The following is a 72,089-nucleotide window of genomic DNA, read 5'->3' on the forward strand; positions in this document are numbered from 1 at the left end:
TTTAGAAACTTTGTGCACATGCAAATATTCCACCTATAACAATATGTTAATCAAATCAAATGTAATGCAATAAACTTCATTTAAACACTTCCACATACGTCATTGGTATCACTTCTACCAACTGTTATATTGAGCTCAAATAGTTTGTCCATAAGGACTTAGGTAAAATAAGTCACAGAACACATTGCATTAAAGTCACACTTTTTCTTGGAATATATGGCTACGCTCTCACTGTACCCAGAATCATAACCCTGGTAGATCACAAGCTCTTAATATGACGAGGGAGATTATGATCCTGTACCTTATTTAGATCTGACATAGGACAAACAAACTCTACAATAAACAGAACATGAGCATATCTCAGTCTCTTCTTTTCAATGATGGGTTCAATTAATCAAGGAAATCCAACTAAAACCATTAGCACCAGATATTTACTTTACTTTACCTCGTGGGTACCAATGTCCCTTGATATGCCATCTGTCCAGGGTCTTATGTTCACCAAAATACATATTTTTGTTTTACTTAGATCAACCAGTCATTATTCAATCTTGTATGATCTCAGGCACACATAGATTTCCTCATAGTCCACCATAACTTTCTATATAAATCTCTCAACTAAATGTCTTATTTTCTATTGAGCAGCTTCCTCCAAACACTTTGGGGAGGCTGCTTTGGTAGGAAACTTTGTGTATCCCAGCCAGACAGATTGTCTGAGAAAGGAGTGGTGCATCGGCTGACTGACCCTTTTGTTTTTGGCAGACAAACAGCTGTTCTACTTCTGAGATATTAATTCAAGTACAGGTAGGAACTAGACATGTTCTATTCTCCTAGAACATTAAACATTGGCAAAAAAATCCCCGTACCATTCCAAATAGCCCAATGTTTCCCAATTGAATACTTTACACACAGTTAAACCTCTCCAGGAACAGGACCTGTAGGTAGGGGCACACACCAGACCCTGCTCGACCTCTGCTCCACCATGAGGGTGGATATAACTCTCTCCTTGTCTAACTAGTGTCCTGGCCCTGACCCACCAGCCCCCACTCTGTCCCCCGCCTGCCTCCCCCTTCACTAATATTTTTGGCTACTAGCAGATGGAAAATGCCAGTGGATTAGATGTTACAATCAGGGAACAAACCCCTCCTCCCCCACAACCACCCACCCCCAGTGAAAGACCCAGTATTCCTGGGTCTATATGATTATTTCCCATTCTTGGGACAAATCTCATAATTGCTGTAGTTGGTGTGAAGCTACCGGCATGAACCGCAAAATCTCTCTCCCAGCATCACTACACCAAATCTGGAAAACTTATAACGGGGACTCTAGGATTCCAACAAATAGTCACAGGTTCAAGTAAAATAATGGCCTGTCTATTAAAGTTTGTAAGGGATATATTAGGGACTGGGGCAATGACAAAAAATGACCCATTTGTGGATACAACTGGGATTCCAATAATATCAGAGGATAAACAGCATCATGTAAATGCGCCACAATGAAGTTACCAAAACGTAATTCTCTACGCTGGTAGTTTACTGTCTATTTTTTAACAAGAATATTTGCTAGCTTTAATCCCAGAGACCATTTAATTTATTCACTTTTTGTTAAATTTTGCTAAAGCTATATAAGGAGACCTGGTCAATGATAAAAAAAAATGTTGCACCTTTATGGATACAACTGGGATTCTAATAATATCAAAAGGTAAACAGCATAGCGTAAATGAGCTATAATGAAGATACCAAAGAGAAATGGTCCAGGCTAGCAGTTTACTCTCTATTTTCTAACAAGAATATTTGCTAGCTTTAATCCCAGACATCACTTAGGGGTCTATTATAATAGCGGGCGATCTGCCCATCATTACCTGCCGCCCGCCTCCCATTTCCCCCCGCCATATTATGATGGCGGGAGGAAACACCGTCGACCGGGAGGAAAAGGGGCTAGATATGGTGGCGGTGTCTGCAAGACACTGTCATCCATAATACAATACAGGCAGAGTAGTGCCTTTCCATGGTGGTGTTGCCGTCATGGAAAGGCATGCGGTTCCTGAATGTGGGGGCCCGTTGCAGGCCCCCAGGGTGTTGGGGGGTGTGGCGTGCATATGGGGGTACCTATGGTACCCCCCTGCATTGCACAACGTGGCAGGCACCACGCGATGCCTGCCACGTTGTGCATGCAAATGCACAGGGTGCATCCACAGCATTGTGGCGGGTGGTGCTGTGAGCACCGCCCACCACAATGTTGTGGATGGGGGATGCCACTGTGGTGGTGGCATCCTAATTGCCGGTGCGGGACCGCCACACCACTGGCAGCGGGTCCCAGCACCACTAGGTAGTCCATCCTAATAGACCCCTAAATTATTCTATTGCATTTTTAAAGGCAACAGCAAACCACAGAGTACTGTAGGTCTGAAACATTATTTGCCATAATTCACAGATTTGGGAAGTATTAGATAGACTGCATAAATTATACATCCACCTTCCGATGGTGCCAGTAGGTGAATGCATTGTCTCTCAATGAGCCAAGATGTTTAACTGTGACCACCTGTCTGCCTTACCCTTTCATATGGAGTTTGTCACCATTGTCACTCTCACAGTGTGAATTAAAGTCCATCAACTATTGCTCCATCCATGTTTTTGGAAGACATTGAAGTTCTCCTTCATACTGTGCTTTGTATGACAGCTGGGGTTTGGAAAGACCATCACTTTTTTTATCATAATGTTCCCTTTGGTGTCCGATCAACAGACAGTTCAGGTGTTAGTTGCTTCCTTTACTTTGCTATGGAGTAAAAAAAACGTCTGTACACTGAGGGACAGAGAGTCTATAATTGGTTATAAGGAAAGACCCCTTCCTCTAAGTAATAGAGACAGAAGTTGTCTGCCTGGCTCTTGATGCAACATGATTTTAACCACTTAAAATCATAACAGACAAAGAAACTAGACACAGAGATGACCACTGCAGTGGCAAGGCACACTAATGGATCGCTGTAGAGAAAACTGACACAACAAGCCTAAGGCTTTCCGAACTGATCATAAACAACACCAACCAGAGACTATGCCCAGGCCATTAGAGAACGCCCTAAAATCCACAGTCCCATCTAAGGGTTATCCCCACAAACTTCAGATTATCTTTCCACGAACCATGACAGAACATACCGACCTCAGCACTGATAACAGATTATCTCCATCTGGGCCAAACTCCTTCAAGATAAAATACCCACTTAAACTATCCAAGAATGCCGCCAAACATTTCAAGCATAGAATATTAAAGGAGCTCCCAGAAACACTCATCTCCGATTCTTATTTCTGCATTACTAAAGGAGCCCTGAAATCGGATCTCATACTCTTCACTCACTGCACAGTCCATTGGAGAACTTCACTGAACACACTCCTAGATATTGCATCCTCCATTAAATACCACATGACCTCAAACTACTCACATCACCTCATTCTTCTTCACTGTGGAAGTAGTGATAATAATCTACAAGAAACAGAACATTTTGGTGCAAGTTTCAACCCAAATCTGACTATATTTGATGAACTCTCCCGCATATTAAAAGCTCACCCTTTCCCTTAAAATCTGGTGAACACACTTCATTGCTTCATGGAATCCCCAGCTACCCATATAGATTCAAGACTTCAACCACCTCAACACACATCACTGAACATCATCCGTACCACGTTCGAGATAGAGACTAGAAGTGCACTCCATCATACCCAAAGTCCCGATTTGTGAATAACATCCTACCTCATGGTACCAGTGATAGACGATGAAGGTTCTCAATCGATGTATGAGAAAAACCCTCTATCGAATGGAGACACCAACACATGAATCCCTATGGACCAACATCTCATCTGTCTCAACCTCCTTCGGACTACCCCCTGCGTTGGGAGACTGACGCGGTCAAATACTTAGGTATCTGGATTAGTCGGGACACGCAGGAACTATGGTCTCTCAACTTCGGCAGAGCGGTCGACTGGCTGGAGCGGAAGGTGGAGGTCTGGAACAAACTTCCCCTGTCCCTGGTTGCGAGGGTTGCACTGGCGAAAATGGTAGTTCTCCCGAAATTCCTATATCTGTTCGTGAATCTTCCGTTACCCATGACTGCATGCTTCCATGCACGAGTCCGCTCCTTACTTGTATCTCTGGTGTGGGCTGGGAGGCAGGCGAGGACCTCTTGGGCTCTGCTTACACTCCCGCTGCGACAAGGGGGCCTCGGGGCGCCTGACCTAAAGCTATACTCGCTGTGCGCTCAGGCTCAATTCTTGCATTTCTGGGTATTCCCCACCCCCTTCCAGCCGCATGTGGCGGTGGAATTGGCCGCGGTTGCCCCGTTGCCACTTCGGGTGGCGTTGTATGGTAAGGTTTCCCGCCCCTCGAAGGAGGTAGACACCGTTGAGATGATCCGCTGGTCCTGGAAGGAGTTAAGTCGGAGGGCGGGCCTTCCCTTGCTCTATGCGCCGGCTATTCCACTGCGAAGCAATCCGATGCTGCCCTGCCTTTGCGCTAGGGGAGATACCATCACGCTCCAGGGGAGACGGGTGACCACTTTCGCAGACATCTACCCTGATGGGACGTTTGGAGCGTTGGGTGTCCGTGAGGACGGCCAGCCTACCTCGTTCTCGGACGCGCTTCTGTATCACTCTCTCCGGGAGTCCTGCAAGAAGATGTGGCCTCAATTCCCCGAGGAACCTCCACAACTGGATGCCCTTCAGAACTTGCTGTCACGACCCTCCCCCGCGAAACTGGTATCTAGACTGTACAACTGCATGCAGGAGCAGGCCCCGCTCACCGTGCCTGTGGCCAAACAGGCTTGGGCCGCAGACCTGGACGGGACCCTGACAGATGACGTGTGGGAATACTGCTGTAAGCAGCTCACGGCGCTGTCACCGAACTATAGGCTACGACTGGTCCATTTTAAATTCCTGCACCGGTACTATCGCACACCAGTGCTGCTACATCGCATGGGACTCCGCACTGACGCTTCATGCTGGAAGTGTGGTGGAGCTGACGCGTCCTTCCTCCATGTGGCGTGGAGCTGCCCAAAGCTAGATGAGTACTGGTCGAGCATCTTTGAGGCCATCAATCACATATTACACAGATCAGATGAACCCACTCCGCTTTTAGGGCTCCTGGGATACGTTAAAGACACCGAACCCGTTGACAGGAAACTGCACGCGATGCTGCTGCTTTACGCAGGTGGCGATACACTGGGGCCGTGGAGCCTTGCCTACGTTCGCCGCATGGGTTCGAGACGTTACATATGGTCAGACACAACTCACGAACTACTGGGAGACGATGCCCACCGCATCTAGGCCCAATGACATCTGGGAACCCTTCCTGCAGTGGACTAGAGAGCGGGCGGGTTCGGATGCCTCTGTGGACTCCCCTGGGACGGGTGTTTCGGATGACATGGGGTGAAACCTTTGAGCCCTGTGTGCATTTTGCTGGGATGGATGGATACATGCTTGGTTGATGTGCCTGAGGGCTGTGGAATGTGTTGCTATTGTCGGATCCCATGCCTGCTGCGTGCCTGTCGGGTTTGACATGATGCCCCCCTTCCCGTCCAGGCGCCCCGCTGTTTTGTCCGACCGCATCCCCCCCCCCCCTCCGCCCCCGCCCCATAGCTGCTGCCTTGCGATCCTCCTGCAGCCACCAATGCTGCTTGTAGTCGTCCCTCTATGACGGACGGGTCCTTGTACGCGAGCCCCTGCGTATGTGAGATGTGATGTCTGTTGGTTTTTTGAAATAGCTCTGCACCGAAGTTTGTTGTTTCCCTCCGATTGTTGCGGGGGGGTTGGGCGAAAAGGTGGTAGTGGACGATTTACCTATGCATTACCTTTTCCATGAGCTGCGGTCCTAGTACTCGCAGGAGTGACTGGACGAGACCGTGAGCCTAGGATTCGTTTCCAGTCCACGACACCCAAAAATGTAAGACCATCCACTCTGCACTGGTTATACCTTTGTACTCCTCACCAGGGTTAAGGGTGTGTATCTCCCTGAATGGTAGGATACTGACATTGTTTATGACTCCTAATATGGTACACCTTAATTGAAAACATTTGTTGATATCGCGGCCTGCCTCCGGGTTGTTGGCGTGACGCAGTGTAACCTTTCCTTTGCACAATAAATGTCTAAAATAAAAAAAAAAAAAAAAAAACATCTCATCTGTCAAACCTGTCAAACCAAATCTCCAAACAGCTCTTCCCCTCCCTCACCCAAATTTAGGGCGCAGTCTACCAGACTCAGCCCTGCTCCTTGAAATTTCCCCCCTCGCACACCGATCTACCCAACCAAATTGGAGGAGCAGATGTCGACTCCTCACTTCCCCATAACAAGTTCATCCTCATCGGCACCCAGTACTCTGACATCCTTTCCTCAAATAAGACCCAAATTATTCAATGGAAAACCCAACTATCACACATTCAGGGGCATATTCTCAAGGATCTATCGCCGAGTTAACAGCACTTTATCGCAGCCAAACTCGCGATACATTTATCGCCCTATTCACAAGCTGGTGCAAACAGCCCATAGCACCAGTTTACCTGCGATAGCAGCCGCAAGAAACATTGCCACAGATGACCCCTGCAACAATTTCCCCTAATGAGATGCAGAGTAGGCGTTTCTGTGTGAAAAGCCGCGACAACACCACTCCTCAACATTCTCAACGACCAGCCACATCGGCGATAAGAACACAAAACAGGCAAAAAGGTGTGTTAGCACCAGGAAATGAACACCTGCTCCGACCAGTTGTAAAGTCGGAGGACAGCCTGCACCATCAAAAGCAGCCCAGCCCAGAGCCAATTCTGAAGGACAACAGATGCACCCAGGCAACTGAACATGCAGCCCAGAGCCCCAATAGGGCAACAACACCCACCGCCACCACCCCCAGGACCCACCTCCCCGGCACTCCCCCCCCGCCAAAGACATGCCACATCAACTACACTGATTCATGTGCCAAATAATCCGCCTGATGTCGCACAATCACATCTGGTGACATGCATGTGTCGTCACAAAAATGAGCATCACAAATTCACCTTCGAAGCAACAAATGAAAATGTATTATAATAAACACAGAAAAGAAATGAAGACACATGGCGGCACCCCTCAGGACAATCCTTAGGCCACAGCCTGCAAGAGAAAAAATCATGATGAGAAGGTGTGTCCTACGCACATCAAGGGACAGAGAGAGTGAAGGAGAGAGAGAGGAAGAGAGGGAGAGAGGGATAGACGGACAGAGGCAGAGAGAGAGATAGACAGACAGAGAGGGGGAGAGAGATAGATGGACAGAGAGGAGGAGAGAGAGAGAGAGAAGAAGAGAGGGAGAGAGAGTGCCGACACTGCGCACCCAGGCCACACTGCTCACCTGCTGCCACCGGTGTGTCTCCAATCACATGCCAGTATGTAGTGCAGTTCACCAGGTCCCACATCTGAGACAGACCCGTCATCTGAAACAGAGTCCAGATACATGAATGGCACAGTACATACAATTGCACAAGACATCTTCGCCTGCCAGCCCTTGCGCACCCAGGCAGAGACACCCCAGCCCCTCCTGCCGCCCAGCGGTGCATGCTCGCCCATGCGCACTAAGGCAGAGACACCCCAGCCCCTCCCGCTGCCCAGTGGTGCATGCTCGCCCCTGGGCCTCACTGCTCACCTTCCACCACCGGTGTGTAGAAAAGAGGTCCCACCACGTGCTGCTGCAAGCCACAAGCCCAGGGTCCACGGACATGGCACCCTCCACATCATGCAGCCCCCCTCCGCAGGCTGCCAGGTCTCACATTTGACTCTGGGTCTTGATTTCGCAATGTCAGAGGACATAACAGTGCACCCGGCATAATCGCAGGCTGCACACTCGCTCAGCCCTTGACGTGCCATTAACTCTGTGATCTGGGATGCAATGCCACGTGGCGGTAGGCCTGCGCTGCCCGCTGGCTCTGGCCTACACTGCGGTCCAGCAGGGCACACTAAACCTGAGCAGTTTGGACCGCCGGGACGGGGCATCATCGCAGGCTGCACACCCGCTCAGCCCTTAAGGTGCCCCTAACTCAGTGCACCCAAAGTCACCATCCCGTGGCGCTGTGCCTGTGCCGGATGCAATTTATCCGGTGCCACCAAGTCCATGCCCTGCAACTCATGGACCCGCTTCGATTGGGTATCGTAGTTCGGGCGCCATCATGTTACCTCTGGACCTGCAGAATGTAATGTCGCAGGCCCATGGGCCCCCATGCCTACATGCACACCACACGGATACACCCCGAGAGAGGCTGGAAATGGTATAGAGCATGTGCGCCTGGCCCTTTTTATAGGCAGGGTCACATGTGCTGTGACGCGTGTGCTGGATGGGTGTGGTGTGGGTGTACACCGGCCGTGAGGGAGTGGCTGTGGCATGCTGACAACTAGACCTTTGAGCAGCAGATCCCAACAGGGAAGGCCTGGGACATGTCGCGTTGTTGTCCCCCCCTGTAAGCGTAAGCGAAGTGGGCTGGCCAGGCGTATGCCAGTCCAGCAGAAGAGTTTGAACAATGACCCCTGCGCTCTGGGCGTTGTACAGTATGGGGCTGGACAAGGAAGCAACAAATGTGTGTGTCGCTGTTGTTGGGTCGGCGCCACCCTGACAACATTTGGCAATGTGTTACCCTGTGACCCGAGTCCAATGACATGAGCCACATGGACGTAAGAGGAATTCACTGACCCAACATTTGTCCATACTACCACACTTGTAAGACCATAGACATGACACATCTGTATGATTTAGAATGTTTAATGCATACTCAGTGGAGTCTTGCATCTGGAGCAGTACAGGGCCATGCAAAGCCCACTTTACAATGTTGACCCGAGGATGGCCAGTCAGAGTCCTTCAGGGAATGACAAGTCCAAAGGGAGGGGAAGAGTTCTGTCTGCAGTCTGTTAGCGGTGTCATTGGCGATCAAACAGGATATGGCAGTCCATGTCGAGGTCCAAGGTGAGTGTCGCAGAGTGTATCGGGGGACAGTGGAAGGTGATGATGCAGAGGGCAGAACCAAGCTGAAACCAGCCATATGGCAGAGATGAATGCTACAGTTTTTTCCGTACCAGTAAGGCGGTTTCATCCGCATCTTCGTCCTCTGCTGTCTCATGTGCCTCACGTGTGGGTGGTGCTGGCATTTCTCCAGCACTGTGTGGCAGTGACACCTCAGGGGCCGGAGGTGGAATGTCTGCCGCACTGTGTGGCACTGTCACTTCAGGGGGCGAAGATGTGGATGTAGTGGTAGCAGCAGCATGCATCGGCACAAGGCCTTGTGGCAGCAATGTCATGAGGATGGTTTTGAGGTCATTGAGGAACCCAGCTACCTCTCGCTGGTGTGCAGCCGTGGCAACCGCTCTTTCCGCATTGGCCCGCTCCATGGTCTCCATGAGCCTCCGCATGGATTCCTCTGGGTGCCTAGTTTAAAAAAATGTATAGGTTTGCTAGGTTTCCCTCGGTGCCGGCAGAGCTAGGGTTCAAAATCTACAGCTAGGCACTTTGCAAAAAAAGGGACCGTTTTCACTGTGAATATGTGGTGTGTCCACGTTGCGTTTTGGGACGTTTCCTGTAGCGGGCACGAGGCCTACCCACACAAGTGAGGTACCATTTTTCTCGGAAGACTTTGGACAACGCGGGGTCGGGGGAATTTTGTGGATCCACGCAGATTCCAGAACTTCCACCACAGAAATGTGAGGAAAATGTGTTTTTGGACAAATGTTTAGGTTTGCAAGGGATTGTGGGTAACCGAACCTGGTGAGAGCCAGTCAAGTCACCCCACCCTGGGTTTCCCTGGGTGTTTAGTTTTCAAAAATGTATAGGTTTGCTAGGCTTCCTTAGGTGCTGGCAGAGTTAGGGTTAGAAATCTAGAGCTAGGCACTTTGCAAAGAAAGGGTCAGTTTTCCCTGTGAAAATATGGTGTGTCCACATTGCGTTTTCGGCCGTTTCCTGTCGCGTGCCCTAGGCCTACCCACACAAGTGTGGTATCATTTTTATCGGGAGACTTTAGGGAACACGGGGTGGGGGGAATTTTGTGGATCCACGCAGATGCCAGAATTTTCCACCACAGAAATGTGAGGAAAATGTGTTTTTTTAACACATTTTTAGGTTTGCAAGGGATTCTGGGTAATAGAACCTGGTGAGAGCTAGTCAAGTCACCCCATCCTGGATTCCCCTAGGTGTCTAGTTTTTTAACATATATAGGTTTGCTAGGTTTCCCTAGGTGCCGGCAGAGCTAGGGTTCAAAATCTACAGCTAGGCACTTTGCAAAAAAAGGGTCCGTTTTCACTGTGAAAATGTGGTGTGTCCACATTGCGTTTTGGGCCGTTTCCTGTCGCGGGCACTAGGCCTACCCACACAAGGGAGGTACCATTTTACTCGGAAGACTTTCAAGAATGCAGGGTCGGGGGAATTTTGTGGATCCACGCAGATTCCAGAATTTTCCACCACAGAAATGTGAGGAAAATGTGTTTTTTTGGACAACTTTTTAGGTTTGCAAAGGATTCTGGGTAACAGAACCTGGTGAGAGCCAGTCAAGTCACCCCATTATGGATTCCCCTGGGTACCTAGGTTTAAAAAATGTGTAGCTTTTCTAGGTTTCCCTAGGTGCCGGCAGAGCTAGGGTTCACAATCTACAGGTAGGCACTTTGCAAAAAACAGGATCCGTTTTCACTGTGCAAATGTGGTGTGTCCATGTTGCGTTTTGGGCCGTTTCCTGTCACAGGCACTAGGCCTACCCACACAAGTGAGGTTCCATTTTTCTCGGAAGACTTTGGGGAATGCGGGGTGGGGGGAATTTTGTGGATCCACGCAGATTCCAGAACTTTCCACCACAGAAATGTGAGGAAAATGTGTTTTGCTTTACAAATTTTTAGGTTTGCAAGGGATTCAGGATAATAGAACCTGATGAGAGCCAGTCAAGTCACCCCATCCTGGATTCCCCTGGGTGTCTAGTTTTCTAAAATGTATAGGTTTGCTAGGTTTCCCTAGGTGCCGGCAGAGCTAAGGTTCAAAATCAACAGCTAGGCACTTTGCAAAAAAAGGGACCGGTTTCACTGTGAATATGTGGTGTGTCCACGTTTCGTTTTTTGGACGTTTCCTGTAGCGGGCACTAGGCCTACCCACACAAGTGAGGTACCATTTATCTCGGAAGACTTTGGACAACGCGGGGTCGGGGGAATTTTGTGGATCACGCAGATTCCAGAACTTTCCACCACAGAAATGTGAGGAAAATGTGTTTTTGAACAAATGTTTAGGTTTGCAAGGGAGTGTGGGTAACCAAACCTGGTGAGAGCCAGTCAAGTCACCCCGTCCTGGGTTCCCCTGGGTGTTTATTTTTCAAAAATGTATAATATTAATAATAATAATAATCTTTATTTAGATATAACACAGATATCTTTAAAAGAATTTACAAAATTCACATTAAAAACCAACTGTTTTAAAATACACTGCCTATAAAAGTGCAACATACTTATTAAAAGCAAGGCAGTGTTCTTTGAAATACGATTTGATGAATTAACCTGTCAGATTGCAGAGCGTGATAATCATTTTATTTCATCTTCCCTAAAAATTTTATTAGCAAAGCCTCTTTTGCACCAAATTACAATATACTTGCTGACTAAAAATTATTAAACCCAGGTTTAAATCTGTATTTTTCGGGGTTCAGGGCCATGATAATGGCTTGCCTACATGTCCGAGCGCCCAGCCTATTCCACTCTAATTTGAGTTTGCACCTGCGTTGAGAATTAAAGGCTGGGCAGAGACAAACCACATGTAGCAGAGTTTCGGCTGTCTTGCCACACCCTCTACAGGTTACATTTTCCGACGTGCGTCGCCAAGTGGGCAAATCTTGCAAGAAACGCCAGTCACCCATTCTGATTGCCATAAAACTACGTTTTAGATACAATGAATAGGTGCACGACAGGTAAGAGGCAGGGGCTAGCCGTCTGTATGAATTTACAAGGGCCCAAGCATGACTACGTTTGGTAAGAAGTGCCTTATCCATTATGAGAGAGCTCATTCTCACACATTTTTTGATGCCAGTCTTAAATACTGCCCGACTGGGGTTAAGGGCCCATAGCTCACTCGCCGACATTTGGTGGATATGGTCCTTGAAAAGACAACCAAACGTACCTCCAGGGTTTTTCTGGGTGATTTCTAACCAGACCAAGGTTTCTAGTGTGCCTAAGTCCGCTTGCCTCAATTTATGGCAGAGGTTTAGATATGAACCGATGTTAGAAACATCATAATTCAGTATCTCTAGCTCTAGTCTTACCTGGGCTGCGGATGCGGAGTTTGGCAAATGGAGTACCTTTTTATAAATTTTAGTCGTATGTTGGTTTAAGACAGTATTCAGCTTGCCCCTGAATATCTCTATGCCATATGATAAAGTAGGGCCAATTTTTGCTCTGAGAACTTCTAAGAGTGGTAAAAGAGTTGGACCGGAGATATTTTTCGAGAGCTTAGCTAATGACACCGCAAGGGTCATCGCTTTAACTGCGATCTCGTTACGATGTTTAATAAGATTGCCCCTAGAGTCCAAATGGACACCTAGGTACTTGTACGAGTGTCCTACGACAAGGCTTATGTTGTTGTATGACCATCCTCCGACAATGTGCCGTTTCCGACCAAATGGGACAACTTGTGTTTTCTTTAAGTTAACCTCAAGTTGGTTCATGGTCATATAGATGTACAGTTTATCGAGGAGCCTTTGCAACCCGACCCTAGTGAGGCTAAAGAGAACCGGGTCGTCGGCATATAAAAGGTTACTTAATGCCGTACCTCCCACCTTTGGGGAGTGACTGTTAGTATCATCCAGTAAAGTTGACAGGTCCGCTATGAACAGGTTAAAAAGCATGGGGGCCAGCACGCATCCCTGCTTCACGCCTCTTGATGTCGAGATTTTCCGGGAGAGATGCGTGCTGGACCCCAGCTTCACCCTGACCCAAGTTCTGGAGTGCAGTTGTATAATTGCCTCCAAAAGTTTATCAGGGATCCCCCATTTCCTCAGCTTTTCCCATAAGGCAGCCCTCGGAACCCTGTCAAACGCTGCTTTAAAGTCGACAAAACAGCAGAACACCGATCTAGATGTGGAGAGTGCTTTGTCGACGATAGTTGACAATGTTAATAGATTGGTCATCGTCCCGGACTTGGCAATAAAACCTGTTTGATTAATTGGTATCAATTTATGGTCCTTTGCCCATAGGCTCAACTCCTCCAGCAGGAGGCCCGCGTAATGCTTCGCCTCAATGTCCAGCAGTGCGATGAGTCTGTAATTATTGGGAGAGGCGCAGGAACCTGATTTATAAATAGGTTGAATTATGGCACCCCGCCATGAATCTGGGATTGTTGCTGTTCTCAGAGCAAAATTAAAGAGATTTGTCAATAGGCCTGACCAGAGAGCCACATCAGATTTAAACAGATTCTGTGGCAGGCCATTTGGGCCCGGAGCTCCATCTGATCTAGCTCTTGACACAGCAGTGGCGACCCTATCTTGTGGCATCTGAGGATCCTCACTGTTGGTGTATAAATGCTCTGTCGGATTGCTCTGCTTGTTGTTAAAATCTATTACTTTCTCTCTTGCGGGGCTGCCTCCTGTAGTTCCTGAGCATTCTGGAGATCTAAAATGGTTGGTGAGGAAGGTAACCCAATCTGATTCTTGGATGTTGGCAGATCCAAAACTCAATGTGCTCGAATTGGACTGGTTGATTAGGGCCCAGAATTTTTGAGGATTTCGGCTCTTACTCTCCCACACTAGCTTGCACCAGAATTGGTTATCATGTGTCCGTTTATCTTTAGTGATCGCCAGCCTAAATGACTTTTGGGCTACTTGATACTGTTTTAAAAATTCACTGTTCCCTGGAGCTTTTACCAGTAGCCGTAAGGCATTGTTTCTAGCTTTCTTGAGTAGCTTCGACTGTTGTGAGTGCAAACTGGCGTGGGAGGGGTCTCCTTGGAGAATGCTGTTTTTTTGGAAAAAGATTGATCAGATGTAAGCAGAGAGTCATGCATGTTGCTATCGGGGAGGCATCCTGGTCAATTCCACCTCTTATGTGCTCCGTGGATGCATGGAGAATCATCGGGCTGATGTCTTCGCTCCATCTGAGGCGCTTTAGGTTTTCGGAGTATATACCCCTGCTGGTTGTGGGTGCTGATTTATGCTTCACTGAGTTTGTTTTGAAAGCTATGACCTGGGGCCGGTGATCACTTTCAGAACGTGGGTGGATGCAAAAGCTAACCAGACAATGGAGCAAAGCTGAATTACAGATGGAGTAATCCAGGTAAGATCGTTTCTTTCCATTTGTCCAGGACCAGTTGGGGGGGGTATCGCCTTCCGACCTTCCAGGTAGCCTGCGCTATAGAAGCTAGGTTTGCTAGGTTTCCTTAGGTGCTGGCAGAGTTAGGGTTAGAAATCTAGAGCTAGGCACTTCGCAAAAAAAGGGTCAATTTCCCCTGTAAAAATATGGTGTGTCCACGTTGCGTTTTGGGCCGTTTCCTGTCGCATGCCCTAGGCCTACCCACACAAGGGAGGTATCATTTTTATCAGGAGACTTTAGGGAACGCGGGGTGGATGGAATTTTGTGGATCCACATAGATTCCAAAATTTTCCAACTTCGAAATGTGAGGAAAATGTGTTTTTTTGGACAACTTTTTAGGTTTACAAGGGATTCTGGGTAACAGAACCTGGTGAGAGCCAGTCAAGTCACCCCATCCTTGATTGCCCTGGGTGTCTAGTTTTCTAAAATGTATAGGGTTGCTAGGTTTCCCTAGGTGCAGGCAGAGCTAGGGTTCAAAATCTACAGGTAGGCACTTTGCAAAAAAAAGGGTCCGTTTTCACTGTGAAAATGTGGTGTGTCCACGTTGCGCTTTGAGGCCTTTCCTGTCGTGGGCACTAGGCCTACTCACACAAGTGAGGTACCATATTTATCGGGAGACTGAGGGTAACACAGAATTGTAGAGTAACTGTTATTACCTATTGACTTTTGATGCATTTCTGCCTTCCAAATGAAAGACAATGGTGCCAATTACGATCCGGCAAAAACCGGGTACGAACCGTCGGACGGAGGCTTTTTTCCGTCCGACTCGTACCCGGTCGTAAAACTTTACAAACATGCAAGTACGATTCGCATGGAAACACCATTTCCGCGCTGGGGGTACACACCGTACATACACGGGTGGGGGTACGACTCGAACGTACACGGGTGTACATACACGGGGGGGTTCGACTCGTACTCGGGTGTACATACACGGGGGGTTCGACACGTACAGTTCGACACGTACTCGGGTGTACATACACGGGGGGGTTCGACACGTCCTCGGGTGTACATACACGGGGGGGTTCGACTCGTACTCAGGTGTACATACATGGGGGGTTCGACTCGTACAGTTCGACACGTACTCGGGTGTACATACACGGGGGGTTCGACTCGTACAGTTCGACACGTACTCGGGTGTACATACACGGGGGGGTTCGACACGTACAGTTCGACACGTACTCGGATGTACATACACGGGGGGTTCGACACGTACAGTTCGACACGTACTCGGGTGTACATACACGGGGGTACGGCGCGTACATGCGGGGGCTGGGGGGTACGGCGCGTACATGCGGGGGCTGGGGGGGGGTACGGCGCGTACATGCGGGGGCTGGGGGGGGTACGGCGCATACATGCGGGGGCTGGGGGGGTACGGCGCGTACATGCGGGGGCTGGGGGGGGTACGGCGCGTACATGCGGGGGCTGGGGGGGGTACAGCGCGTACCGGGCATCTGTTTGTACGTCTCCATGGTTGCTATTGGAGTTCGGTGCGGACGGTCTTTTAACCATACGGTTGTACATTCGGACACCCGGGACGGATCGTGATTCCCCGGTCGGACTTCGCTTTTCACGTTTGTACGGTAAATCGTCCGAGGACGTGTCGGACACTTTTTCGACCCGAGGACGTGTGGGGAATTAATCCCAATGCGACTTGTATGGGCTTTTTACCATGCGAATCGTGATTGCCAGTTTGTACGGCACTTGTACGATTCGTACAGTAAAAAGACCGGATACGAGTCGTACGGGAATTTGTTTTACCGGATCGTAATTGGCACCAATGTGTAAAAAAGAAGTCAATTTGGAAAATGACCTATAATTCTCATGCTAGTATGCGAACTCACAATTTGGGAAATGTGCAAATATCTATTGTTTCTAAACTCTATATTTTGTTCCAATTTCAGAAATACATAGGTGTCTTTCATATCGATTTTTCCATGTATATATTTTCCCAAATGAATTGCTATATACCCGGTACATAAATAAAACACCATTGCAAGATGCTGCTCAGTTATTGGCTCTGGGTTCGTCGGGTTCTTGGTGAACCTACAAGTCCTATATATCCCCACAACCAGAAAGGTCCAGCGGATGTAACGGTATGTTGCTTTCAAACAGCTGTCATGATTAGAAGAAGTTACAGGTGAAAACGTTGACACAACTGGCTGTTTTTTTCAACTAATTTTCAATTTTTCCCATATTCAACGGTTAGTTTCCATAAAGAAACCTTGAAGGATCTACACAAATGACCCCTTGCCTAATTTAGAATTTTGTCTACTTTCCAAAAATGTATAGCTTTCCAGGATACATTATTGCTTTCATACCCATTTCTACCATTAACTGGAAAGAGGTTGAAAGCACAAAAAAATAGCAAAAATAGGCTATGTCCCAGCAAAATGCCAAAACTGTTGGTTTTCCGATGAAAGCCTGCTTGTCCCTAAAAGCTGGGAAGATGGTGAATTCAGCACCACAACCCCTTTTTCGATACCGTTTGCAGGGAAAAAAAACAGACGCTTTCATCTGTAGCCCTTTTTTCCCATTTTTCCAAAACAAAACAAAATGTCGCTGTATTTTGGCTAATTTCCGGGTCCTCTCCAGGAGAATCCACAAACCCTGGGTACCTTTAGAATCCCCATGATGTTGGAAGAAAAGGACGCAAATTTGGCCTGGATACCTTATGTGGTCAAAAAGTTACAGGCGCCTAAGCGTGAACTACCTCAAATAGCCCAAAAAAATCTTAGCACAAGGGGGAAAAGGGCTAGCAGCGAAGGGGTTAAAGCTTTGGCACCCTCAGTGTGATGGTTAGTAGTGGTATTAGTACTGTGGCAATGTGTGGTGCAACTGTGGTGGCCTCCTGACGAGGGCCCTAGCGCTTATTTTTTTTACAAATTAAGTGCTGTGTAAACCTCTGATGAGAGTTTGCTTTCTATCAGTGTGACGTAATACCCAGACCCACCAGGATGGGGCAATATTGTAGACTGCAATAGTGGCTAAAATGCGGGTTAATAGTTATGTTCCCCCGGTTCAGGTAGAGTCGTCATTATTTTCTGGTTTCATGTTAATTCTCATAACGGCCTCAAGGCCAACTTGTTTCCCCATGCCCAAGCAGGATCACATGGATATGTACTGCATGCATAAATGTGAAACCCAACACATGGGGGGACGTCAAGTACCTTCAGCTGCAGCCAACACATGGGGCAGATGCACATTATGATATAAACGTGTGCAGAGTATGATCATGTCTAAATGCTTTGGCGAACTGTATGCAACTGTTATGGCAGAAAATCAATAAAAGAGATACTGTGAAAAATATAACCATCCTTACTGCTGTAAAGACTGTACATCTAGTAGTTAAAGCAAAAAGTTGTGAACATCTTCTATTTTAATCACTATTTTCTGGTTTCTGCATCAGAAACCTTGATTCTTGGGTGAATCACGTTAAAAGTCTCTACCTTAAAAAATTAGATTATGAAGTGCACAAATTGAGGGGCATATTATCAAGGACGGCGTTAAAATTATCGCACCAGAACATGGACTTCTATTGGAATTCTCCAGGGCATATTATTAAGCCCATTATCGCCGCTTTTTTTAACGCCGTCCTTGATAATATGCCCCTGAATTTTTCCAGAAGATTCTTATATCACCAAGAGGTAGGTCTGCTGGAGATTCTGTGAGTGAAGAAAAATAAAATATTGAATTAGATATCTCTAAGGTCTCAGACCGAGGCTGTGGCACGACCATCCTCCCCTCTTGCGTCCCAATTCTGCTCTGACTATATTTCAAAGCGAACTGGAATATGCTCCTTTAAAGGCTGCCTGGCACATTCGTTTGATATGTGTATTTCTCAGTTTAATTCTAATGTATCTTAAAATTCACTTACATTTTGGCTATTTGATAAATAAACATCAAAGCACTCATCAAAGTCATGTGATGTCGACTCTGCATGCGTAAGATTTAACCTGCAGTATGCAGCCATTCACTGTACTTAGGGGTAGTTATGCTTTGTAAATAATCCAAACTAAATAAATAAAAAATAACGGTTCCATTTTGGTGAACAGCAAAGTCTGGTTCACAGAATAAATAAAAAAAAGTGTTTTAAGCTTCCTTTTTTTGTGTCAGTTTTGACAAATAGCTCTGTATAACATTTGACAAGTCATTATAAGTTATCTACCTCCGCCATTCACCCCAATGGGAGTTGCTTTTCGAATTGCTATGCAAATCTATACTCTATGCTGCACGCGCACAGGCCCGCTCCCCACCAGACGAAAGAATCGAGCCTTATTGACTGATTATTAATTGGATGACAACACCACAGTGCGCCGGCAATGATGTGCCGCAAAATAGGATCCCTAATTTAATTTCCTTTTGAAAATCATGACAAATTACAGTGTTCATAAACAAGACAACAAATTGCTTATTGAATATCACTAAAAAAATAGATAGCTTTTCCAGGTAATTTTTAACATAAAATGTACTTTGGGCCGGCGTCCAATCAGCAGGAACAGCGCACTGCCAGGCCCATCAATCTGGATGCTCTTTGCTTATTTTCAGCAGATTGTTTGTAAATGACTTTTAATGTGGTCTCGGTACCATCTGCATTTCCTTCCTCCCCTCCTGAGAAATTCTATAATGAAGCGATTTCCGCTCAATTGCTCTCAATTTTCTGAGCGGGCGTCTAGTGGCTGCGCCTGTCACGCCATGGACGCTGCCGTTGTTACGTTTGCCGGTAGGCTACGTTTGATTGGCTTGTGGGCATCACTATAGAATTATAGTGCGATGAGAAGGTGGAACACAAAAAATATATGTGAGGTTGGGTTGAGGAAGCACCGGTCACATGGCGTGGCGTGATCATACCACATCACTGCCTATGGGGCCAAAATGAAGATATGAGAAACCCGGTATGTTTGTTGTCTTTGGTTGTTTTCTAGCATTTACATTATAAACAGCGACCTTTTGGGTTATTCACATTCTGTAATTCTTCTAGAGTTTGTATTTATGTGTTTCATTTTTTTGTTCTGGGTACAGACAGTTTCATCAGAAAATGTATATCCTAGCCAGTCATGGACGTAAGGGCTTAGCCGAGGCCAGTGTCAGTGCCTTCTGCGTCACATCCAAACCTGACATCCCAGGTACAGTGAGGCTCACAAGTGTTAGCGGTATTATGACTGACCTCAAAGAAAAACATTTGGGAAGTTGTGAGTGCCTTGGGGCTGAAGCCACCAATGATGTCACAGAAATAAAGTGCATCATAGACCCCATGGAAAGTGCAGCACATATGGAAGGTGGGCCAGTTGGTCTAGGTGTAGGATATAAACTGAAAAGGGTTATTTATGAGAGGCTTGCGCCGCCGAAGCATCACTTTATTTTACGCTTCGGCGGCACAAGCCTCTAAATCATATCTATGAGGCGACGCAAAGTCAATCTGCGTGGGCTTTGCATGGCCGTATAGATATGGAATGAGAAAAAGCAGCTCAAGCCGCTGCCTTGCCTTATTCTGTGTCAACGAGGCGTTCCATGGGCTTTGCAGCAGGTTTTCCCATGCAGCACTCATGGATTTTGACGCTGCCCCAGATTTACGTAATCACATAAACCTGGGCCAGCACCAAAACCTTACTTCTCCCCAGAGCAGGTGTAACAAGGGAAATGTTTTTATTACTCCTCGTTTTCTGCATTCTGCACCACACATAGAAAGAGGAAAACGCCTCTTGGGATTGTTTTCGTGCTTGAAAAGTGCCCCTTTCACTGCAAAAACAATCCTGCATGCAACACAGACACCCTTGCACCATGGTGCAAGAGTGCCTACATTGGTGCTAGACAGCAAATTGTGCACGAGCGTAGGGGGAAAGGACAGGAATGCACTGTATTTGATGAATACGGTGCATTCCTGCCATTTTACATTGGCATAGTGCATTGCATCAAGAAGACTTGCGGCGCTGCCCTACGCCAATTCCCCATAAATTAGGCCCTGAATACAGACGTTGTGGCCTCCTAGAAGGCTGCACCTGCTCATGTGCTGCTCTAGGGGTCTGGGAACCAACTAGTGGTTAAATGTTTTGCAAGAGAAGGATTACATCTGAAGACGTCGAGTCTGCCTCTCCTCCCTGAATCTGTTCTTGTGATGCTTACTACTCAAGTCATCATGGAAGAAGACTTCATGGGCCTTCGTGGGGCACCTGTTCTATACAGATATGATCAGTCTCTGGAAAGAGATCTGTATTTGGTTTGGATCCATCCTAGTTAAAGGCCCTGATACTTTTAGGTTCCCTTTATCCAATCGTATTTATGTGCATGAGTGCACAGAATACAAAGCCATGCCTCAAGTTCAAAGTGTAGGCATTACATGTGGCTTGAGTGGAGGTCATGCACATATCTGTTTGCGAACCTGAGAAGACAGAGTGGAAAGCAGTACAAAACGTCTGATATCTAAAAAGAATAAATAAACTCTGCATGTTTCTGCTGTGCTTTTCAGGACCAATTTAGTCATATTCTTGCAACAACGTCATGTGGGCCAGAAGATAGTGTGGAGCGAGGGAATAACCAGAACATTAAATACCCCCTACATTGAACTAAAGCTCTGATAGTACCAAGCAAACAAAGAAGGTGAGCCCAACACTCCCTATAAGAAATCCCTTGGCTCCTCCATCCAAGTATCTATCCATTCATACTTTCACCCTTGCATCCACCCGCTGATATCCACTATTTCACCTTTATATTCTGTCTTCTATTCATTCTTTTATACAACCTTCAATTTTACCAAGTCCAGCTATCCTTCCACTTTACCATTTTTCGATCTATCCATCAAGTCTGTCATCCATCCCTACACTCTGCCTGCCATCCATCCATCCACTCTGCTGTCAATCCATCCACTCTGCTATCTATCTATCCATCCATCCATCCTTCCAACAGCTATCCATCAATCCATCTAGCCATACATACATCCGCCCCCTCACTCTGCTGTCCATTCATCCATCCATCATCCCATCTCCTATCCACCCATCTATCCACCCTGCCATCAATCCATCCATCAACTCTGCCATCTATCTATCCATTCATCTACTCTGCAATCCATTCACATATCCATTCCCCCTGCCATCATTCACTCATCCTTTCAACCACTCATCCACTGATCCATCCCTTTACTCTGCTATCCATTCACCTGTCCATAAACCCTATCCATCCCTTTACTCTGCCATGCTTTCATATGTCCACCCACCTATCCCTCCATTTCGTTACTCTGCCATCCTTCCATCTGTCCATCCACCTATTCATTCACTCACTCATCCATCCATCCCTTTACTCTGCCATCCTTTCACCTCTACATCCACCTATCCATCATCCACTCAATCATCCATCCTTCCATCCTTTTACCCCTGCTTCCATTCAATAGTCCTTTCTTGTTCTCTTTTCTAGTTACTCATCTTTTCCCCCTCCTTGCTCATGCTTGCTCTTCTATTGACACTGTATTCCTTTATAGCATTAATTATGAGCTTTTGTCTGCCCAGTTGCAGACAGAAGAGCCTCACCCCCACTGTAGCCTCTAAAGTAGGGTGTTTACGACCTCCCTTGTGTGGAGACGGAGTATCCATTAGAGGGGGCGTTTATCAGAGACATCTCAACACCCAGAAAGGTTTGTTTGCTTGAATAGGATTACCTACTTGGGGTTCAAGCGATAAATAGATTGTAGTTTTGCAAATAGGTAAAGTCATTATACAATGGGCCGGTTGCCAAGGTACAGGTAAACCAATATTACTGAGGCTCTTCTCGTAGGCATAGGGCACTGGCAGGGGTGCTCTCTCAGCTGCATTTTCTTCTTCATGGCATTAGAACAAAGAGCTATAAGGAGCTTAATAGGCTTGTCAAAGGTAGATGGACGGAGGGATGGAAGTCACAGAAAGGGAAGGTAGGAATACACTGACAACCTCCTGTGGCATCTGGTCAATCTAACTAACCCAGCACTCGACTAATGAAATTCATGCAAATATGTTTGTCCTCAACTGATCATTGGAGGACTGCAGAAATGAGCTTTTGTATGATCTTTTGCCTGACAACAATGAAGAGATGACTCGAACAGCTGTGGGCAAGTATCTCAAATTGGACCTTCATCTGATCTCATATGACTTTGCAATAGATGTCCGGTGTTATTAACCAGGCCAATATAATTTATAAGTAGGTAGTTTTATTCAAAATTACATTATTTCCAAAATTCTTCAATACCTAGCTAAACATGCCATAAGCACCCTAGCACAGGTGTTCAGATCAAAGGAGAAGGGTGTTAGAAAGTTACTCTGTGGAAATAGGGTATTATCAGAACACCCTGCACACTGTTTTATTAGCTTTTCTTGATATGGAAAGGTATCATTGCACAAGGGCGACGAAATCACGAACGCTAAACCAGATATGGCCAATTCCTAGAGGATGGCAGCTAAACAATGGAGGTTACAAACAAGAGCTTTTTGCTAATAATGTACTGTTGTGTAGTTCCTACAAATGTATATAGGATCTGCGCATTTAAACAACATAAACTAAGGGATTGGTGTCCAGACTGATTCCAGACACCCCCAAAGGATATGATAGCCTTTAGACCAGCTAGCTCACAGTGCCACTATAAGCCCCCTAACCTTACCAAGGAGCGAATAGTTTCTGGCAACTATCGAACATGACAACCCTTGATCCTTCAGGGATCGTGGAAACAGTACAGCACTTTTCGCTCAGTCAAACGTGCTTACTTAGTCTCAGAGAGATACACAGAATAAAAGATGGGGATGTTTTCAATAAGCATTTACTGAACCAGTGTCATTCTAGTATAAAACATGTTTGCTGCAACAATCATTAGACAGAAACGAATGGATATGATTACAAGCACCAATAGAGTCAACAATAGGTTGAATTCTACAATTGTGCTAAACCAGTGAATATATGCAGGCATACAGATACATGGTAGTAATCATGCATACTTCTACTGTGCGGACCCAATCGAAGTAATGTCACAACATGCTGTGATGTACGTTATGTGCAGGGGACCTTTCTAAGAATCCTCATGCATAATAAATGAGGCTAGTTTCCAAGAAACTGATTGACATTTATTCAGCACATAACTGGGTAAAAGGTCAGTGTTAGAACCGTTGTGCATAGCAAGGTAGGACAAATGTAGGTAAAAGGTTGTGTAGCTACCTTGGCCCAGATTGCGGTACATTGAGGTTCAGAACACCCACTCCTCATCCGAAGGTCGATAAGGTCAACTAATGCTAAAATATGCCTGGTAAAAGCATATACTTTTTTTCATAAAACCAGTGACTAAAAACATCTACAAACATGGTATATGTAAAAATGATGCTTGATTAAAATAAAAAAAGCTCTATAAGTCTACTAAAATGTTAATATATGATCAGACTGATGCTCAGTGAGAGCAGAAATTAAAAGAAAAAACTATGTTTTGCATCCCAATTTTGCTTTCTTTGGAAAAAGGGCAGAATTGTTCCCATCACAAGGAAAGCCAAATGTTTATGTGTCCTTTGTGGGAGACGCAACATCACTGAAGCTCGCATTCGCAGATGACGGTTCCTGTAACACCTCTTGTATCAGGTCAATGGAGCAAAGGTGATCATCTTCAGTTCCCACAGCAGCCGCTGAGGAAACACTTGATACCTGTGTGTATGTTGTAGAGCTGGTGTCCATTCCAATAGCAGCTGCAGCATCCTGTGGAGGCTCTAAGAATGCCGTCGTCAACATGGGAATACGCTGAGGACACTGTAACACTTGGGCTTTTAAGGGGTCCAGTAGTACGTCTACATCCGGCGGCGCAACTGATGGAAGAGTCAGACATATGTCCAACACACATTCGTATCCGCAGAATAGGCAGTGAAGCACAAGCAAGATGCAGTCAACCCCGACTGGTCTGAACGATTGAAACCAATGCTCGCTTAGCTACTAAAGATGAGTTGTGCCCAGATGGGGTACCATGCGTTCTTGGCAATGTCGCACCAGGAGTGTTTTTTCCACAATCTCTGGAGGAACTGCCTCTGGGCTGTCCATTGCGTAGCAGGAAAATTAAAACCAAGATACCTACTACAAGTAGTAGGATCAGCGGATCCTCTCCAAAAACGCTTCCCAATACAGAGCGTATAAATGCTGGAATAGCTCAGAATATTGTCTGAAAGCTGCTCAAAAGTCCAGAGCTTATGCTCTTCAATAGGTACACGATCCCCCTTGTATCAGACATGATAAAGATACGATGTACCATTTCCCGAAATGGAACAGGAAATTCATTCAGACTAGTGCCTGTATCTCAGCTGAAGACATTGCAACCCAGAGAACAAAAGTCTCTCAGGCTGAGGTTAAGGCCACATCCTTCTGGAAAAGCATGGCTTTCAGTTTGCTCAGGGAATCAAACCGTATAAAGGAAACATCCAATGAAGGCCATAGCGTTGCCTCCCTAACTGAGTGGGTCGATGGAAACAACACTTGCATACAACAAGTAACGCTGGAACTTACTGTGACTAGATGTGCGATGCTATGTACCATTCCACAATAGCCTTGATTATTCAAAATCAAATAGCTCCGAATACCATATGAATGACAGCAGTTGGGGATCCCTTCAAGTGACATGATAAGTTAGCAACCGAAGAATGACAGGCTCTTTGAAGCAAAATATCCTTACAAATTAGAGACCCACTTAAAGAACTTTACACTACAGTCTGAACCACTGAGAAAAAATTCAGTGTCCCCATTCCTGCATCTAAATCTGTACGGTAATTCCCAGGACTCATGTATGTATTCCTCTCCCAACGCTTCATACCTGCCTACCTGTTGATACTGTAGGCAGTATTGAAATTGGAATGTCGTGACTGGCAGTGTAATATGGCCATGGATTAACCATTCTGTGGAGGGTGACTCAGCCACGGTAAAAGGTAATTGGTCTAATTTTTCAATGTGCAGCATTGTATATTTAGTATCTCTTCGTGACATTTTTGTCTGTCTTTCTGTTAGATTTCATGCAGAAAATAGAGCTGTACTGTTGATGTAATGCCAGGGCACGTGGCCAGAATGCAGTTACTGCAGTGTCCAGCTCAATAATAGAATGGATCGCAATTGCGATTGTCCATGTTGTGATATGACATAACAAAGTAAAAGAGAGGGGCTCTCTGCCGCAAATAGGGGTAGAGCACCAATAGACAAAAGTCAAGAGAAGAATTCCCCTATTTGGCACGTCATCAGGTGAACTCACAGATTCTTACTCACAACAAAACATTCAATCACCAGAACAAACACCCTTGTCTTAACCAAATGTGGACTCGTAATTAAAAATTTCTATATTTTATTAGAAACAATGACATGATAAAACATTTTTTTTATAGTAATCACAAGACATTAAAATCTGCGCCCAATGTTGTAATTTGTTGGACAGTTAACAAATAAAGAATTTACAGTAAAAAAACATACAGTAAAAATATACTAGACCAATTTCATCCTAAAAACCATTTGTAAACACTGGGAGAACACAAGTAAGAAAGATGTTTTCTAATCAAAAAACAAAGGAAGACAAATGATCTAGATCAACTATTCTCATTGCAATGGATACTTAATGTTTGCATTTTCCGGAGAACAGATGTCATTCCGATCTATAGTCTCCCTTTTTTTAGGTTGCGTCGACGCGTTTCGGTGGAGAACTAAAGATAGAAGACCACCTTCTTCAGGACAGTTAATTATGGTCTCCCACAATATAGAGAATCTTCTATTCTAGCCAGTACATCCAAGCGGTAGGTACTCGTGGATTCCTTCCCTTATATCTCTTTAACGGGAGTACGATAGATTCATAGGGTACATAAGGGAACACACCTCTTAATCTGCCATCCTATGTATCCGTATTAAAATGCGCTCGTAATATGAGGATGGTGGGACCGGTTTAAATAAAAACAGGGAACATTCCCGTCTATAAAACGTCTCAAGGGTAAGGGAATACTCTATTCTTTTAAGAGCATATCCGTCCTAAATATCCATACTTCATTAACAGATGTATTTGGTTGGATCTCGATTGCGCAAGTATTCTCGAGATTCCAAAGATTTCCCGTTGCAGAACATGGAAATCTTAAAGCCTTGACCTGGTCCCCAAGGAAGCGCGTCCAGCTCAATAATAGAATGGATCGCAATTGCGATTGTCCATGTTGTGATATGAACAAATCCTGTTCCATTATATCTATTGCAGAAGACACAATGCCGACCACTGCCAATGCCTTTTCTAGGTTAACCCTGTCAATCTCACGCAATCTCTCAGCAGCCTCCTGCTGGGAGATTTTCCATACCTTGTTGTAAATAGCATACAAGAAGCGTTTTTGACGTGGCTTCTGGGGACCTATCAAAAAATCCCTGAGATCCATGTCATCTGAGAGTAAGGACAAGTGTTGTTTCACCTGGGACAGTGTTGAGGTTTTTAGCCACTCTAGGCATAACTTCCCAACACTGTAAGATGTCACCACCCCCGTGTGTTGTGATTGTACATAGTGCTGGTCAGGCCTATAGATACTCAACCCTTCTATGGTGCACCTGAATCTTGACTAGCACCTATGTGCGTCGATAGGCCAAACCAACCATCCCTTCCAACTGGAGTGTGATGAATTGTACGAACCATTTTGTAGTATGGTATCTAATATATCCTCACAGTGTTGTGTGTAATTTTGCCAACCCTCAAAGTGTGTAAGTGAGGGAATCCAAGGTGTGTTCAAGTCCTTGATCTTGGCTAGCCCAAGACAGGAAGCCTGTGGCACTGTGTCATTCAGGAAGGTCATCTGATGTGGTATAAGGCATGCTCTAAATAAGACCTCAGTTCCCTGAACTTTCGAGTCTTTAGTCCCCCAGACAGATTTTGTATCTGTAGTGTCTTTCCAGAAGTCGAAAACACGCTGATGACTCAATGTGTGAATTACATGAGCCCGCGGCAAGTCTTTTTAGGTCTCGGCCTGGCGAAAGCAGCGCATGCGCTGCTCTGCCATGCAGAGGCCTTTTGGAATCGATACGATTCCAGCGTGCACGCGGGTAGACAAAACAGAAGATGTGCACGCGGGGACTAGATGCTTTACTGGCGGCGTGATACACTGGGGACTTATTTTTTCGCCGCCAGTAAAGGCAGTCCCCGCGTGCACATCTTCTGTCTGTCCCATGACGGGCAGCGCTTGTTTTTTCAGGCACAGGCTACAGGGCAGTTACGTGATTTGCCAAGAATCAAAGGATGTTGAGCGTTGTGAACCTGACGCCGAGACTAGAACCTGGTGTCCCAGTTCCAAAGTCGACAGTGCCTTGATTTTATGGTGAAATCAAGGGAAAAGGCATCAGGAAGACTTAGTGATATGTTACTATTATGTACCATAGAGGGTGTGTTTATGCAGAGCAGGTCACACGGAAGGTTTTCTACCTGTAACTATGGTTAATACTCTTTGGAGTCGTCTATGATTAATGTAAATAAATAGACTAACGTCTAAACTAGATCTAAGGAGAAATGACTGAGGCAAGGAGAACCACCCCTTAGTCTCGCGAATGTTTGTGGCATTAAACTCATCGGGTACACAGTGTGTCCACTCAGGCAATATTTCGAGAGAAAGGCAAATAACACAGAGAAGGGATTTTGCAGTTTTATACAGCGTGAACTCGACCCCACCCGAATATATGGTAGCGCTTTACATGACCACCAGTTACATTTACACAAAGACACATTGATGTGTTACTTAGGCACGGGGAGATTAAGCGACTTGCCCAGAATCACTGGATGGTAAGACTCGGACCTGGTTCTCTAGTTTTTTTTTGCATATTTATATAGCGCGAACTCGACCCAAAGGTATTGGAGCGCTTTACACGACCACCGTATTTACATTACACATTCAGGCACGGGGAGATTAACTGATTTGCACAGAATCACAGGATGTGGACGCAACCCCGAGGCTCGAATCCTGGTTTCCAGCACCAAAGTCGGCTGTCTAGCCGACGGACCACATCCCCTCCCCTAGTGTCAAAGTCGGCTGCTCTGCCGTTGCACCAGTTACTACGCCCCCTGCACAGATTCGCAACCCCGCACCCCCTTCACCCTTGCATCGATTTTGCACAGAATCTACAGGTCGTGATATTCCCGCCAATTTTCTTGGATATTTTTAAAATGTCCAATAATAGGAATCGCCGGGGCACATATTTAAGAACTTCCTTCGTGCAATTCGTGACTGTCAATAAGCCTGTCTAGAACACCGAAGACAGGGATTTAACACAGGGTTAGGTAGAACACTTTTTTGATCAATGGAAATATGGAAAGAATTGTGCCGAGGATCTAGATGGAAGGGCAGAGACCATGGCAATCTACCGGTAAAGAGCAGGCAGGAAATGTCTTAACTGGATAGCCTTGTCCACCTTATTGGCTAGAATTTTACTGTGAGCTTCTGCCCCACCATGTTTCTCCCCCCCCACCCCCCCCCCGTTTCCCACTCTCAATTAATTACACCCAAAACGGATCTAAGCCTTTGGGAGTCCAACGATCCCCACATACCCGCTGATTGGCAGAAGTCCGTGCGTAGACTAGGGGGCGCCAGTCATATTTGATAATTACCAGGCGAATTTCACCCTCCTGCTGAGTCAGACTTGTGCTGAAGTGAATGTGCACATGTCTGGAGTTTTGCGCACTTACACAATGTTTCTGTGACCGTATTCATTGATAGCACATCTGGCGACTCCGGAAGCATTACACAGTTTGCACCACGCCTCACTGTACACGTTCACCAAGACATGCCCCGAGCATGTCTGTGACACTGCAGGATGAGGTGTGTCACATGCTTGCACCACGCCTCTCTGACCACGCTCACCAAGACACCCCCGACCATGTCTGTGAGTGTGACACTGCGACAGGAGGTGTGTCACTTGCTTGCAACATTCCTCGCTGACCACGTTCACCAAGACATGCCCCGAGCATGTCTGTGACACTGCGGCAGGTGGTGTGTCACATGTTTGGACCACGCCTCACTGACCACTTCACCAAAACATGCCCCGAGCACGTCTGTGAGTGTGACACTGCAACAGGTGGTGTGTCGCTTGCACCATTTCTCGCTGCCCACGTTCACCAAGACATGCCCAGAGCATGTCTGTGAAACTGCGGCAGGTGGTGTGTCACATACTTGCACCACGCCTCTCTGACCATGCTCACCAAGACACCCCCGAGCACGTCTGTGACACTGTAAATTTGATACTTGTATAGCGCACTACTCACCCGCAAGGGTCTCAAGGCGCTTGTACGAATACCGCTGTGGAACCCATCCTGGCTTTCCCTGTGAGGCGTCCACTCCTGGGCACCCCCAAGGTGGAGGCCAGGCATCCTTAGCGGGGCCGTTGTGGAGATTAAGCAAGCTATTGCCCAGAGTTGCAGAGTGGGACTCCATGATTGGAATAGGCACCGAGGCGAGAATTATCAGGTCCGTGGAATTTTTGAGCCCAAGACCCGCCGAGGTGGGGAATTGAACCCTGGTCCCGGGCTAAACCTCTGCATCAGGGTCTGCCGCTCCAATCATTGAGCCACACTTCTCCACAGCATGGTGCAAGCATGTGACACAGGTGACAGGTGATGTGTCACATGCTTGCACCACGCCTCACTGACCACTTCACCAAGACACGCCTCGTGCTCTCAGGAGGTCATTGCCCCTACTAGCGCTACCAATGACAGCACCAAACCAGCACCTAACCATTACACACCTACAAGTGTCACAGTTCAGAGTATTCCGGGCCCCAAAGCTATAAGATTAGCAAGGACGGCAGATACTAGTCTTTTTTAACATGTATTGAATTAGTAAACAACTTGTATTGTGCTCACTGTGAATCAGGCAGACAGCTCACCATGCGGCAGACTGTCATATGCGCTGCCAATCAAGTAGGAGGTGTGTCACATGCTTGCACCACGCGTCTCTGACCACGTTCACCAAGACACGCCCAAGCACGTCTGTGACACTGTGACACAGGTGATGTGTCACATGGTTGCACCACGCCTCACTGACCACTTCACCAAGACACGCCCCGGCCAGAGCACGTATGTGACACAGGTGACTGGTGATGTGTCACATGCTTGCACCACGCCTCACTGACCACTTCACCAAGACACGCCCGAGCACGTCTGTGACACTACGAGAGGAGGTGTGTCACATGCTTACACCACGCCTCTCTGACCACGCTCACCAAGACACCCCCGAGCACGTCTGTGAGTGTGACACTGCAACAGGTGGTGTGTCGCTTGCACCATTTCTCGCTGCCCACGTTCACCAAGACATGCCCCGAGCATGTCTGTGACACTGCGGCAGGTGGTGTGTCACATACTTGCACCACGCCTCTCTGACCACGCTCACCAAGACACCCCCGAGCACGTCTGTGACACTGTGACACAGGTGACAGGTGATGTGTCGCATGCTTGCACCACGCCTCACTGATAAAAATGAAGTGCCAGCCGCCAGGGCCCTCTCAGGAGGCCATTGCCCCTACTAGCGCTACTAATGACAGCACCAAACCAGCACCTAACCATCACACACCTACAAGTGTCACAGTTCAGAGAATTCCGGGCCCCACAGCTATAAGATTAGCAAGGACGGCAGATATTAGTCATTTTTAACATGTATTGAATTATTAAACAACTTGTATTGTGCTCACTGTGAATCAGGCAGACAGCTCACCATGCGGCAGACTGTAATATGCACTGCCAATCAAGTAGGAGGTGTGTCACATACTTGCACCACGCCTCACTGACCACGATCACTGGGCACATTTGTTGCATTTGGTGCGTCACATGCTGACACTATGGGGCCGATTACGATCCTGGAAAAACCCGGTACAAACCGTGGGTCGGAGCTTTTTCTCCGTCCGACTCGTACCGGGTTGTAAAACTTTACAAACATGCAATTACGATTCGTACGGAAACACCATTTCCGTACGAATCGGAAAAAAGACCAACCAACAGAAAAATACATACAAATGTGATCCGGGACACCGCGGACGTGACGTCCGGACGGAGTTAGGCATGTTTTTACGTACCAGCAATTACGATTCGCACCGACTGCAGTCCGGATGGGAAAATTTTTACGGCACCTAAAAAGTGCCGGAAAAGCTAAGTACGCAGCGATGCGAGCTGATTAGGGGGCCCGGTACGCGCCGTACACCCCCCAGCCCCCCGTTTGTACGGAGCGTACCCCCCAGCCTCCCCTTTTGTACAGAGCGTACCCCCGTACCCCCAAGCCCCCCGTATGTACGGAGCGTACCCCCGTACCCCCCAGCCCCCCGTATGTACGGAGCGTACCCCCCAGCCCCCCGTATGTTACGCGCTGGGGGTCCGCACCGTACATACGGGGGTGGGGGTACGCTCCGTACATACGGGGGGCTGGGGGGTATGGGGGTACGCTCCGTACATACGGGGGGCTGGGGGGTACGCTCCGTACATACGGGGGGCTGGGGGGTCCCATCCGCGGGGGGGCTGGGGGTACGGCGCGAACATACGGGGGGCGGGGGGGGGGTACAGCGCGTACCGGCCACTTGTTTGGACATCTCCATGGTTGCTATGGGAGTTCGCTCCGGACGGTCTTTTTTCCATACAGTTGTACAATCGGACGGATGGGACGGATCGTACTTGCGCATTTGGACTTCAGTTTTCCCATTTGTACGTAAAAATGTCCGGGGACGTGTCGGAGACTTTTCCCGACCCGAGGAAGTGTGGGGGAATTTTCCCAATGCGATTTGTATGGACTTTTTCCCATACGAATCGTACTTGGCAGTTTGTACGGCGCTTTTACCATTTGTACGGAAAAAAGTCCAGATTCAATTCGGTTGGGGAAATTTTTTCCAGGATCCTAATCGGCACCAAAATGTTGCCTGACTCAATTTAAAGATGAGATCTATCACTTTTTAATTGCAGTTAACCTGCACAATATTTTCGGTGTCTAGGTGTACTCTAGGAGGTATATTCACAAGAACGTGTGATAACTACCGCAAGAGTAGCGTAATACAACTTTCAATATCGCAGCCCAGCGCGGGAAAATAACCCTGTGTCAACGTGGAATTCACAACAAGGCGGTAGCATGCGATAGACACCAGATAACGCGTCAATGTCTGCGATACAACCACCCCGATGGAGATAAAAACATAAACCACAACACCAAAAAACCTGCGATGAGCCCTTCCGCGATGAGGAAAGCAGGGATAAGCAGCGCGAGGGCAGCAATACTCACGCGCAATGCGGGAACAAGCACAAGAACAGCATACGGAAAATGCCACTGAACAAAATACAGCAACAGTGAAGTACCACGGATGAACCCTGGCCAACTGCAGGGGACAACATGCACACCACAACATTCAAGCACCGTGGAAGGACAAAACCGACAGGCGCACCGCACGAAAGAGACCAGTGGCAAACAAATCGGAGCTGCTGAAGCAACACACACACCGTCCAGCATACGCACATAAGCAGAAGTGCTCCTCGACATTGGCAACATCCCGGTACAAACCGCAACCCCTCCACACCTAAACACAGGACACAACTGGATCGGCAAATGTGCACAACTAGGCAAATCACATCTGTAACCCCAGGGATATGTAAAATGACAATGTACAATTCCAACCTGTAACCTGCAAAAATGTTTAATTTACACATGCAGTGCAATTGGACATCTACTACTGTCCCAAGATTGCCACGGACGGACACAATGTGACGTGCTCATAAGAAGTAGGTGCCAATGATGTAGTTCCTACGGTTCATTCCTGCAGCTGCTGCAGTGGGATGTGGCCCACCTACCCCATCACCATCATCATTGTCCTGTACCTCTGGAACTGGGATCCATGGGGCCCTGGTGCGAACACAGATGTTGTGCAACACACAACATGCAACGATCATCTTGCACACGATGTCCGGGCTGTACAGGAGCTTCCCACCTGTGTAGTCCAGGCACCTGAAACGTGACTTCAACACACTAAATGTGCGTTCAACGATGCCCCTGGTGCGTATACGGGCCACATTGTACTGCCTCTGGGCGGGTGTGTTCAGGTCCCGGAGGGGTTTCATCATCCAAGGGCAGAGTGCATATCCTTGATCACCTGTGACAGTGCAGGGAGACAAGAGTCAATACTTGGTTCAGCAGGATGTGATGGCAGGCCCACTAATACAGTGACTCCTGTGCTGGCTGTGTGTGTGGTGAGTGTAAGCCAGCCCTCAGGGAGTAGCCCCGGAGGACCATGGAGGGGTGTAGTCATGTCTGGAAGGTGGTCGTGTAGTCTGACATGTCGAATGTGGCTTGGTCACGTGTGCCTCTCCACTGATGTACTTTGTGCTTAGTTGGCTGTGGGATGTGTGGTGTGTTGATTTGGTACTTACCAACGAGCAGTCCAGTTCCATATGTGCCATTCTGGAAGCGCTGGTTGATGATGGACTGTCGGAAGAACAAGGAATCGTGCACACTGCCTGGGTAGTTGGCGACAACATTGGTGGTCCACTATTTCCTGCACATTGATGGAATGCGTGTGCTTTCTGTTGCGGTAGTGGTGTGCAGTATCCGCAGGGGGCACAAGTGGAACATGTGTGCAGTCAATTGCCCCCAACACGGCCGGGAATCGGGCTATGGCGTAGAAGCCTTGCTTTGTCTCCAGCTGTTCGTGTGCAGTGTTGGGGAAGTGAAGGTATTGAGGTATGAAGCTGAGGATGGCATCCAGGACATGTGTGATGACCTTTGATAGGGCTGGCTATGAGACTCCCCCGACTCTGGCAGTTGTTGGTTGAAAGGTACCAGAGGCCAACAGGTGCAGCACAGCCAGCAGCTTTGTCTGAGGTGGGATGTTGGTCCTCCGCTGTGTTGAGACCGTCAGCCTGTGGGCGATGTGGGTCATGATGCGGAGAATGGTTGTCCTTTTGAGCCTGTAGTGGGCAATGACTTCCGCGGGTGTTAGGTCTGTGAGAGTGGTGCATTTTCGGTAGGTCCGCTGTCTTACTCTATGCTGCCTCTGTGGTGGTCCAAGGGGGCGGGTCCTGGGGATGGTGGAGTCCAGGGGGTGGTGGCGGTGGGTGTTGTGGCCCTGTTGGGGCTCCTAGCTGCATCATGAGTAGCTCCATGGTGTCGTTTGTTCTTCGGGTATGGCTGTGTGTGGGGCTCCGTAGCCAACTGCAGGTAGGCATCTTTTTCAGTTCAGTTTTAATTCACATTTATTTGGACCATTGGTCCACAAACCTTACATATATTTGTAAAAATACATCTACACATCCTTAAATACGCTAAAACACATCTTAAAACGCATGCAATTATAAAACCCTCCATTAACTAAGTCAGGGTAAATTATTTTGCTAAAACTCATTTAAAAATGGTAAAAAGAAGTGCCTTCACTCTTTGCATAAATTTTCCAATAGCAACGGCAATATCTAAATGGATCTTTTCAGTCACCAAAATTACAGCCTGGGCCCTAGTTTTAATCTCATATTTCCTAAATATCGGTCTTAAAAACATAATTCGAATATCAAGAAACTTCTGGCAATCTATTAAAATATGTAACAAATCACATGAAGTGCCCAAAGTGCAAATACATCTTCCCGTCTTATCAATCATTGAGCTTTTTACCACATTATTTACATAACACGGGTTCACCCCAATTCTTACCCTTAAAACCTCCCTTCGTAAATGACAATCGGGTAACCTGTCAACATAGGGAAAGCATTGTTCATTTTTCCATGCAGCAGTCATAAAATGCACTGAGATTTCATTCGCAAGGTAGTTTTGGTCCTGTACCTGTGCTATTTCCTTCCCCAGTGTCCTAAGTATCTTCTTATCAATACTAATCATGTGGGTAACGGGGCACGATTTGACCTTCATCATACAACACAGCTTCATCATGATAGCTCTAATCTCTCTTGCTCATTTTAATTCGCTGTCCTGATTTTTTTTTTACACCACTGTGATATTTTTGTGTTCTCACCTACTCCTAGGCGTTGCCAAAAACGGAGTAGGGCCATACCGGCTAAAATGCCCCATGAGATCAGTCCTAATTCAAGTCTTACGGCCTGGACCATTGCCGACAAAGCGAGTGTGAAGAGGTTTGTTAAATTTTTGCCTTCCTCGACATCCCAACCCTCTTTGCCACTCAAGTATAACAGTTCCGCGCCATAGGTAGGCGTCTGTCTTTACACCTGCTTGAGGCAGGTGTTAAATACCTGCGGCCACAGCGGCATATCGCCAGTTTTTGGTTCGCTTCGCAGTTCTGGCAGTTCGTTGTGAAAGTGGTGTTGTTGTTTTTTCGTGTGTTTCTTTAGCTTTAGAATGAAACAATCCAGTGCCCAGCAAAAAAATTGAGCATTGTAACAAAAAACATGATCAGTGTGGCACTCAGGGATGATTTATATCTGTTTGAGTATCTAGCTAGCAATCCGCTTTGGGGTGTTGCATGCTATGTAATTGTAAAAATTCAGTTCCAGGACCAAGAGTAGGGATGGGGCAATGGAAGTTCAAAGACAATCTTCTAATGGAGTATCCTTTTGTGTATTCATATCCTAAATCATCACCCACTGATGAAGAACAACCTCAGTTCAAATCTCAATAGAGCTGCAATATGAAGGCTGAGGTGGTGCAGAGTTTGCAGATTATATATTTCAAGAAATGAAAACAAGAGAGGCAAGGGACATGCTTGGTTGCCCAGTCTATACATTAGATGGCACAAAGATTCTGCAGACCAGAGTTTTAGTTACTTGATAGAGAAATCTTCTAATATCTTTTAACGGACCATAAAACACAAATATTTCAAACTTCTTACACTTAGGATCGATGGTCTGATCAAGCTCAGGAGGACTCCACTAAAGACCAATACTTACCTCAGTAATAGCCTTTGTTGTCTAATCCCAACATTGATGCACTTGTAGGATTAGCAAAATGGTATAAGTTAACAGCTGAAGCTTTATGCATGTATGCATTTATGTTGCTCTTCAGCCTCTGCAACAATTTTTCTCTATGTGTATAGCGTAAATGACCCTTTGGGTTTGATATCAGTCACTTTAATTCCAATGCCTACAAGAGATAGTTGTGTCTGTTTTCTGATATAAATGTTTCTGAGAATGCCATAGAGTTCAGAATGAACCATTTTGGGTAGCGTTGGAAACCACATGGAAGTAATTTACCTTATGTGCTGCAGCTTCTTCTTCTTCAGCTTCACCTTAAAGAATGCTGACAATATGTAAAACTATCCTGAACCATTAATTAATCCTTGGCACTGGAGCAGTGAACCAAGGACTATAACAATCATGGCAAAAGAATATAGACACCATGGAATGTAGGTGATGCACTTGGCATAGAGTAGCAGTAGGGAATATCAGGTAGATTATTGGAAGTGGTGGTCCAAATAAAGAGAAAAGTGAAAGGTTGAAAGATTGGAGGACCTACAAAAATACAATTAAAGATGAGGCTTAAACATGACGAAAGTAGAGACAGGCTTAGTGAAGTAGGACCATCACCATAATTGGTACATACACAGTAGTGAAGCAACACAGCTTGGGAAAATCCAATGTTTATAGTTGTATGGCTAGATGTGACAATTCTTAACTGTAAGGTAATCTTGGAACATGCTATATTACGGAATTCCACAGATTTATTGTGTCTGCATCAGTGCTGTGATGGTACATTACTCCTTTGCACATAGGCAGTTCATGACAGTGCGTGATGAGCGACTGCTACATCCACCACAATCCATGACATAGTGATTGCGAGTGATGCACCCTGCCTGGTTTTTCTTCATGCCAGCAGTGTCCATGCCTCATGATATGCTGCAATCCTTCACAGGAAATAAGGTCCTTTTTATCCTTAGATTGCAAGGGGCCAGAGCTGATAGGTTTAAAGAAGGAAAAAAAATGCTTAAGCAAGATGAATGTTTTACTATATACCTCTGATGCAAGGAAGAATTGCTCATGGTACACTTTGAGGTTTGTGGAGGTGGAAAGGTCCAAGGCCAATTGTGCCAACTAAATCCCAATTGTTTTAAGATCTAAATATAGGCCTTAGGATCTCCAGTGAAGTTCAATAAGACTAAGCCAAGAATCGTCCCCACTTCTCTGGGTTAGTGAACCTTCTTGAGAAGTGACACTTACATCTACAACAGTTTACCCACCATGCACTAGAATATTTCAGGTTTCTTGGAATCATCATTTGACTGACCTTGGACCCCAATGGTTGACATTCAATTTGCCTGTGCATTTCTGAGGTGGTTCAGACCATGGGGTGGCATCAGAGAGTCTCACACACCTATGTGCTGTGTTCATACATTCTTTAATGCATTCCAGAGTGTCTCATGGTCTGTAATGCTATTGTGCCATCTCTCTGGACGTGCTATCCTTGGAGTACTAGTCAGTTGCATCCATGCTGCTCCATTGATGTCTCCACTGGGGAGGATCTAAAATAATTCCTCTTTGGCGATTGCCTTTTGCGATTACTAGAGGAGGACCAGAAAACAACAAATTGGTGACAAGTTGCTCCTCTGAACTGAACCTGCTATCAACGACATAAAGAAAAATCTCTAAGGCCTATTCATTTACAGTAATTACCCCCACCAATCATGATCTTAATAGGAGATATTGCCCTATTCAACAACACTCATCACAACAAGTTATTGCCACAGTGTTACGATGCTCAACTAAAATTATACCACAAGATTGACTTAGTTTCTACCATTTTATAATATATTAGGAGGGTTTGCATAGCACCAAACTCACCCAAGTGGGTATCCAGGCTCCATGGCTTCCTAAAAAGGAGACAAAGACACTGATAGCCAAAAGCCTAGAAAAGAAAGGAAATGGGAGAAATCAAAAAAGGGATGTATGACGTTACAACGCATACTTTTACAACGCATGCACTTACAACGCAATTTTTACAACGCAACATCCACTACAACGCATTCCATTACATCGCATGACACTACAACGCATTTTAAAAAACTACCTTTACAACGCATTCCATTACATCGCATACTACCTTTACAACGCATACCATTACAACGCATATAATGTTACATTGCATTTAATGTAAGTATTGGATAGTATAGGGGTAAAAATTACTATTCTTACTCCAGGGGGTGCAACAGTAGGGTAAGTGTTGGATAGTATAGGGGTAAAAATTACTATTCTTACTCCAGGGGGTGCAACAGTAGGGTAAGTGTTGGATAGTATAGGGGTAAAAATTACTATTCTAACTCCAGGGGGTGGAACAGTAGGGTAAGTGTTGGATAGTATAGGGGTAAAAATTACTATTCTAACTCCAGGGGGTGCAACAGTAGGGTAAGTTTTGGATAGTATAGGGGTAAAAATTACTATTCTAACTCCAGGGGGTGCAACAGTAGGGTAAGTGTTGGATAGTATAGGGGTAAAAATTACCATTCTAACTCCAGGGGGTGCAACAGTAGGGTAAGTGTTGGATAGTATAGGGGTAAAAATTACTATTCTAACTCCAGGGGGTGCAACAGAAGGGTAAGTGTTGAATAGTATAGGGGTAAAAATTACTATTCTAACTCCAGAGGGTGCAACAGTAGGGTAAGTGTTGGATAGTGTAGGGGTTAAAAATTAATATTCTAACTCCAATGGTATGCATTGTAATGGTATGCGTTGTAATGCCTGCATTGTAGTGACATGCGATGCAGTGTCTGCGTTGTAATGGTATGCGTTGTAATGGTATGCGTTGTAGTGTCATGCGTTGTAAAGGATGTTCCGTTGTAATGCCTGCGTTGTAAGTGTAGTGCGATGTAATAGTTGCGTTGTAAAGGTTGTTTCCCCAAAAAAGCCAAGTTTAGAGCACATTCCTTACCTTGAAGAATTTAGTTGAGGAACATATGTCCAGAGGAAGAGTGCTTCAGTGAAGGGCCGCAAGATATGTAAAGTAATGGCCACCTGTGGGCCAGAGCCAAAGTGAAGAAATGTAAGGATTACAACTGGTATATGAAAAGATATTATGTTATAGAGAGGTTGCAAAATGGGTTCCACCCATTGAGCACAGATAGATTGTTTGCTTTTTTTGATCATACGATTTTGGTCTTTTTACTGTGGGTGAGACTCGCTGTATGTGTCTCACCTAAGGTAATCACACTTTAAATGGGCTATGCATGTTTACCCTCAGGGTCCACCTTTTAAGATAAGGCCACTATGAGCAGCAAGTGTAAGGGACACTTGGCTGGTTACACATGTACATGTGTGCACACACGTGTGCACATGTGCGGGCTGCACGTTTGAGACTGCTGTTGTGCCCAGCCCTGTCACTTCGCACAGGTATCCTGCTGCAGAAGGGACTCTGCAGGGTTAGGTATTGACCTTGGGTCAATATTAGCAGCCACTCATAGCTAAAGTCAGTATGGTTTACTGTCTTGTCTGTAGTGACACAGTATTATACACATAGGGGTAAATCTGCCTTAGAGTGCAGTTTTGCTTCGTTTAGGCCTACAAAATCCTATGAGGTGTGAACCTAGGGTGGAAAGTGTGCACCCCCTTCATATTAGCAGGTTCCAAGACCATACTTGTACACTTTATGGGTCATGCACAGTTTCCATATTTACCTGGCTGAGCTCAGAATCAGAGCCCAGGCCTTTTGTCATCTTGTTGGATTAATTACATTTCTCCCTAGTAGAGGGATCAAAAGCCACTCCACACAAAAGGAGTAATTAACAGTGCTTCCTTTGGCTCCTGAGGGGGACGAGCTGGTGTTAATTATCTGTCATACAGTACCAGGGCTGAGGACACCCCAGGCCCCGTGAACAAAGGAGTAAGCCCAGACTACTAGAGCCAACACAATAGGGGGGTTCCTCTTTTTGATGTTCTGGTGGAAAGATCCTTACAGTTATGTCAGTGAAGGGTGGAGCGAGACCCCAAGGGCAGATGTGACCAGTGATTCCTGGAGGACGCCAACTTCAACTGTCCCAGCATGCTGTGCAGGAGGGTTGGGACAAGGGTGGGGAGGTGATGCAGCACCCTATGATTGGCCAGGATTGTCTGACTTCTAGAATCTTCCACCCTCTTTTAAAAACTTTTGCATAAGGGGCAGAAAGGGCTTTTTGCTGTTGGACTCTGGACCCTGGGACTGCGGACATCAGCAATGGACAACTGAAAGGAGAAACCCCCTATGCCTTATAGTACTTAGAACTCTTTCCCAGTTGACCCCACGACCAGTGGGTCTCTCCGAGGGCCTGTTAGGCTGGCCCCCTTGGACTCAATGAGAACCAAACACTCATCATGTTCGGGTCAGGCAGCCAAGCACTTTAAATTTGTTAATGCACAGGCCCCCGTCCTGAAAGGGATTATCCCACAGGTATTGTCTGTGTGATATGGTCAGTGTCTTCTTTTCTTAGAATAGACCCAAGGATTTTGCTTGTTTTTTAACCCGGCAGCTTGAGCCAGGTCTTGCAGGCTCAAGATTCCACAACCCTGAGGGCATAACGTCTTCAGCAGTCTTGTGATAGTCTTCTCCTCAAGACTCATACCTGGGCGCTTCAGTTTTAAGCCCTTAAGTGCCCAGGGCTGATTGTCTTTCACTGATGCCTCATCACAGAGTGGGGTGGGATGGGGTGGGGTAGGTTCTCATTGGCTGACCCACAATATGGTCAGCCAATGAGAGAAGGCAGCAGAGTTTTCCTCAGTCTCTTATTTCTTCAAAGCCTCCAAGAATCAAAGAGGTCTTTCTGCTGCTCAATCTGATGTTGTTCGTTCGTTCATAAACTTTATTCGGGTGTATAAAAAATACAGATATAAAATTACGTAGCTAAAATCATACATATACATATAGCATAAGTTGAATAAAATCCATATTGTGTATAAAATATTATATAAAAAAGAGTGGTTAAAACACATCTAAAAATAATGGTGCCGATTAGGATCCTGGAAAAAATTTCCCCAACCCAATTGAATCTGGACTTTTTTCCGTACAAATGGTAAAAGCGCCGTACAAACTGCCAAGTACGATTCGTATGGGAAAAAGTCCATACGAATCGCATTGGGAAAATTCCCCCACACGTCCTCGGGTCGGGAAAAGTCTCCGACACGTCCCCGGACATTTTTACGTACAAATGGGAAAACTGAAGTCCCAATGTGCAAGTACGATCCGTCCCATCCGCCCGATTGTACAACTGCATGGAAAAAAGACCGCCCAGAGCGAACTCCCATAGCATCCATGGAGATGTCCAAACAAGTGCCCGGTACGCGCTGTACCCCCCCCCCTAGCCCCCCGTATGTATGGAGCGTACCCCCCAGCTCCCTGTATGTACGGGGCGTACCCCTGTACCCCCCAGCCCCCCGTATGTACGGAGCGTACCCCCTGGGGGTCCACACTGTACATACGGGGGTGGGGGTACGCCCCGTACATACGGGGGCTGGGGGGTACGCTCCGTACATACGGGGGGCTGGGGGGTACGGGGGTACGCCCCGTACATACGGGGGGCTAGGGGGTATGCTCCGTACATACGGGGGGCTGGGGGGTACGCTCCGTACATACGGGGGGCTGGGGGGTACGGGGGTATGCCCCATACATACGGGGGGCTGGGGGGTACAGGGGTACGCCCCGTACATACGGGGGGCGAGGGGGTACGGCACGTACCGGGCCCCCTAATCAGCTCGCATCGCCGCGTACTTAGCTTTTCCGGCACTTTTTGGGTGCCGTAAAAATATTCCCATCCGGACTGCAGTCGGTGCGAATTGTAATTGCTGGTACGTAAAAACATGCCTAACTCCGTCCGGACGTCACGTCCGCGGTGTCCCTGATCACATTTGTATGTATTTTTCTGTCGGTTGGTCTTTTTTCCGATTCGTACGGAAATGGTGTTTCCGTACGAATCGTAATTGCATGTTTGTAAAGTTTTACAACCCGGGTTTTTCCAGGATCGTAATCGGCCCCTTTGACTTTGCCAATGCTATTGGCTGATTCTGCTCTGCATCAGCAAAAAAAAAAGTTTATGTACATTGACAAAAACAAATAAAGTTACTGCCATGTGCACCTGCACAGTGAGCATGCACACATTTTTGTCATGACACCAAGCCAATTTTTTTCTTGTATAACTTTTACAATCTTGGAGCGTAAATAAAAAAATACCCAAAAGTGCATTAAAGAGAAAGAAGCAGGCCGGTAAAAAAATTGCAGCTAAAGGGCCCTACAACAATAGGATAAAAATAATTTCTGAATAGTTTAAAAAAATGATTGGGAAGGTCAGGGGAGCAACAGTGCTGGAGGTGAGAGGTTGGGAGACAAAAGTCAATGCCAAGGAAGATAACGAGCAACACAAAGCTAGGGCCTGTGGGAGCAAGTAGGGAGTTTTTGGAGGTCGTTGAAAAATAAAGGAAAAGCCAGGAGGGGTTGGTGAAAGCAACAGATGAGCTGGGAGGAGCAACACAGACAGGAAGAGGTAGGAATTTGAGAGGTGACGCAGCACTCTTGGGGGAGAGCAAGAAAATACATTCACTTCGATGGAGTGCTGAAAGAAAAAGAAGTAAGTGGCGTCATGAATCTAAGCAGTGGAAGACTACAAGTTGTCTAATCAAAAGGATAAAAGCTTTGTTCAGGGGAAAGAAAGCAATCAAGTAAGAAGCAAGCAAATGAGATGGGCAAAAAAAGCCAACAAATGGTAACCAGTGCTCAGAACCAGGTCCACTGTAAGTACTGGCATTGTCTAGAATAGGTCATCGACAAAATACAGCTGTCTGTTGGCGAGACCTATAAAGGGTTTATAAGAAGACAAATAACCAACAGATAAAGAATAACAAAGTGGAGAGCTCCTTTAAAGCATAAATTATTCCACTTAAATGTGCAACCACTTAGGGGCCTTATTTGACACCGTTGCGAAATCGGGACCGACGACCTCTGTCGCATACTCCCATTTCTCTATGGGAGCTTGTGCTGTGGCAGTAAACTGGCCTTAGCACAGCTCCCATAGAGAAATGGGAGAACCAAAGGTGTCCCTTCGGCCCCGAACTGGAGGCCGCAGGGAGAAGGGGGCCCTGCTAGAGGCCCCTAAAGTCACTTTCAGACAGGCTTTCAATGTCGGAAAGCCCGACATGGAAAGCCTGTCTCGGACACCGACATCATAATCCTGACAGCGGAAACACCCTCCATTGGGATTACGATGGGTTCTCCGACTGAATGACAGGCTGGTTTCACTTTTGAAAGTGAAACTGACGATGTCGTCAGAAAGACTACAAATTCAGGTAGTAGGCTTTCTGACTGACATCGAAAAAGGGCCCTTAGTGTTATATACCAGGCTACTCTTGGCCACATCCAGTAGATTTTCCAAGGCCCTCAGGTAGATTAGATATAACAACATACCATTTGGTTGTTGAAAATAGATAAGTGTCCTGTAACCTCTCCAAACATCACCTGGAAGTTATCCACAGTAGGAAGGAACATTACCTGCCAGAGTCTACAGATATTTTCTGGCGTTCCTTTCAGTGTTTTCCAGCGAAAACACAAACACAAGATAACCAAACTAGTATTAATAGAGGCTTTTATTAGAACCAAAGATATTGCAGAATAGGTACAAAATTACAGTTTAAAAATCATAATAATGATGTTGATTAGAAATGAGAAAAATATAAATAATATTAATAAAAGAACCATGTTAATGTTTGTAATTATCTTCCTACTTGTTATTGGATAATCAGCACCTAAAATCTTGCCATTGAGAGAGTTGCAGGATGTTATTGCATACCTCTTTGGTAGAGATAGGCTGCCCTGTGCCTGTAAAGTCAAACTCAATCTATGAGAATCTAGCTTCATATTGTGGTGTTCCCGCTTACCAGTAGTGATGGGCTGGTTAAGAACCATAAATCTCTCAGACACTTGGAATGTTTTATGATACTTAAAGGCCACAAGGTACCAGTGGCGGCTCCGCCACTAAGGCGGAGAAGCGTTGCCCAACTGCTATTTAAGCAGCGCGAAAAAGAAAATGATAATACTATGACGTTATTATCATTTTATTTTTCTATGTGGCACTCGGAGCCAAGTGGGGCGGGGCTGGGCACCATGACGCCACGCAGAGTGAGGAGTGGTTTGTACTCCTCTAAGTGCACATGACAGTTTGGCCGGCTGTCTGGAGCCGGCCAAACCGCCATGCGCACTTGGCATGTTCTTCATTGAGTTGTGTTGCACACCCCAGTGGAGAACATGCCCAGCCTCCCAAGGCAACTCCTGAGCACCCAAACAGGATGCTCAGACCAATCAGGACGCTGCTTCTGCAGCGTTGTGATTGGCTGGGAGAGCCCGGAAGCCTGAGTGCTTCAGTGCTGTAGCAGACCTAAAAAGGACGGAGGAGAGGTGGCGTGGCGGCAAAGGAAAAGGTTGTCTATTTTTTTATTAATTCTTTTTTTTAAATCCATTTCCACCTCCCCCACCAGCTCCACCCACCCACCCCCTGTTCCAAGGCAGCCGCCACAGCGTGGCATGCTCTCCGGGCCCTTTTATTCTCTCCACATCTGCCATCATTGCAGCAACCATCGCTTCCAATAGAACAAGACACATATTAGTCAGTGTACTTGGTGGTAGAAAAACAAGCTTGCTGTATTCCAAGATGTGATCTCTGCCTGAGAGAGCTGAACCGCTGTTATTATACCGTTTCACTAGGCTTTTAATGGAAATTGTTCCTGTAATTACTGACAATAAATCATATAGGAAACCACTGGGCCTAATCTAAAATACTATACATTATTTGAAGGCACACTTCTCATGTATAGCAATGAGATTTAGCAATAAATGATCAGGGCCTTAGACTATATGCAAATTGTGGTCAGGTGCATGCTGGGGCACCAATAAAAACAATATGTAAACATACATTAGAACCTCTACAAATAACATTTGCTTGCTGTAAATAGAACGCGTTTTGCATCTACAATAACTGTGACTCTCCAACATTGGTGTTTAGACCAAGTAAAGAGGGTGTGCTCAAGGGATTGGGGCACTATGTGGCAGGTGGCTGGTGCTGGAATGGGGCAAGAATAATAACAGCACTCTGCAGCTCTGTGAATGATGCTGGTTGAGGATGTGCAGCCTACAGAAAGCAGTGATTTTCCTTGTTTGTTGTAGGAGCTTCTGTATTTGATAGGGTGTCTACAGGGGTGTTTGGTTGATTAGGGAAAGCCATGCTTAGGGAGGATGTGGATCACTAGATGGTCTCGAAAGCAATTGGGCAGGGCATGTGTGTAGAAAAGAGAATAATACATCACTGAAGCACCTAACATAGCCTAAGTAAGAATAAGCAGGAAAACACCATAAACAAAACTTGCACTAAGCACCACTTCCATAAGTGCGAATGTGGACGAACATTTATTTTAAGCTACCATAGAGCGGGAAGGCCTTTTAAATTGACCACAGGCCTTTCAAACTGATGGCTGTCCATCAGAAAAATTGGACATAGTAAGATGTTAACGTGCAATTCCTAGGAAATTGTCATCTTGCTTCAGAGTGCTGTGTGCTTAGTCAAAGCCAGGTGCTGAACCAATTAAGACAAAGGTGCCGATCACGATCCGGTAAAAAATTTCCCCGTGCGACTCGTATCCGGTCTTTTTACCGTACGAATCGTACAAGTGCCGTACGAACTGGCAATCACGATTCGCATGGTAAAAAGTCCATACGAACCGCATTGGGAATCATTCCCCACACGTCCTCGGGTCGGAAAATTTGTCCGACACGTCCTCGGACGATTTACCGTACAAACGTGAAAAGTCAAGTCCGACCGAGGAATCACGATCCATCCCGTGCGTCCGAGGGTACAACCGTATGGAAAAAACACCGTCCGCACCGAACTCCTATAGCAACCATGGAGACATGTGCCCGCATACGCGCCCAACACTCCCCCCAGCCCCCGTACGTCCGACACGTACCCCCCGTGTATGTACACCCCCACCCGTCTAGGTACACCCCAGTACGTTCGAGTCGTACCCCCACCCCTGTACGAGCCGTACCACTGTCTATGTACACCCCAGTACGTTCGAGTCGTACCCCCACCCCTGTATGTGTCATACCCCCGTGTACCTACACCCCAGTACGTTTGAGTCGTACCCCCACCCCTGTACGTGTCGTACCATCGTGTACCTACACCCCAGGACGTTCGAGTCCTACCCCCACCCATGTACGTGTTGTACCATCGTGTACCTACACCCCAGTACGTTCGAGTCCTACCCCCACCCCTGTACGTGTCATACCCCCGTCTAAGTACACCCCAGTACGTTCGAGTCCTACCCCCACCCCTGTACGTGTCGTACTACCGTCCATGTACACCCCAGTACGTTCGAGTCGTACCCCCACCCCTGTACGTGTCATACCCCCGTTTAAGTACACCCCAGGACGTTCGAGTCCTACCCCCACCCCTGTACGTGTCGTACCATCGTGTACCTACACCCCAGTACGTTCGAGTCCTACCCCCACCCCTGTACGTGTCGTACCACCGTCCATGTACACCCCAGCACGTTCGAGTCGTACCCCCACCCCTGTACGTGTCGTACCACCGTCCATGTACACCCCAGTACGTTCGAGTCGTACCCCCACCCCTGTACGTGTCATACCCCCGTTTAAGTACACCCCAGTACGTTCGAGTCCTACCCCCACCCCTGTACGTGTCGTACCACCATCTATGTACACCCCAGTACGTTCGAGTCCTACCCCCACCCCTGTACGTGTCGTACCACCGCCTATGTACACCCCAGTACATTCCGGTCCTACCCCCAACACAACCTCCTAAGTACGGAGCGCACCCCAGGCCCCAACATCACAACCGCATGTACGAGTCGTACCAACCCACACACAAGGACAGCACCGTACAACCAAATGGCCCATGTACACACCGTACACACGCTCAAAACGCACGTACGCAACCAGGCCAAAACTAAACAACACAAGAATACACCATACGAATGGCACAAAGCCACTAAACATGGCCAACAAACACTACAAAAACACCTTCACTGACCTGCAACTGCCAAAGACAAACAGAGGCCCAAAACACCACCACTACTTATAACACACCCACCCAAACTTCAAACACTGCCACACCCACCCATGGACCAATAAAAAGGGCCCACACACACAAACCATGAGCCTTTGCAACAGACTCACTGCTGCCAGACACCACAGAACCATACTACAAGCTACACCACACCTTACACTTGCACACCTTCACACAACCACCTTCACAAACACCCCCTCATCACATTCACACACACACACCCACAACCATCCACACACCCCCCCCAACATCCACACACCCCCCCACCATCCCCACCCACACCCCTCACCATGCCCACTACCAAGAATCCAAAGTTCAGTAACCGAGAGTTGGAGGTCCTTGTTGATCAAATCCTCAGAGTCGAGCCACAGATCTTTGGAACATTGGTCAGAAACACCAGCCTGGCAGCAAAAACAGCCATGTGGCAGACCATCGTCGATGCTGTGAATGCTGTTGCGGACACCAGAAGGACCAGGCAGGAATGCCAGAACAGGTGGTACGATCTGCGGAGGAGGGTCCGAGCCAAGAGGCAGGAGGAACACGACCAGGCCAACGCCACCGGAGGAGGGCCCTCCCGCAGACCCGTACACTACCATCCCTGGGAGGAGAGGGTGATGGCCATACTGCCGGTGGAGGCAGTCGAAGGATTAGAAGGACTCCGAGACCCGGGTGAGTACACAAACAACGCACCTCACATGGGGGGAACGGCATCCACAACCAAAATCACTAACAGGCACGCAACCACCACAAGCCATCGCATGACTCAACCACACTCCATGAGCACGCACATGCCACTGCTGCCACCATGCCCCATGCACCCAGCTGGACAATGTCAAGTCAACATTGTGAAAGAGTGGCAGCACACACCACCACAGCAGCAGCGCACAGACACACATCACACCCAATGGGTGCCTGGAGATCAGAAACAAACTCACATCAACAAGCCAAGGGCCACTCAAAGATCTGCTAACAGTGTGTGCCCAGGAAGCTGGGCTGAGGTGACAGAGGGTGACACACAGAGGGAGGGAGAGGGGGACAGAGAGGGAGGGAGAGGGGGACAGAGAGGGAGGGAGACACAGGGAGACGGACAGAGGGAGGAGGCTGACACACAGAGGGAGGGAGAGGGGGACAGAGAGGGAGGGAGAGGGGGACAGAGAGGGAGGGAGACACAGGGAGACGGACAGAGGGAGGAGGCTGACACACAGAGGGAGGGAGAGGGGGACACAGAGGGAGGGAGAGGGGACAGAGAGGGAGGGAGAGGGGGACAGAGAGGGAGCGAGACACAGGGAGAGCAAATCAGCCGTGTGGCGTGTGCGAATGTCTGCTCGTCAGCAGGTAGACTGCGTGCATGTAGACAAGGGTGGCCAGTCCCAGAACCCCCCCTCTTCACCATGGCAAAACACAGGGCCATGTCACAACCTGTTCACGAGCACAACGACAGCTACCTGGATCATATAAGTGTGTGGATCCACTCCATGTGCACATGTACAGTGCTACACGGAAGGCGCCAATGCATGGCTCGCAACACCTGCCCACTCCACTGCTGACTGCAGTCACACTTGACGCAGCAAGTAAGACTGTGCCACACATAGTTAAGGGGGCCAAAGTGGTGCCCAAGGGACACACCCATGCACAAGTGCACTGTGAGTGGAATGCAAGACAGATCCTAATTCCAAGAGGAAATGTGCCAACTTTGAAACTGATGAAACATGGATGTTGCATGGACCAAAATTAACATTGTCTCTCTCACACACAGGTCAACGTCGTGGTGCACCCCCCAACACAGGGGGGGAAGACTCACAGGACCCGGATCTGCAGGAGCCCGATCCCACCGGCAGCGACCACTCTCACCACTCTGTGGACGACCCCGACCGACCTGGCCCCTCTGGTGTCCAACCACCTGCAGCACCTGCGTCAGGTACAACTGTGCCAACCACCACCCCCACTCCTGCCACATCCCAGGAGACACCCAGGATCCCTGCCCCAACACCACAATGCAGCCAGGCTGGCCAGGAGGGACACGGTGTCCCGGGCACCCAGGAGGAGGCAGGCGACAACGCCAATGCCACCCCTCAGGGGTCCCGGAGACCCGATGTGCCCACAAGGGCAGGCCAGGCGCAAGTGGGCAGGGGTGGTGGGAGTGGAGGACGGCGGAGGCGCGAGCCTGACCAATTGGCTGGGGATCCGGTATTTTCCCATGTCCGTAACATCCTGGACTCATACCGGCAGGACACCACGGGCATGGCCCAGGTTGTGTCCACCCTCAATGAGATCAAGGGGAGCCTCGATGAGATAAAGACCCAGCAGGCCCAGCAACATGCGGAGCTACATGCCTGTCTACTGGTACACCAACGGAGGATGGAGGACAGACAGGCTGAGCAAGTGACGGCATTCCAGGGGATTCACGCTACACTCCGTCGGATGGCCGACAACATGGCCGACCCTCCCTGTGCCAGAAGGCGGAGAACATCACCACCCACAGGGAGGGATCAGGAGGAGGAAGAGGAAACATCCGACGGAGCATCCCAGATGTCGTCACGGCCTGCTGCTGAGGTTCCCCGCAGGAGGGCGGGTCGTCCACGGAAAGGACCGTGAGGGTCGGCGCTACATCACCATCTCCCAGGACACCTGGCCTGGCACCTGGCCCACTGGAGCAACAGCATCACAGCATCAAGAGACATTCTCTGCCACATGGCCCTGCTGGTCACTGGCTGACCAATGTTGACAAAGACTGTGGCATGGACTCTGAGGATTTCCAATGGCAAGGACACCAACTCCCCTACTGAACTTTGGATTCCAAAATCCCGGAAAGACCCTCACTTTGTCCCCCCCCCCCCCCCAATAATAAATCACACTATGAAGAGTAGATGCCTGCTGGTAGCATTATTACCTAACATGTGTCTTGTAAAGTCAAAACATGCCTGAGTCATCTTTTGTCTTCAACCACCCACACCCTGGGGCCTGAGTCTGGCACAGGACACATGGGTCACAGTGTATTAGGCAAGACAGACATGGAGCACCATACACACCCGTGATGGGCCCAACCAGCTGAGGGGGTTACCGAACAACCGTGCTGACACACACATTGAGTACAGCAACAGTCATGCGCAGAGGTCAGGGATCCAGTCCAGTGTCCTGGGGGGCACCCAGGTATGTGTAGACAGGTGGCAGAACCATGTCCTGCAAGCTTGAGTCCGGTGGATGCAGAGAATGGGGGCCTGGCCAACGTTGGATGCATGGGGATGGCACATGTCACAATACCCACACAGTCATGGACATCATGCCCAATACACAGTCTCAGCCCACACACACAGCTTGCATCTTGCCACTCGACACATTGACACATAGCCACAATCAGGGAATACCATGCCAGACAAGCAGGATGCACCGTGGCAACACACCAGCATTGACTGAGAAGAGGCACCTTGGAGGCATAGGGACACCTTTATTAGTCATGTATTCGGGATTGCAGAGGCAACTTGAAGTACACATGAACACATCATGTGGAGTAACATGTGGGTCCAACACTGGCACCCCCCTTCACCAGCACACATGCGTGTTCGCCATGGAACTGGCACACAAGCGTCGGCTAACAGCTAAATACCCACAGCTGCACACGGAGAGCCTGCCATATACCATAGATCCGCTGATGTCGAAGTCCCACACCATGTCAAGCCAAAGCTAACCGTATGTGTCCGAGGGCAGTGTCACACACATTGATGCCATCATCACAATCCCCTATCCCATCACTGATGACTGTCAACCAGGCAGACCCTCTATTCAGGTGTACACAGCTGCATGTCGTGTCCCATGGGGATGCGACATGGCTGCAGAGGAACCAAACATCGACAGGGGCAGTGTGCATACATCGTGAACAACTGCCACACCCAATACACCCCAGATGCATCCCTTACCCCATGGAGACTTCCAAACGTGTCCGTGCCTGTAACGCTGAGTCAGCCCACGATGTCATGTCCATGAGGAATAGCAGTGCCACAACAATGCAACCAGCAGACGGCATGCGCAGGTACCTGGGGATGAGAGACACACAAGAAGTCAGCCACAAAAAGCACAGGCACTTGCATGTGCATTTACTCGACACATGTATGGATGACAACATGCTAGGTCACAATTATGACTGGGGAAGTACAACCATCACTGGCACCATCACTCCAGTGACACACCCACACACACCTCTGACTCACGTGCCATACATGCAGGTGGAGACACACATCACAACACATGCCACACGGGGCCAAATGCGTGCACACTCAGACACTGGTACTCACCACTAAGCAAAGAAGTCGCGTATGAGCCGAGTCCGGATGTCCTCTTGCGGCTCCACATCCTCCACATCACTAGCCCCATTGCCAAGCCCTTCGTCCTCCACGGGTGGATGGTCCTCGTCATGTTGATCCAGGATGAGTGGCACAGCTCTTTCAACTGCCATGTTGTGCAGCATGCAGCAGACCATGAAGATCTTGCAGACCTTCGCCGGGGCATATGGGAGTGCGCCGCCGGTCTTGTGGAGGCACCTGAATCGGCTCTTCAGCATGCCAAACGTCCTCTCTATCACTCGCCTTGTCCGGCCATGGGCGGTGTTGTAGCGGAGCTGGGCCGGCGTGATGGGGTTGCGGAGAGGTGTGAGCAGCCAAGGCATGTTGGGATAGCCAGCGTCCCCTACATGGGAAGCACATGGTCATCGTTAGAAGTGGTGAAGCGGTCGTGCTGGTAGGCTATACAGAATACAGGACAGACAGACTGTACCCACCAACAACACATGCCCGTTCGTTGCGCAGCTGCATCATCATATCAGGCATCCCGCTACGCCTCATGATGTAGGCATCGTGTGCTGATCCTGGAAAACGAGCACAGACATGTGAAATCACCATGTTGGACTGACACACCACAAGGGCATTGATGGAGTGGTAGTGCTTCCGATTGCAGTACGCCACCTCCCGTGCGTGTGGTGGTACCAAAGCTACATGTGTACCATCTATGGACCCAATGACATGGGGCATCCCTCCCAGGGCATAGAATCCACGCTTGACCTCAGTCATCTGTTCAGGGGTTGGGGACTTGATGAAGTCATCCAGGTGAATCAACATGGCCTCTAAGAAATCATGCAGCACACCGCTGAACGTGCTCTGGGACATGCCACCAACATGAGTAAAGGTACCCGTGGCAAGAAAATGTAGGGCAGCCATTACCTTCAGCTGGGGTGTCAGTGCCGTAGGATACCTGTGCTGCGGTTGCAGGTGTGGTGCCAGTCTCGCCGTCAACTCCACAATCAACGGTTGGGTGAAGCGGTAGAGCCGGATGCTGTCATTCTCCTGCATGGCAGCCAAGTCCGGAATAGGTCGGGCAAGAGGCGGCGCTCTGCAGTAATTATGAAATGACAAGGAAGAGTGAGGGCACTACGACAACAAATCATATGTACTGAGCACATGTTAATCTGTCAATACACATATGCTACATAGGGAGTCAGGTATGTGCTACATGCCCAGGACACGTATGGCTGCCAGGTGACCCTCCTACCAAGACCCAGCTACACACGGAGATTGAGAACCTCCCCATGCCACGCCATGGGAATAGCTGTGTCCCAGTGCAAGTGCACAGCCAGACGCAAGACAGGAGTGACATACATCAACACATCAGCAGCAGTAGGATGCCGATTGCAGAGACTGGTAGCGGAACACTGGAGCCACAGGTCACATGACATTACACTAAGAGAGCCCACACACCTTGCCATGAAGGTGCACATGTCATGACTCACCACACATTCCTTGTGAGGATGCTGACATGTCCTTGTCACGCTACTCCGTGTCCCATGCATACATGTGCACCTCACATCCGATACCACATGTGGCATGGTGTGCGGAACAGTGTGCAATGACAATCTACACACAGACACATGTTGGTTGCTGCAACGGCTGCAGCTTTTGAGGGTGCTCCAACATCAACCTGATGGGAAGCCCCCACACATACATGACATAGTCACATTGTGCACCGTGGGTAGTGAAAAGTCAGGTGTGATAAACCCTGTACCGGGCATCAGGGGACACTTCCGTGTGTTGGTGTCCGTGCCATGCCAGTGACGCTCACCCCAAGTGCGCAGTACGACATGCACACATGTCAAAGGAGTCAAGGGCATGCCTGGCACACATCGCACCATCACACAGTACATCTGTACACATCTCATCATACATCTGGTGCCTTCTCGACTCAGGAGTAATGTTCCACATCACAGGCCGTCACACCTGTGCCCCACACATGTAGTGATGCACAGACGATGCCTCGATGTCAATTAATGGACAAGTATGTCCATCCATGGACAAGTATGTCCGCCCTATCCCTACCTGTGTGCCGCCTGTCACCACTGTGATGTGTGAAAACCGCTCTACTGCTGCCAAGAGGGCCTGTGTACGTTCCCATATCACTATGGGAGTGCTGCCGTATGTGTACCCATCGTGATGGCGAGCGTACAGGCATGTGTACGGCCCGTACCACTACGAGTACGCATACGCGAGGCCACCCATAGTGGTACGGGCCGTACACACGCCTGTACGCTCCCTATCACTATGGGTGTCCTCGCGTATGCGTACTCGTAGTGATAGGGAGCGTACACACGCCTGTACGCTCCCTATCAGTATGGGTGGCCTCGCGTATGCGTACTCGTAGTGATAGGGAGCGTACAGGCGTGTGTACGGCCCGTACCACTACGAGTACGCATACGCGAGGCCACCCATACTGATAGGGAGCGTACAGGCGTGTGTACGGCCCGTACCACTACGAGTACGCATACGCGAGGCCACCCATACTGATAGGGAGCGTACAGGCGTGTGTACGGCCCGTACCACTACGAGTACGCATACGCTAGGCCACCCATACTGATAGGGAGCGTACAGGTGTGTGTATGGCCCGTACCACTACGAGTACGCATACGCGAGGCCACCCATAGTGGTACGGGCCTTACACACGCCTGTACGCTCCCTATCACTATGGGTGTCCTCACGTATGCGTACTCGTAGTGATAGGGAGCGTACAGGCGTGTGTACGGCCCGTACCACTATGGGTGGCCTCGCGTATGCGTACTCGTAGTGGTACGGGCCGTACACATGCCTGTACGCTCCCTATCATTATGGGTGGCCTCGCGTATGCGTACTCGTAGTGGTACGGGCCGTACACACGCCTGTACGCTCCCTATCACTACGAGTACGCATACGGGAGGACACCCATAGTGATAGGGAGCGTACAGGCGTGTGTACGGCCCGTACCACTACGAGTACGCATACGCGAGGCCACCCATAGCGATAGTGAACGTAGTCACGCGTGTACGGGCCGTTGCAATGCATTTGGGGTGCCCTAGGGCCCCGGAACGCACCGTACCTGTGTGTGAAGCTCCAAATTACATAGGGGACACATGAGGGACAAGTATTAAGGCCTACATGCATGCTGGTTGTCATGGAGACCAAGTTCAAAATTCGAATTTCTTCTGGAAGGTGAACAGCAGAAGTCAGTTGGAATTAAAATACTTTGTTGCAATGTGTTTGTGGAGCTGACATCATGCAGGAGAATGAAACCGATAGAGTACACACAGACTGCTAGGTTTGAAGGGATTGGTGGAAACATAGGATGCAAATGTGAGTGACCAATCACTCTGTACTCCTGTGCATGAGTCAGGGCAGAAAGGCACATATAAGGCAGCCAGGTCCCATGAGGGAGCACTTGCCTGCACATCTTTGAATTCGTCGACCCAGCTGCTGCTACTGATTCCCTGGAACCATGTCAAGGGCTGTGGAGAGGTCACAGCCATTCACCCTGGAGGAGAACATGGCATTGCTGGATGTGATCCTCCCACAGTACCCCATGCTGTATGGGCGACCAGGGTATCAGGTGAGTGCATAGGCCACTGGCACAGACTGTCCCTATGTTGTGACTGTGACTTCTGGCATTGTGTCCTGGTGTGACACACATGCCATGTACTGTTGGGGGGGTCCCAGGGGGGGGATGCCTGATGTCTCCCAGCAGTGCCCTGAGACAGGAGGGGTGGGTGTGGAGTCCTCACAGCAGTGCCCTGAGACAGGAGGGGTGTGTGCCTATCACTAACAGCAGTGCCCTGAGACAGGAGGGGTGGGTGTGGAGTCCTCACAGCAGTGCCCTGAGACAGGAGGGGTGTGTGCCTATCACTAACAGAAGTGCCCTGAGACAGGAGGGGTGGGTGTGATGCACAGTGTGAGCCTTGATCATTGATTGTGACATTGCCATCATTCCACCTGTGTACCCACTATGGCACGTACTGCTTTTTCCCTCACCAGAGGATCATGTCCCTATGACAAAGGTGCAATGCGTTGGCTGCATGACATGCCTTGTTGTTACCAGCTAATTTGTTCTCATATGTCTCTCTGTGACATGTGGCTGGTGTATTGATGTGGTGTCACTTGTTCTTCCTCACAGGTAGGCGCCACTGCCAAGGAGCAGATCTGGCTGACCGCCGTCAGTGCCGTGAGGGGTGTGGATGGTCGGAGGCGGAGCCTGTCCCAGGTGAGGAAACGCTGGCAGGATATCCGGTGCTGGACGCGGAGGATTGCACGGGTCCTGCTGGGGGACTCACCTGAGAGCCACAAGAACCGCGGCCGCCGCCGTCTGAGCCACCTCCACAGGCGTGTGCTGCCGGTGGTCTTTCCAGACTTGGAGAGGCGCTTACAGGCGAAGCAGCAGCCGGAAGGGGGTAGGTACATGTGTGTTTGTTGTGTGTCACCGGCATTTGTAAGGGCACAGTAGCATGAATTCACTGCCAGGGTTTAAAGGTGCTGTGCAGATCCAGTTTGCCCCAGTATAGCGCTGCGCCCCTGCCACCCTTCCCCTCCTTGCAATGTGTTCCCTGGTCTGTGTGTAGTCACTCCTTCACAAGGTAATGTAGGCTGGCGCTTTGTCCACGAGAACTATGCCTGTAGCATCATGTGTGGGGGTGGTGTGTAACAGGTTTTGGGACCTTGGCTGTGCCCTGTAAAGTTCACTGCATGTGGGTTCCATGTCAATTGGCACTGATGCTGACTCCAGACATGGGAGTTGGTCTCTCATGTGTCATGCCTTACAGCGCGCATGTCCTATGTAGTGGCCTGTGACATGATGTGCATGAGTGTGCGATACGCATAGTGCAGGGATGGTGGCGTGTGTTGCAGTCATTACCATTCAGGAGCATGGAGTTGCGTGGCCACTACTGTCCTCTGGGGCACCTTTTCATCAGTGTTGTATGTGTCATCATAAACGTGGACACTCTCAGTGTCTACAGCGTAGGTTGTGCTCTGTGCCATTGTCCCCTGGCACCATGTATATAGATGTGCTATTTTGTACAGGTGTCCACTGTGCAGCCTGACCTGAATGTCCTTCTTCATACTCACAGTTGCTAGTGCCTGTGTGTCTTGTTATACTCATCTGAGGATGGGCACTGGTACCTCATTATTTGTACAGGCGCACCTTGGCTGTTTGGCGTCCAATCTTGCATTTTGCCTGCCCCTGTGTTTATCACCCAGACTATGAGATGTTGGTGCCACCTGTGTCTCAACTATTTGCCTCGTGTAGGGGGTGGTTGGGGCGGGCAAAGCCTATATGTCAAATCCAGATTTCTACTTGCTGGGTCTGGGCAGTGTGTGATGTTTGTCTGGACACACACGCAAGGTGCAGTGACCGAGTCATGTTGGGCATGTTTTCAGCATTACCTATGCAGCATGTGTCTCAAGTTCATGGATATGGTCCCTGGTCATCGGTATTTTCGCCAACGCTGTGTGGTGCAGATGCAGTGCTGGATTGTCCCCAGGGCCTGGGTGCTATGTCAGACTCCATTTCCTGTCTTTAGCTATTGTCTCATGCTCTCCATGGTATTTCAGTGGCATGGTGGCTCAACCAACTGTGTGTTTCATGCCCTACATCGGTACCTTGTTTAGTAGATGTTAGGGATCTTCGTTTTCAGGCTATGCAATGTTACCTATGTAGATTGGACTCATGTGACAGATGTGTACAGGTGTCTGATTAATTTCTGTCTCTCCACCCTGCCCACAGCATCGTCAGGGGACACAGAGGGAGACATGGACACAGACAAGGCGGAGGGACCGAGCACCAGTGCCAGCCGTGACATCGGGGCTGGCACATCGAGTGGGACAGAGGCAGAGGATAGTGCGGCCGAGGACCTGTCGACTGGCACGTCAGAATACGAAGCTGACAGGTCCGAGGAGGATGTCTCCGAGTGGGCGGTGGCTGCACCAGCAGCTGACAGCGGAACAACACCTCGCACCGCCCCCTCAGTTCCCATAAGCCGCCTCCCACTTGCTCGTGTCCCTTCCCAGCGTGCCCGGTCACCGCATGTCTCCTTCATGCCAGGCACCGCACCCCCTGCCCCTGTCTCCACTGCTGCCGCCAATGCTGAGTCTGTGGACATCCAGCGGCAACTGCAGGTTGGTCAGGCTGCGATCCTTAATGTCCTCCATGCCCACGGCCAAACCCTCACCAACATCGAGGCATACTTGGAGGGCATTCATTCATCGCAGGCTGACCAACGCAACTTGCTGAGGTCCATAGACTCCACACTGACTGCAGCAGTGGGTCTCCTGCAGCGCGACCTCCCCCCACCTACCCCTGCCCCATCCACACTTCCCACTCCCATGCCTGTCCCACGTACACCCAGACGTCGGCATGCACCCACATCAACAGACACAGGCACCACACCAGCAGGGAAGGTCCACCGCACTCCTCCTGACACGCACACACAGGGTGAGGTAGGCACACCCACTGGGTCAGGGGGAAAACGTGTGACACGCAGCCATAGTGGGAGTCCGCATTCCACCCAGTCCACTCCCTCCAAATCCCCTCCCCTCAGCTCTCCTGGCCACATCTCCCCCAAGGACTCCTTCATGGCCGCTCTGTCCCTGAGCCCCACAGTGACACCACCACGCAAGCGGTCAAGGAAGTCCTCGGTCAGGGTGGTTGATTCTCCCTCCCTGTCTACACCCTCCCCTGGTGGCGCTGCGACCCATCCCTCTGACCCCCCCCCCTCCTTGGGGCCTGTGGATCCTTTGGGTGCAGGGGAATCCCTGGAGGACCTTGCAAAGGTGTGTAGTGCCATCCTGGCCTCCGCCTTTGGCCCTGCCCCACCCCCTGTGGTGGAGTCCTCCATCCCTGCACCCACAACGCCTCCCCTTTGCCTTGATGTCCCTGCGGTGCCTGTTGCTTCCCCCCCCCATGATGCCCTCACCCCTGTGGAAGACGATGGCATGTAACTGTGCAGGCAAGGTAGGGGACACGCATCCCACTGTGTCCCCCATCCAGCTGAGACTCATTGACTGCCCTATGGGCTTTGTGAATATTGAACTGCCTGCGATCCACGGACATTGTGCTCATGCTGAATAAAGCTTAATTTGTTTTTCATTATAACACTACTGCTATGCTGGTATTGGTGTTGGTGGGGCTGCTACATGGTTTTGGGTGGTGTTTATGTGTTGGGTGTGTGGTATATGTAGTAGTGTGCTGCTCATTGGGGGGACCCTGGGATCTGTGTGCCATCACAAGGTGTTAGCTAACTTTCTTTGTTCATGTAAGCAGTTACTGCATGGTGCAATTGTCCCAGGGTGTATTCCTTCCTCTGTGTACCCTGATATCTTCCCTGCAGGGTGTTCCCAATGTTTAGCGCAGAGCTGTGTCTACATGAGCTGTGTGTGTGACGGAGCCCTTCTACTTTGGCCATGCATGCAGGGCCATGTCTCCACCTGCAACATTCGTGGCATCCTTGGTGATCACTGTACTTGTGTGTGGAGTCTGTTGACATGAGTTCATGGGGACATGTTCCCTTGTAGGCAGTATGCATGTGGGTACTTCCAGCCTCAAACACATGTGTTACACCCCTCCTGTCTCAGGGCACTGCTGGGAGCACTCTGTACCCACCCCTCCTGTCTCAGGGCACTGCTGTGAGGACTCCACACCCACCCCTCCTGTCTCAGGGCACTGCTGGGAGTGATAGGCACACACCCCTTCTGTCTCAGGGCACTGCTGGTAGTGATAGGCACACACCCTTCCTGTCTCAGGGCACTGCTGGGAGGACTCCACACCCACCCCTCCTGTCTCAGGGCACTGCTGGGAGGACTCTGCACACACACCTCCTATTTCTGGATATGTACGCTTTGAACATACACGGTGGGGGTACGCTCCATGCATTCGAGGTGAGGGTACGAGTCTACTTACACTGGTGTGGTGGGGGTACGGTCCGTACGTCCGCGGGTGAGGGTACGAGTCGTACTTACACTGGTGGGGTGGGGGTAGGCTCCATGCATACGGGGGTGGGGGTACGAGTCGTACTTACACTGGTGGGGGTGGGGGTACGGTCCGTACATCCGCGGGTGAGGGTACGAGTCGTACTTACACTATTGGGGTGGGGGTACGCTCCATGCATACGCGGGTGAGGGGACGAGTCGTACTTACACTGGTGTGGTGGGGGTAAGGTCCGTACGTCTGCGGGTGAGGGTACGAGTCGTACTTACACTGGTGGGGTGGGGGTATGGTCCGTACGTCCGCGGGTGAGGGTACGAGTCGTACTTACACTGTTGGGGTGGGGGTACGCTCCATGCATACGCGGGTGAGGGTACGAGTCGTACTTACACTGGTGTGGTGGGGTGCGGTCCGTACGTCCGCGGGTGAGGGTACGAGTCGTACTTACACTGGTGGGGTGGGTGTACGCTCCATACGTACGCGGGTGGGGGTAGGGTCCGTACATATCCGTCCCCACGCTATGTGATGCTTGTGCGGGCCGTACCCAGGCCTTTGCCACGTGGGTACGATCCGTCCCGCCATTGTTGGGGTGACGTGGGTGTGGGCATGGTACGTCTCGTACCCACGCTCTTCAGGCGTGGGTACGGGACGTACCGGTCTGGTTGTGTTGCCGGTTCGCGTGGTGACGGACTTCCGTTGTGGCGGTCGCTGGCTTAGCTGGACACGCCCCCACCCCCTTGTAGTGACCAGGGCATGGGTGTCAGGTATGTCCTGGGCATGTGTGGTGTGTGACTTTGGTGGGGGTTTTGTGGCCTGCCCTGGTCCTGCCACCCCCACCCCACCCCACTTTCCCCCCTCCCTTAGTTATTCTGACCTTCTGCGGCGTCTGCGTCGTAACCTGTAGAGGAGGTGGACTGCTATGAGGGCCGGGATGTGAGGTTCTGTGTGGGACGGAACGACACTTTTGAGTGGTGACGAATATGGATGAGTTGGGTATCTACGAACCGCAAATGACGAGTATAGTGGGTGTACGCAGTTTCGCTACTCAACCACGTATGGTTCGTCTTATTTTTGGGTTTATTCATCTGAACCCTCGGGTTCCATTTTAGATACGGCATCCATTTTGTTTCTTGCCCTCAAGTAGCCAGCGAACGGACTTTTGTCCGCTTCGTGACCCTGGGACTCTCAAGCTTACGCGAGAGACACGTGTTCCTTTGAGTATGACTTTTATGATGAGGGAAACGACACGACGAAGGCAGATGGCCCCGCTCGAGGTTCATCTTGCCGTGCCGGTCTATTGTTTCAGCCATGTATACATTAGACACGGTATCTCTGATCCCGTTATCAAGTTTCCTTTATTACTCCTAACACTCTTCTTTAACCTGTTGTGCATCCTTGTTCTCCCTTTGCATCTGTTTTTGTCCCTTCTCCTAATGGGTTTACGATCAGGATGGAATGTGTTTTATATGCTTTTACAGTTGGGAACTGGCAATACTGTGGTAATCATGTTCCGGCCTCTTGAAACATGAACGCGACCCTTTTTGAAGTTTATTGTGGGAACTGAGTTGTAATCTTTGTTCACTATATTGGGCTATGGGAAAAACGTGTATAAAAGGAGCGATCCACTTTTTGTAAATTGAAGCAGTCTCCGAGAACCTACACGCTGTGTACTTCTTGTGACCTCTGTATCCCTGCAGTAAAATAAACGCTGATCTCTGACGCCGCTGGAAGTGTCCCGTGTCTCTGTGTTTGGTACGCCAGAACAGGTAACCCACGAAGGTTTCAGGTGTTGTTCCCTGGCACCGCTGGGTCTTAGAAAAACCCAGTCCTTCAGTTGGCGCCCAACGTGGGGCGACATCAGCGGTACCGGTCCAAAGCCCGACGATCGTGAGGAACTTCGTGTGAAATCTCCGAGGGAAGGTGCACCCCGCTTCATCGATCCAGTTGTCGAAATAAGTGGCCCGACGTCTTTTCCCGCGAAGATCCCCGCCTCCTGACGGCTGCGACGGACTGATGCCCTGACTGTCGACCTGTTTTTGGCGCCTGGCGTAGTCCTTTGTACGGCGAGACGATAGACGGGCCTTCCTGGTGACGCCATTGTTCTTTCAGTTAGGTATTTGTGGGTCGCTCCCTGTGTTCCTTTGTTGTTTACATGGTACCATAGCATTTGTGGTTCTTAGTTGTTGGGTTTTATTTGACGATTGCAATTGCCAAAAACCGAGGGTCTCGCACACTTTTTGCAAGGATATCGTAAATTCGATAGCCCTTGAAGTTTGTAAACTCGGTTAATGTGCGCGATGCCTAGCCGTAGTACTTTGTTTGGGTTTCTTAAATGTTGCAGAATGGATTCCCGGCTGGAGGATTCATGTCCGATACCTCCGGTTGGAACTCCGATTTATGAGCTCTATAGTCGCCATGGCGTGGGTCCTATCGTGTATAATGAATATTGGGTCCGCTACACTAAAAATGATGGCGTTCTTAGTTGGCCATCTCATGGTAGTTTTGAAACTGCCGTTCTAGATAATTTGGAAGCTAAACTGTTTAAAAAGAAGGCTAGGCCGGCCATGTTTGATTCCTTCCGGTTGTGGCGGAAAGAGGCCAAGCAGAAAGAAATCAAGCAGAGTAAGAAAAGTAAAAGAGAAGGCTTTATCGCGGTGATGCGAGATGCTGAACAGTATCAGCGAGACAAAGATGAGAAAGAGCAGGAAGTTAGTGCTCGACTTCATCATATGGCGGTGGATAAGTGTTATCCGGTGCTACCGCCTAACAATGATAAGTCAGGAGAAGAAGCGGTAGAGGATTCGCTATTGTCTTATCTGTTGAAATCACCACCCCCCTATGCTCCCGATACTCTGGGTCCTGTGATTCTACCTCTTCCTCCACCTGCTGTTTTGGCGGCTGCTGGTCAGCCCGCTGTTCCTCCCGCTCTCCCGAATCCCCTTGTGCCACAGATCGTTCCTCCTCTGTTACCGGCTTCTCTTCCTACTGCGCCTTTTCAAGTCCCTCCTCAGTCTGTTGTTCCTGCTACTCCTGGTGCCGCGTCAACTTCTATTGCCTCCACCCCTACTGTCGCTGCGCCTGGATCTTCTTCCTCTTCTCCTTCTGTTCGTAGTCGTCTCTTGACTGCTGTTGCTTCGCTTTATTCTCCGCTTTTTGGGCCAATACTCGGCTCGACTCTTTCAGATGTCGCTCAGAGGCGCAGCCAGCTTCCTGACGATAGAGAACGCAAATCGCTGGTAAAAATGGCACGTAAATGGATTCGTAATCCTGTTAAATATCCTTCGCGTGTAGTGTTTGACACATTTTCTCAGTTTAATGCGCCCACTCAACGATTCGTGTTTGAGGAATTGTGTAAATCATTGAGGGAAGAGTGGGATCACGATGTGGTAGATACTGTACCGTCTGAGGTTTCTGAGCTCCAGCATCGGTTCACAACTGGTGTGATTGTAGGTGACAAAGTTCGGGAAGCTCTAGAACGTTTATTATCTTTTCGATGTACAGTGCAACCTCGAGCATTGTTTAAGGAGGAGACGGCAGCATGGATGGCGCAACCTGGTCAATATCCGATGCGGGAAGTTCCCCCAGTATGGATGCCAGGCGATCCTAATGCTAACCCTGCTGTCCCAGGCCGTTTTCAGAGAGTGTGGATACACCTCCCTTGGAAAAGATCGGAAGTCTTACAGGTGAAGCAAACTTTGCCTGATCCCCGTAAAAATCCAGCAGGTTATTATAAGGAGTTATCCCAATTGGTGGATGCTACTGTTATGAATCTAGCTGATATTGATATGTTGTTTGGCAATGTAGTGCCTCAGCCGATTTGGGCGAAAATTCGTCACGAGAATCACGCGGCTGAGTTAGGCGGTGACTGGGCTGCCCTTACAGCGGCAGACGCTCAGCAAGTCGGTGGGGCTAAGCCTGAGCAGCTTATTGTGGCATTGCCCCAGAGGATTATTACCCTCATGAAAACGCTTATGCCAGCGATGCGTGTTAATTGGGACAAGCTGTCCGCGTGCAAGCAAAAGAGGGATGAAAGCGTCTCCGACTTCTTTACGAGATTTGAGGAAGCATTTGTCGATCATAGTGGTCAGGACATGGGCTCGGAGGGTGGTCAGCGGCTGTTTGTTGATAAGTTTGTGTCGAACTTGTTGCCCGAACTTAGTAATAAGTTGAAAAATTCTGAGAGTTCGTGGGCCGTTTCTACCACTGCTCAAATATTGGCTACGGCCCAATATTACGAAAATAGGGAAAAGGAGGAAAGTGAACGTGCAGATAAGAAAACAAAGGATCTTAAAACTAAGGTCTTATTGCAGCAAGCGTATCCTCCGCGCTCGAATTTTAATGATTCGCAACAGCCAAATAGATCGCAATCACAGTTCTCTAGATCGCAGATGCAAAATGACTCTCCCGCACCCCGTTTTGCGTTGGGATACAATCAATGTGCGTACTGTCGAGGGGAGGGCCATTTGAAGTTTAATTGTCCGGTTCTCCGTGATAGGAATAATGGTGTGTCAGCTCGAGGAGGACGTGGTGGTCCTCAACAAGCTTCACGTAGTAGAGGTCGTGGAGTTACTCAGAATCAGGCCGAGCGTTTTGCCACTTCCTCAGACTCGCAGAATTGTTTCGATCGACGTGAACAATCGTCTGGTAGATCTGCACAGTATCATGTGGATGACTGTTACGTTGAGCGTGATGTTGATATGGATGGTATCTACTAGGACAGCCATAGACGAAGGAAGGGAGAAGTATCAGTTCCGGTTGATCAGAGAGGGCCTTATGTTGACGTAGCTACATTGGGTATCGTTGAGCCTTTTCTGTTGGACACTGGTGCAGCAAAAAGTTCCATTATGCATTCGAAACTCCCTGGCGCGCCTTTGTCTGGCTTAACGAATGTTTCCGTTGGATTCTCTGGCGCCCCCGTTAGCAATCCAGTTTCTAGCCCCTTGCAACTTACGATTGGGTCTCATGAGCTCGAAGCTCCTTTGATTTTGACTACTGGTTGTGGTGAGAATCTTTTGGGTTTGGATTTGTTGAAGAGGTTACATGCGACTTTGTACTGCTCTCCTACGGGTGTGGAGCTTACGTTTGGTGAGAATGTGATTTCCCCTATGTATTTATTGATCGATAAGCTCCCACCGGAATTGAGTTCTCTTCCAGCTTCTTTGTGGGCAACAGGTCCCAATGATGTGGGCCTGTTGGATATCCCACCTTATGTTGTTCAATTGAAAGTTGATGCGCGCTTACCACGCATACCACAGTATCGAATTTCTCTTGATGGTGAACGGGCACTATTAGCGATCATTTACGATCTGATCGGTAAAGATGTTATCGAGGAGACACGAGGTAACGTGTGTAATAGTCCCGTGTTGCCTATTCTGAAATGAACTGATCCGTCCAAGCCTCCCGTGTACCGTCTAGTTATCGACTTACGGGAAGTCAATAAAATTGTTGTCCCACAGTTTCCTGTGGTTCCAGATATTACAGCTTTACTGACTCTGATTCCAGCCTCTGCATCATGGTTCTCGGTAATAGATCTGAAGAATGCGTTCTTTAGCATTCCGATTGCTGAGGAAAGTCGTGATCTGTTCGGATTTTCGTTAGGAGGTCGCAGTTTCCGGTTCAAACGCGCACCTCAAGGCTATTGTGAGAGTCCATCGATCTACAGCCAAGCTCTTAAAAGTCAACTAGACGCATTTGTGCTACCGACTGGTGCGGCTTTGATTCAGTACGTTGACGATCTGTTGGTAGCCGCAGATACTGAACAAATTTGCAAGACTGCTACTGTGTCACTGTTGCAGCACCTCTGTGACTTACACCACAAAGTGTCACCTTCTAAATTGCAATATTGTTGTCAAGAAGTTACCTACTTAGGTCACTTATTGTCAAAGGCGGGAAGAAGGTTGACCCCTGAAAGAATCGCAGCAATTGCTCGAATGACTGTGCCAACAACTCAGAGAGATGTGCGTGCCTTTTTGGGTATCACGTCGTACTGCAGACAGTGGATTCCGAACTTTTCACTGTTAGCGAAGCCATTGATAGCTCTCACGTGCAAGGATGTTTCGACTCCTTTGCCGTGGACGGAGGAATGTCAGAAAAGTTTTTCTGAACTACGTGACGCACTGTGTTCGGCTCCTGTGTTAGGTACTCCTGATTACAGTAAACCATTCACATTATACGTTCACGAGAGGGAAGGTTGTGCGTTGAGTGTTTTAACGCAACAATTTGGCGACAAGCAGCGCCCGTGTGCATATTTTTCCTCGACCTTAGACCTGGTAGCTAGAGCGTTGCCAAGTTGCTTGAGGGCGACAGCGGCAGCAGCGGCGTCTATACGACAGTCCGCAGGTCTTGTTATGGATAATATGCTCATGGTGATGGTTCCGCATGCAGTTGATACTCTCTTGAATCGGACAAAGACTCAACATCTGACGAGTGCAAGGTTGTCTGGGTACGAGCTGACCCTTTTGGCAAGTCATATACAGATCAAACGTTGTAATGTACTGAATCCAGCGACACTGTTGCCGATTAATGTGGAATCAGATGTTGTGCCACCACATGATTGTTATTTACGAACTGAGGAGGAAACAAAAGGTCGTGTGGACCTGAAAAACACTCCCTTGCCAGATCCCGATGGTACCTTGTATGTGGATGGGTCGTGCTTTAAATTGCCGAATGGTGATGTGACGACTGCGTATGCTGTAGTAACGTTGAGCACAATTGTGGAAACTGCGAGATTGAATCAGAATTCAGCACAAGCTGCAGAGTTGATCGCTTTGACAAGAGCGTGCGTTTTGTCTAAAGGAAAGCGAGTGAATGTGTTTACCGACAGTCAATATGCATTCGGTGTTGCGCATAACTTTGGAAGATTGTGGAGAGAAAGAGGATTTATGACATCGCATGGTACGAAGATCCAGCATGGACAGCTCGTGAATGACCTTTTGGATGCACTTACACTGCCTAAACAAGTGGCAATTGTTAAATGTAGTGCACATCGGAAAGTGACGGACGATGTCGGTCGTGGTAATGCATTTGCAGATGAGATTGCTAAGGAAACGGCTAAGGATCTTGCGACCCGAATGTATGTCACGAGTTCAGTAAGGTGGCCGACAGAGACTGGTATGTGTGAAAATACTATTGAGAGTGTGAAAGCAATTCAGAACGAGGCTACCAAGGCTGAGAAGACTAAGTGGAAAGAAAGTACGGGAAAGTTGGATATGTATGGATGTTGGGTTGACCTGACGGAATGTCAGAGGTGGATGTTACCAGACGCGTATGTATTAGCTGTTGTGACGATGGCTCATGGGTTGGCACATATCAGTGCGAAAGGCATATGTAGGTTCTTGTCCCCTGTATGGAGAAATGAGGGTATTGCAAAATGTGCCGAGAGAGTGGTTAAGAATTGTATGATGTGTTTGATGCACAATCCTGGCAAGGGTACCCCCACTCCACCTGGTCATTTTGCTCCTCCTGTTTGTCCCTTTGAGGTTATCCAGCTGGACTTTATCCATATGGAGAGATGCAATAACCTAAAGTATGTTTTGGTTGTGGTTTGTGCGTTTTCCAGATGGATTGAGGCCTATCCTCTTAAGGATAACACTGCCCTGTCCACAGCAAAAATCCTGCTGAAGGAATACTTTCCTCGGTACGGAATGCCACGGATTGTATGGTCGGATAATGGGAGTGAGTTTGTGGGAAGTGTAATGCAGAGTGTGTGTAAGGGCCTTGGAATTTGTCAGAAATTTCATAGTGCTAATCATCCTCAGGCAGCGGGTTTGGTTGAAGGGTACAATGGTACCCTGAAACTGAAACTCGCCAAGATTCAAGCTACGACTGGTTTATCGTGGCCTGATGCCTTGCCTCTGGCCCTCCTATCGACCAGAGCGACCGTACACTCTCGAGTAGGGCTTAGCCCATATGAGATTGTGTTCGGCCGCCCTGCGAATATTTGGGGGGTTCCGAGACCAAGGGCCTTTGATAGTCTTGAGTATCCAATGTTAATTGATTACTTGCATGATTTGACCACTAAACTACGGTTAATCCATCAACAGGTCTTTGAAGCTCTACCGGCGCAGACAGAGGGTCCTGGACACCAGCTCCGGCCAGGGGACTGGGTTGTTACCCGAAATTTTGGTCGAAAGCGTAACTTGGAGCCAAGATTTGTAGGACCCTTCCAAGTCTTATTAACGACGAGGACTGCGGTTCGACTGGAGGGTAGGAAGAATTGGGTACACGCCAGTCACACGAAGAAGGTGCCGATCCCCTTACCAACGGATGGTTGGGTGAGGACTGGGATTTCGGCAACAGAAACTGAGACTCCTTTGCACTTTGTGCCGTTTAGCGACGCTCAACCGGTGGGGAGTGATTTGTCACTGCCAAACCCACATGAAGAGTCATCGGTAGCAGAGAACCAAAGGTCTGACTCGTTGTCCATTTCATCGAACACTGTTGCGCCAGCTGAACAATTGTTTGTAGAGCAAACTCAACCTGGAAGAAGCCGATATTTTCTTCGTTCAAGGACTAATAAAAATTAGTTATATATATATGTTTTTTTTTTTTTTTGATGTTATGAACATTATGGACAATTATATCCTTTCTTTTTGAGTTTTTTTGTGCTGTCCTGCGGCTAAGAGATTTGTGATTTGAGTTTTTTGCGAGGAAACCTCTCCATCCGGGTCACCGTAGGGCCGTGTGGGTACTCCTTTCTGTTTAGCAGGTTTCTGACGCTAGGTCGGTTACTTTTGTCGATTCCTGGGAACTCCTGGGGATTGATAATCGCTTCTCAGAACGGAGTGCGTCAAGTACGTCACGGACGGTTTGTAGAGGATGGCATTCTCTAAGCTATTGGAAGCAGAAAGGATGTTGGCGCAAAGATCAGAATTAAGAAAAGTTGTATGTACAAAATGTTTTTTGTTTCAGGTGTTCCTACTGTTCCTGACTGTATCTATGTTATTGGTGGGTGGAGTATATTTTGGAGTACAGTTGTTATTACCCTCTGTTTCACCTACCCTTTCTCCTAAACTAAGCTCCCTCACCACTGTTTATCCACATTCTTTTCATCCTCTGCCTCAACATGAACAGGTTAGACGTGCGGAGTTCATGAACAACTCCTTTGTTCAACTTTTACATCAGCATCAGTTGGTGATGAACACTACCAATTGTTGGGTGTGTGGGTTAATGCCACATACCATGGATAGGGGTATTCCGTATTTGGTTCTTCCCTACAGCTCCCAGGGTTCGGCTCGAGCATTCCAAACTATGTTCCGTAGTGCACTAGATTCTTACCCCAGTCGAGAGCCACGTTCTGCCAATTTTGGTCCTGGGCCGTATCACAAACCTTTGGCGATAGCGATAGCGGATTTAGATAGAGATGTTTTTGATGCGTCGCTTATCCCAAGTGAGGAGGTACAGGCTTACAAGGATCTGAGCGAGGCTGAGTATAGTACGTCAGTGGGTGATAGACAGCTTAAGAGCTCGTCCCCAATATGGATTGTACCACACCTCGGTAATTTCTGCTTGAAAGGTTTGGGTCGAAATCCGAGAGCACAACTTGGGAACAGTGCTTGCACCGACACGTATGTTCTGCCGATGCTCTCTTCCCCTGTTTTTCTGACCGCCAAGGGCACTTATTTTGTATGTTATGAACGCGCATATACATGGTTACCCCGTGATTTTTCGGGTACCTGTTATATTGCGAATCTTCTACCACCGACTTTCACTGTCGCCTCAGATTATCACAAAACTAGAGTTGTGAGAGGTGTTATTAGCAAAGAGGATACTGCCGGTCAAGAAGCAGGAGACTTCTTTAAGGGTTTCTTGCCGTTTTGGGGACCTATGGTTAATAGTAGGAACTTAAGACAACTGACACGTGTAGTAGAGTCGACTGCTAATATTACTGCAAGTGCCCTTGGTAATCTCACAGCTGAACTTCAGGCGGATAGACTCATGACGTTACAGAACCGTATGGTTCTAGATGTTGTTCTCGCAGATAGAGGTGGTGTGTGTAAAGTTATCCATTAGAGTTGTTGCATTTATATTCCTGACAATGCTCCAACTGTTTACCAAGCCATCTCGAAGTTGCACAAGATCTCCGAGTCCATACACGTGGACGAAGGTAATTGGACGCTCCTAGGATGGTTTTGGGGCCTGATGTCAACTTGGGGTTGGAATATTCTGATGATCGTAGGGGTTGTTGTAACGTTTCTGTTCACGTGTTGTCTTTGTGTACAGTGTGGTCCTGCCTTATGTGGCCTATGTGCTACAACGTGTATAAGACGACCATCTGTTACCAAGGAGACGTTGATGAATAGAATGATGTTCCAGCAGCAACTGAACGACCTGATGAATATTGAAGTAGATTCTGATCTTGACTAGTGCTTGCCTACATGAGGGCAAAAGGAGCGTCTGAGGTGCCGTGTGGGACGGAACGACACTTTTGAGTGGTGACGAATATGGATGAGTTGGGTATCTACGAACCGCAAATGACGAGTATAGTGGGTGTACGCAGTTTCGCTACTCAACCACGTATGGTTCATCTTATTTTTGGGTTTATTCATCTGAACCCTCGGGTTCCATTTTAGATACGGCATCCATTTTGTTTCTTGCCCTCAAGTAGCCAGCGAACGGACTTTTGTCCGCTTCGTGACCCTGGGACTCTCAAGCTTACGCGAGAGACACGTGTTCCTTTGAGTATGACTTTTATGATGAGGGAAACGACACGACGAAGGCAGATGGCCCCGCTCGAGGTTCATCTTGCCGTGCCGGTCTATTGTTTCAGCCATGTATACATTAGACACGGTATCTCTGATCCCGTTATCAAGTTTCCTTTATTACTCCTAACACTCTTCTTTAACCTGTTGTGCATCCTTGTTCTCCCTTTGCATCTGTTTTTGTCCCTTCTCCTAATGGGTTTACGATCAGGATGGAATGTGTTTTATATGCTTTTACAGTTGGGAACTGGCAATACTGTGGTAATCATGTTCCGGCCTCTTGAAACATGAACGCGACCCTTTTTGAAGTTTATTGTGGGAACTGAGTTGTAATCTTTGTTCACTATATTGGGCTATGGGAAAAACGTGTATAAAAGGAGCGATCCACTTTTTGTAAATTGAAGCAGTCTCCGAGAACCTACACGCTGTGTACTTCTTGTGACATCTGTATCCCTGCAGTAAAATAAACGCTGATCTCTGACGCCGCTGGAAGTGTCCCGTGTCTCTGTGTTTGGTACGCCAGAACAGGTAACCCACGAAGGTTTCAGGTGTTGTTCCCTGGCACCGCTGGGTCTTAGAAAAACCCAGTCCTTCAGATGACACGTAGGTTCGGGTCCATGTCTGTCCGTCGCGTACGGGTCCTCCTTGTTTGCGTCGTCCTGTGTGTCCGTCGCGTACTGGTCCTCCTTGATCGCGTCGTCCTGTGTGTCCGTCGCGTACTGGTCCTCCTTGTTCGCGTCGTCCTGTCTGTCCATCGCGTACTGGTGGTCCTTGTTCGCGTCGTCCTGATTTCCCGGCAGTTTTTGGCAGCCGGAAAATATTCACCGTGCGGGATGACGTCGGTGCGAATCGTGATTCCTGGTTCGTGAATGGCAGGCTGCGAGCGTCCCGACGTCAGGTCGGCGCTTTCCCGGATCGCATTGGTAGGTTTATTTTGTTCGGTCGGGCTTTTTTACGAATCGTACGGAAATGGTGTTCCGTGCGAATCGTAATTCCAGCCCCACACAAGCTTTTATCTAAGTGAACAGGCTTTGGAAATGCCAGTAGGATGTTGTCTGTGAGTGACCTCCATAGCTAGAAAGGGGATTGCAAGTGAAGAATTTCAGTCTGAGCATAGACAGCCCTCTTTGAGCCCTCCTTCTCCAATGCAGTGGAGAAAATGCAATTAGCCCTGTCAATAAGGTGGTGCTGAGACAGACTATCGAGTTGGAAATGTCGACTTACACAAAAATCGAGTTGGAAATATCGTGATTCAGAAATATCGACAGCAAGAATATTTTGGTCAAGAATATCGAATTTAAAGTAAGAAATATCGTTTTTAAAGATATAGAAGTCATTAATATTGTTTGCAAAAATATAGATATTTAAAATATCGATTTTTTAAATGTTTAGTAGTTATGCATTTTATTTTAATTATATGTTGCATTTTTTAGTTCCGTAGCGAGGTGTAGGTTTATAGAGGAATAGGGAGGGAAGTAATTTAATTATAATAAATTCATGATTATTTTTTATTTATTTAATTTAGATTTTATAGTGTTAATTGTGGGAAGTAATTTATTTTTAATTAATTATTAATTGGTTGTTAATTAATATTAATTAATTGATAATTAATTATGGTAATTGTGTAATTTCTTTTAGGTGTGAGTTGTGGGGTTTATGGATTAAAGGGTGTGAAGTAATTTATTTTTAATTAATTAATAATTAGTCCTTAATTAAAATCAATTAATTGATAAAAAATGTATTACGGAAATTGTGCAATTAATTTTAGGTGTGGGTTGTGGGGTTTATAGGGGTAAAGGGTGAGAAGTAATTTATGTTTAATTAATTAATAATTAGTTGTTAATTAATGTTAGT

The 72,089-nt window shown here is 48.2% G+C and overlaps 1 long non-coding RNA gene across 1 annotated transcript; it reads right to left on the reverse strand.

The window, feature by feature from the left end:
- Nucleotides 1-7,401: 7,401 nt before the first annotated feature.
- LOC146799144 (uncharacterized) lies at nucleotides 7,402-39,171 on the reverse strand. The gene is made up of 3 exons (XR_014969238.1): nucleotides 39,117-39,171; nucleotides 38,033-38,096; nucleotides 7,402-7,442 (listed from the first exon to the last, which is right to left on the reverse strand). It is a non-coding gene; the product is annotated as an uncharacterized LOC146799144 (long non-coding RNA).
- Nucleotides 39,172-72,089: the final 32,918 nt, after the last annotated feature.

This window comes from Triturus cristatus, chromosome 9, assembly GCF_964204655.1.
Source record: "Triturus cristatus chromosome 9, aTriCri1.1, whole genome shotgun sequence".
NCBI classification, from domain to species: domain Eukaryota; kingdom Metazoa; phylum Chordata; class Amphibia; order Caudata; family Salamandridae; genus Triturus; species Triturus cristatus.